At 37.3% G+C, this 72,089-nt stretch overlaps 1 long non-coding RNA gene across 1 annotated transcript; it reads left to right on the forward strand.

Moving 5' to 3' along the window:
- Window positions 1-29,939: 29,939 nt before the first annotated feature.
- Window positions 29,940-49,735, forward strand: LOC124904104 (uncharacterized). The gene is made up of 2 exons (XR_007065979.1): window positions 29,940-30,022; window positions 49,562-49,735. It is a non-coding gene; the product is annotated as an uncharacterized LOC124904104 (long non-coding RNA).
- The last annotated feature ends 22,354 nt before the right edge of the window (window positions 49,736-72,089 follow it).

The following is a 72,089-nucleotide window of genomic DNA, read 5'->3' on the forward strand; positions in this document are numbered from 1 at the left end:
CTTATTTGTATATTTTAATCTATACAAAATTTAAAGATTTTACAAATGATGAATCACTTTGGGTATGCAGTTTTAGTATCTTGGTTTTCTCATGTATCTGTATACAATGATAGTTTTCTCATTTAAAGAAATATCCCATAAAATATTTTAAGCTGATTCATTAAATTCTATGAAAAATGAAAAAAATCATTTAATTTTTTCTTTTTTTTTGGCTTTTTATTTTAGTATTTCTCTAAGAACTAAAGTGCCAATAGCACTAAAGATAACATCTTTGTGTGCATATTTGATTGTCTTATTTTGTGGTGAATTTCAAGACTTAAAGTAGCTAATGCAAAAGGATGATAATTTGTATTAATTTTGGTATACTATACCAACAGTTTTGAATAATATGTATGTCAGAAGGCCTTAAGAAATAGAGCATTATGTCTGCTGTAATTATTCTCTCCTCTTTTCTGCCACACATAGCCACATGGCTCAGTCATTATCTTCTGCTATTTAGTATATTTAATACCAAAGGAATTCCTGCTAGCCATCTGCTTTTCTATGTTAATTCTTGCCCTTTGCAGTTTTCCTTACAAGATATAATCATCTAGAACAGCAGGTCCCTACAGAGAACTTGAACATTTGCTTTTAATCAAAAGGCATAGTTTATATTAAACTCAGTAAACAAAATCAGGGGACTTGTATAAATAACAATTTGTGCATATCATTTTCATTTTTGCTGACACTTTTGACTCTGGTATTGATCTTTCTCCAGGTTGTGAAACTCAGAGGGCAAAGTGCAAAGTTCAAAAGTGGCTATTTGCCTCAAGGTTTATTGAAAATAAAACATCAACGGAAGTCCTCTGAAGTAATTTGAGGAAACTTTTTTTTTCTTCTAGGAAGGATGTCATTATTCAGTTTCTAAGGTTAAGTCTGCTTAGAGAAAAATAATAGAGTGAAAATAGGCTTGAAACATTAGAAAGCTGGCAGAAAACATCTATATAATTGTGGGACTGAATGCAAGTATGTAAAATTTCCAAAAACAAACATTGCATTCTATATGGAACATCTCTTTATCTGTTCATCGTCCAAATACAGAAACTATAGCTCCATCTTGCCAAATCCATAGTATGTGGACTGAAAAAAAAAAAAAAGAAAAAAGAAAAAACAGATGCAAAATGAATAAGGAAAGAGTACATTTAAAAAAATACATTTTTTAAACTGGTTTAATAAGAAAATTAATTTTAAAAAATCAGTACAATTGGATTGTCATCAAGCACCTAAAAGGCACAGCTCATTTTTTCAATTGTCCTGTTCCAAATGATTATTTTGTTTCATGCAAGCACTTGCTGGGAACGTTTCCATGCTGAAACAAGACAAGTGCAGGCAGAGCTGTTTTTAATTTTTAAAGATAACTAAAAACATACAGAAAAGCCTTCCAAGCTTGACTTGAAATTGTTGTATCTAAAGATTCTCAATGCATTTATTAGGAAGTGTCCATCCAACTTAAGAGAATTTTAACAGGCGTCCTAAGGTCAGACTGCAAATCAGGCCAGGAGTCAAGAGCTTCAGTAATCTTTTCCCAGCGTCATGCAGTAGATCCTGGTTATTTTCAACCAAATTAGACATCATTTTGGATGTTTATTCTCCCAATTATCTCCTTACCCCCCCAATCCTTCTAAGTTTCTTTATGGTTTTATTTAAAAATTCTCTTAGTTTTTTATTGCGAGAGTAACTTAAGTGTGGTCTATTTGAAATCTTCATCACATATAAAGGGGGAACACAAAATCATTTATGTAATAAGACTCCAGCTAACAGGCACCCTCCAGCAATCTGAATGCTTATGAAATGGCATGAAAATAAATCCAGAAAATTAAACTAAGAGCTAGACAAAATATAAACTACTTTGAGCTGTGCTTTTACAAGACAGATATGTCTAGGTATATGAGCTCCTAGTTTTCCTGGAGCTTACACTCTAATGGTGGAAGACATGTAATATAACCAATAACCAAATAACTAGAAAATAAACTTTCAGGTACAGTGAAGAGCCATGAGGCAATAAAGCAGTGTTATGAGTAATGATGAGGGGTGATTGAGAAAGGGTGATCAAGAAATAAGAAAGATCTTATTGAGAAGATGGTGGCTGAGGTCAGTTCTGAATTAGGAAGATGATGATATAAAGCTTTTTGGGAAAACAGGACGGAGGGAAAGAACAGGAAGCATAAACTCCTAGAGTGGGGATGATATTTCTTTTCTTTCCATTTCTTCTTTTATTTCCTCTCCTCTCCTCTTCCCTTTTCTTTTCTTTCCTTTTCTTTCACTTTTGCTTTCTTTCCTGGAGAACAGAAAGAAGGTCAGGATTGACAAGATGCAGTAAGAGTCAAGGGGTAGGTAGGATATGTATAGAAAGTAGGCAGGGGACAGATTATGGATTCTAAGTGCAGTCAAAATGGTGGTAGCCATTGGACAGTAAGTGGAATTAATTGATTTCTACTTAAGTCATTTTTTTTTTTTTTTTGAGACGGAGTCTCCCTCTGTCACCCAGGCTGGAGTGCAGTGGTGTGGTCTCGGCTCACCGCAACCTCTGCCTCCCAGGTTCAAGCAATTCTCCTGCCTCAGCCTCCTGAGTAGCTGGGATTACAGGTGTGCGCCACCATGCCTGGCTAACTTTTTTTGTATTTTTAGTAGAGATGGGGTTTCACCATATTGGCCAGGCTGGTCTCAAACTCCTGACCTTGTGATGCGTCCGCCTTAACCTCCCAAAGTGCTGGAATTACAGGCGTGCGCCACCGCACCCAGCCTTAAGTCATTATTCTAATTGCAATACTGACTGTGGATTACTGGGGAAACTAGCAGAGATACTATCAGTAGGATACTGATTGAGATTCAAATAGCAGAGAATCCAGGTAGCAGTTGCTTAAATGAGATTAAAATGTCACTTTCTTTCATGTAATAATAAGCAATTCATTGTTGATATAGTAGATCCTGACGTGATGAATGCGGGCTGTCTCCTGATTTCCATTCTGCCATATCTCAAGGGTAGAAAAAGCAGGAAGGAGGAAAGTAGGAAGAAAGGGCCCTTCTGAAAGATGCATATTCCACTTTCATATAGCAGTGGTAAGAAACTAGTCCCACATCTAAGCTGGTTTTAAGGGAGGTCATGAGCTCAGTTAAAAATCGAGCTGAGGCTGGGCGCAATGGCTCACACCTGTAATCCCAGCACTTTGGGAGACTGAGGCAGGAGGATAGCTTGAACTCAGGATTCAAGACTAGCCTGGGCAACAGAGTGAGACCCTTGTCTCTACAAAAATTTTAAAAATTAGCCGAGTGTGGTTGTGCATGCCTCTGTAATCCCAGCTGCTTGGGAAGCTGAGGCAGGAGGATGGCTCGAGCCCAGGAATTCAGGGCTGGAGTGAGCTATGATCACATCACTGTACTCCAGTCTGAGAAACAGAGCAAGGCCCTGTTTCAAAATAAAAAAAAAAAATCAAGCTGATCTTATAGCCATCATGCCACATATGAGGACAAGGCTGGAGATAAGAGGAAATAAGCTACATGTGATGAGGGGAAAGGATGAAAATAACATTCTTGTCTTACTAAATCACCTGAACCCTGGAAACATCTGTTCTTATAAATTCTTGTCATGTGAGATAATAAACACTTTATAATCAATCCATTATTATGAATTGGGTCTTCTGTAACTTGTAGCCAATAAAATTTGATATGATAAATCTCAGGTGAAGCAGGGTGATGATGATGTAGTATCCACCTTTTCTAGTTAGTCCTTCCATGTGATGAGATAAACACTCCACTCTTAGGGTACTTAGATATCAGTGCCTTTGCAAAACTGGAGGCATTTTTTTTTTTTTTTAGACGGTGTCTCGCTCTGTCACCCAGGCTGGAGTGCAGTGGCGGGATCTCAGCTCAATGCAAGCTCTGCTCCCCCGGGTTCAACAATTCTCCTGCCTCAGCCTCCCAAGTAGCTGAGATTACAGGTGTGTGCCACCACACCTGGCTAACTTTTGTAGTTTTAGTAGAGATGGGGTTTCACTATGTTGGCCAGGTTGGTCTTGAACTCCTGACCTCAGGCGATCCACCCACCTCGACTTCCCAAAGTGCTGAGATTACAGCTGTGAGCCACCAGACCTGGCCATGACATCATTTTGATTCCTCATATCCTAGGGTGCTGATAGCAGTCATGCCTTCATGTAGCAAATAGAAAGCTGAGGGGAAATCTGTAGAATTCATATTCAAATCTGTGAAAGTAAAACATCAAGACTAGGGGCTGAATTATATATTTGCCTAACATATGTAGAAATCACAGTGGTGTTCATAGGTTGGTGGCATCTCCATTTTGACTTTGCCTTGAAAGTTCTACTGTATGGCATCATGGTTAAGTATTTGGGCTGTGGAATCCAACAGATGAGGGCTTTGATTCCAATTCTGCATAATAATTCACATGTGACCTAATCTCGCCGAGATTTAGTTCTTCATATAAAATATGAGGATTGATAACACTACCAATTTCATTGCATATAATAAGATTAACAGTCTATTCATATTGAGGGTTTACAATATGGCAGACACTGTTTTTAGCAATTTTTAAATATTAACTTTTTAATCCATTCAAGAACCTTAAGTGGCTGGTAAAAGTATTGTTATTCTCCTTGCATAGGTAAGGAAACTGAGACAAAAATGAGTTGAGTAACTTGCTCAAGGTCACTCAGCTAGTAAGCACTAAAGCTAGGATTTGACTCCAGGCCATCAGGCCTTAGAATATGAGCTGCAGGCTTTCTCCCTGTTTAAATGAAATATTGCCTGTAGAGTGTTTGGCACATACACATGCAATAAATGTCACTTATTATTTTTATTTTGCATTTTCCCATCACTTTATTTTGACTTCAATGTGGGAGAGGTGATTATCCAAAGATGTGAATTATCCAAAGATTGTGATAGTCAGAAGCAGAGGAAATATTAGATTTTTCTTAGTGGGAGTAGGAATAAAGATTCCCAGCACTTGAGCCAGTCCAAAGCAAGAAACAAATGTCCATAAGCCTTCTTTGCTCCACATCTGTTTTTATTTTTCAGTTTATCAGCCTGCTCTTTCATGACAGGATTTTGCAATATTTAGCTCCCCTGGTGACTTATAGAATATCAAGGCAAGAGAGAATAAAGAAAAGCTTTTAGCCAACTTCAGCTTTTCCTTCCTTAAAACTGAAGATAAGCTCTGGCTGGACACCATGAGATTGGCTGAAAAGACCAATTCATGCATCTCCCTGTTATCAGTCAAGAGGGGAATGCTGGCTTTACCAGTGCCCAGCACTGTTGATAGTCCTTGTCTCACAGGGTCAGGATGGTGGTGTGTGAAGATAAGACAAGCTTGTAGCCGAGGACTGCCCAGATAGAGCACGGTTTTTCTCTACTGGAGAGCAGGTGTGGGCATCTTTGGTAGATGATATCTGTGTCATCACATGAGGTTGGGGTTTGACGAGAACGTGAAGAGGAGTGAGTAGAGGTATAGAGATGTTGGGTTTATCTCCTGCAAAACCAACTGTTCTTTCATAAGCTACAAGAAGGAAATGACCTCCAGTCCTTTGATTTCTCTTAAGAATTCATATAAACCATAGCAAAAGCCAGGCCAGTACATCTAAGTACATGTAAGTCAAGCTCTCATTGGAGATGAACAGCCCATTACATAGAACTGATGTTACGTATAACTTTTATGAGTGGTTGTGAATTGACAATACTCCTGTAAACTGAGAAAGATCAAGTATTGTTTACCATCTTCTGGAGACCAAACCAGTGTCTCCTATACTGAAAAAACCATTGGGGTAGAATAAGAGCTGACTCTAGCAATGGTTCTCCTGAACTACCTCTGGAGTTCAAAAATACAATTGTCTTCCTTTGGGCACTCTTTCGTGTCAGGAGTCCAAGTAGAGATTTTAAAGAATGGAAAAGATTTAGGTGTCTTAAAGAAGTCCACGCAGCCAGTGATGGGTAGGAAAGGGACTGGGACTGCTAAGAAACACTATGTCACAAGTGAGGCTGGATTTTGGCTTGCTTTGTTATGATGAAGAGGCAATTAGCTGGCTAATTCTAACCTTAGAATACAAGTGTACCTATTCCAAATTTGATATTCCAAATGTGAATAAGGTCAATTTGAATACAAAATGGTCAAAATACTTGCTCACTTGTCTCCATTTAGTATGTAAATAGGAAAATGAGAGTTCAAGGAGGTTGACAGTCTAATGAGGACTTTCTGTCACCAGGCTGGAGTGCAGTGGCATGATCTTGGCTCACTGCAACCTCCACCTCCCGGGTTCAAGCAATTCTCCTCCCTCAGTCTCCCGAATAGCTGGGATTACAGGTGCCCACCATGCCTGGCTAATTTTTGTATTTTTAGTAGAGATGGGGTTTCACCATGTTGATTTAGTACAATGAGTAAAATGTAGTTTTTCACAAGAATAAGCATTGAACGTCACAAAAGTGGCTACTTCTAAATCAACCATTCAGATTTGTTTCTACTTCCTATTTTAAAGATGTTCTTATTTTATCACACTATATTAGATTCAGTATTCCTTGAATTTCTTCTTCTTTTAAAGCTGTTTTTTAAAACAAATATTCTTTTAAAACTGTACATTTAGAACCTCTAATGAATAGCTTCCCTTAAAAAAATGTAGAATCATGTCTGGCATACTGTTTCTCTTTCAATTTTGAAATGTCTTAAGATAGCCTCATTTTATCACCATTTTTGAGGAATTTTTTTTTCTAGAGTTGCAGGGTTTTTTGCTTTTTATATTCTTTTGGCAATTTAAAGATGTTATTCCATTATCTTTTTGCTTTCATAGTGTCCTTTATAGAGCAAAACAGTCCACTTTATGGTTTTTTCCTTGAATGCAATGTGCTTGTTTTGCTCCTTCTTTTAAGATTGTATTTTTCAGACATTTCACAATGATGTGCCTAGATGTTGTTTTGTACTATATTCAGAATTCATTGAGCTTCTTGGATCTTTGAGATGAAGAGTTTAAAGAGTGTTAGGAAATTCTTTACCAAAGCCAATTTAACCAGTGATGGACACACTAATAGCTCTGACTTCACCAAGATACAATATATCCATGCAACAGAATTATACTTGTATCCCATACATTTATACAAATAAAATAACACTTAAAAAATAGCTCTCTCTTCTTTTTCTTTTTGTTTCCTTTGGATCTTCAATTACATGTGTGTTATACTGTTTATTATTATCCTATATGTCTCTCCCACTTGGTACTGGTATTTTTGTTTTTTGTTTATTTTTTATTCTTAATACATAGATTTTCTCCCTATTTTCACCTTTGATCATTTTCTATTTACCCATTTTTAAGTTCACTGGTCCTTTCTGTGGCTGTATGTTGTCTGTTAAGTTTATTCTATAATGTTTAAGGATTACATTTTTCAGTTCTGGAGTTTTCACTTGATCCTTTTAATAAATGAATTTCTTTTCTCTATTGGACATTTCCAGCCATCCTTTCCTTCATTTTGTATATATTTTTTCTCTATTTTCTTTAATATACTTGTGCTAGTTATTTAATGCCTTGCTAGTATTAGCAATGTCTAGCTGAGATTGCAACGTCTCAGTCAATGTCAGGCAGCATCTTTCCACTGTTTTTTTTAAAACCTTTTTCTCATGCTCTTACAGTATAAGATGGAAATATCTCTACATCTTTTCAGTCCAACTCTAGGCTTGCTCTCCGTATACGCCATAATGCACCAAAGTTCCGTGGTAGAGATTCAGTGGGTAAAAAGAAGTAGCTTTGATTTCAAGACTTCCAAAGTTCTAGCAGGTCATGGCGGTCTGCATGGCTGTTGAAATATCTATTGTTCTTTCCTTGATCTAGCAGACATCCTTTGCCTTTGTCAGGCCCAGTATTCTACCAGTATTTACCCAGATCTTGGACAATGGTCTCACGTGGGTGAGCAGCTTTTGATCTTTGCTTATCCTGGAAGAGATCTTCCAGTAATATTTAGTTCCTTCACATTTCTGTGCATGTACAGATAGAAGACGCCTGTAATTTATATTATTATTGTTGTTGTTGTTATTATTTTGGCAGGAGAAAAGCTTGTGTAATTCTCTACACCAGCAGTTGTCAAATTACTGCCCGATCAGGGCCAAATCTAGTCTGTAACATATTTGTTTATAGCCAGTAATCTAAAAATAGTTTTACATTTTTAAAGGATTGTAAAGGCAAGCAAACCACTAAACAAAGAATATGCAACAGATGAAATATGTCTCATAAACCCTAATATATTTAGTATCCGGTCCTTTACAGAAAAGGTTTACTGGCCCCAGTCTATGTCTTAATTGAAATGCTAACATTCTCTGTTTCATTATTTTTCATTCTGAAATTCCCTCTGTCTAGCAGCTGGAACTATAGATTATTGCTATAATTTTATTTTCTTCATTCTTCTATTATTCAGCACTTGTATTTTCTACTTTCTGGTTGCTTTCTTCAATTTTGTTGTCTATTGAAGTTTTCACTTTGTAACCATATTTTTAATTCACACAAGATGTCTTTGCTTTCTGAAAATTTAAAATAACACCACATTTGTCTTGCATACATTCCACATGTTTTCTCGAAAGAACTGCCCAGCTGACCCACAGAATCATGAGTAAAATACAATGACTGTTCTAACCAACTGCATTTTGGGTCATTTGCTGTGTAGCTGAATCTGACTGATGGGAACCTGTTGCCAGAATTCTGGAAGCAGAGTAGAAATCTGGGAATCTAAACATTCACGTCACAAACATGTAATCAATGTCTGTTTTCCACATGATGCTCTCATTGCTGACTGTTAGCTTTTACTGTTGTTTCCTAGGCTAGAGGCCATTTGGTTTACTCTCTCCAGCGAATGCATCTCCAATATTCAGCTGAAATACTGACTCCACAATCTCTAGGCTGTGCATACTAGCAAGAGGATCTGGTTATCAAACTATTTCTTCCTTTTCAAATAGTCAACCGATTCCCCTGTGGTAATATTTCCTTTATCCTCTTCTCCAGAATTTCTTTTGTTTCCAATTTCAGATTTGAGGAGAAGTTCTGCAATGAACATGAGATTACTTCATAGCTTTTCCCAGTAGCAAACCAAAATTCAGCTTTTTTTATCTTGCTAAGTCATTTATCATTCCTCTATCTTACGTTTATGCCCTGACATTCTATCTTTATTGTCTACTGACCCATTCTCTTTATTCTTGTGGGTTTTGTTTTTTTTCTCCTTTATTCCCTTAAATTATTATACTGGGACTTCTGGAAGACAGTAATGGCCTGTGAATGTGTTCTTCCATCTTTAATAGACTTAGCTTCCATTTTTCACAGTTTCATCCAAAGGAAACTTACATAGATGAAAACATTTGGAATCTGAACCAACCGAAGCCGTAGCAGGGCAGCAATAGCTGTGTGTGAATATTTCTTGTGCAGACATTTGTATAGGCAGCCCTAAGTGAACTAAGAAAGCTGTAAACAAAATGCACCCTGACAAAACAATAATGCAAACCACATTTTCATCAAAATTAAATGACAGTGGTAATTATGTATTTCTTTGCTATGTTGATGTTATCCCAAATTGTGAGTGATAGCTAAAATGAAGTCAAATTAAATGTTGGCATTCACTCAGAAGCAATGTAACCATATAAAACAAACATTGATCTACTGTTTCTGCCCTAACTGCCCCTCTGTGATATTAGGCAAGACACAACTTTCTGAAGCTCACCTAATGGAAAAAAATAAAGTCTTTTATTTCATTAACTTCAAGGGCAACCCCAGTTTTATAAATTTACCATTTGTCAAAAGAAAATGCAAACTTGTTTCATGTCTGTCAGTATAAGGAAATTACCTTCCAACTTTGCTAATAGACACTATGACCTTTATATCTTTGTAAGTATAAAAAATGATTTTGTGCATATATGAATCCCCTTTAGCAGTTAGGTAGAAAAAGAAATGTGAGTCTGCCAATTACATCAACTCAGGCAAATCATAAGTGAAATCAGTAAGGATCTCAGAGATTCAAAGTATCCGTGATTCTAATCCTATAATAATCCTCTGATGGCAGGATGATCAGGTGTTTTTTTAAAAAAAAAAATCGTTACAGTTGAAATCATTGGATAGTCTTAGCAAACAAATCTACAAATCCTACTACATAGCTTTTCATACGCAATTCTAAATAAGAAATGCCTCATTACATTTTGTCCAACTGAGCAAAGTTGATTGGTAGTAGATTTGCAAGGTTTTGAAATAAGAGAAGAGAGGGAGGAAGGAAGTAATTTAAGGACATGATTTCTAATTTGTAACGTCCATTTATAATATTCTTTGGGGTAATTTGCTGATGACAGTACAGCTTAGGAGATAGATCAAGCTAATTCATTAACTGCTGTATCTTCTTGGAGAGGATTACAGATGGGGGAGAAATTGGTCTGTAGAATTTCAAGTACCAAGGGATTTCTTCAGACTCAGTCTGCAGACAAAACTAACAAACCCAGATGATGGATCATTTGGCTAAATCTTACTTTTCTGTCCCAGTAGGGTAATCACAGACACCATCCCAGGAGCAGAATTTTAAAAATGCCTTAGTAATAATAATAACTACACACATGCATTAATCACTTGCCATGTGTTAGTTAATTTTATAAGTGTTTTAGAGGTTTAACTTCATTTCATCACAGCCTATGAGAAGGTTTTATTGCTGCCTTACATTTTATGAGAAAATTGAGGCACAGAGAAGTTAAGTAATTTGATCACACGTTAGGAGGTAAAGCCATGATTCCAACCTCATCAATCTGACCTCAGAATGTGATTATATTTTAATTTATTAGCATATTGTCTAGTTAAATGCTTTGTTTACTGTATTACTATTCTTTAGAGAAACTGAAAATTGTTTGTCCTCTCTAAAAACAAGAGTTAATTTCTAAAGCCAAGTTACATTATTAAAGGGAAATAGGGAAGTAAGGTGACAAATAAAAGGGGAACTGGAGTATAAATTTAAAATATTTTAAGACATATGGATTCTTATTACTATAACAATAGTTATGCAAACCATTTTTATTTTTTTTGTCAGTTTGGCCCACAGTTTAACCTCTTTAAAGCCCACTTTGTTCATCTAGATTAATGAAATACCATAGCACCTAGTAAGTGATCAGTAAAATTATGGTGATTGCTTTATCTGTATTAGGATTAAAACATTCTCTCAATGTAATTGGATATAACTTATGAAAAATATGTGTGTGTTACTCTTTTGAAAATGGCTCTTAAAATCTTACAAAGTATTTTGGAGGCATCTATCTTTCTTTTATCCCCACTTCAAGGGTGATATGTAGAGTAGTAGTGGCCGCAGTGCTTGAGAACATCTTAGAAATGCAGAAACTCGGCCACACCTCAGACCAAGCAAATCAGGATCTGCTTTCCAGCAAAATCTCCAACTAAATCAAAAGCACTTTGAAATTTAAAAAGCACTGGTTTATAGAACTGGATAAATAATGATTAGGATAAAGAAGCACAGGAATCCCGTGACAGTTGTAGGTTTTTTAGCTCAATCAGGGACTGAAAGTGTAAAGAGGTAGGGGGAAAGAGTTTGGTTTCATTTTTTATTTTTTTGGTGTTTTGTTTTTGTTTTTAAGCTAAAAGAGGCCAAAAGGCTAAGGAAGAAGAGAAAGCATGCAGGAATGAGACACTTTACTAAAGAAACCCAGTTCCTGAGTTTTTTTCCGATTCAGAAAGGAATGGGATGGAAAGCAAAGGTGGATGTATCATCAATCTAATTTTGCGGAAAGGAACTGACTTCTTCCAAGAGGGAGGAGGAGGGGCACAGAGCAATGCATTCTGGTGAGTAGTCGGGCAGGAAGCTGAAGAGGTGAGTGAGCAAACGGCAAGATACCTGGTGAGAGAAAGGGGAGGAGTTTTCTCAGAGAAGGTGATGGAAGTTTGGAGGAGTTGGTGTGGAGGACGGGAGGGAAATGCAATTGCAGAAATACAGATGGGCCAAAGAAGGTAGTGAGGGCTAGGACATTTGCCACAGTGCTTCTCAGTCCCGTGGCATGTGAGGCCTGAAAGAATGAGTAGCCTTCACATAAAAGGACAATAAAAGAGAAGTGATGTTGCTACTATTATGTAAGTTAAGGAATGGAAACTGTGCATGGTGGCTCGTGCCTGTAATCCCAGCACTTGGGGAGGCCAAAGCAAGAGGATCACTTGGGGCTAGGAGTACAAGACGAGCCTGGTCAACAAAGTGAGATCTTTTCTCTATGGAAATAAATAAATAAATGGGAAATGTAAAAAGTAGGGCACTCTTTCTCTAGAATTTTGAAGATGCAGGGCAATTGTAGATGATGGAATGAGGTTTCCAAGGGTGCAGTGTAATGGTTAGAAGGTGCGGCAGCCAGGGTGAGTGGGGTAGAGATGGAGCCTGCTGAAAGGGATTATGCACATGAGAAAAAGTAAACAACTAAAGGAGAGCAGAAATAATCAAAAGCAGAGTGTGTCAGGCTTATGACTCAAAGCAGTAGCCATGAAAGTTGTTCGGCTGAATCCCCAGATGCTGCGGAGATTCTAATTGTTATCTGCATTTGGTATAAACTAATTTTGAGACTAGGAATTGGAGCAGAATTCTGAAAAGAGAGGGAAAAGGTTTGCTTTCTGCAATGATACTTTTAAGTCTAAGGTCAGGAAAGTGCGTCCTAACATGTTACACGAAGTTTTTTTTTGTTTTTTTGTTTTTTTTTTTTTGAGACGGAGTCTCACTCTGTTGTCTAGTCTGGAGTGCAGTGGTGCAATCTCCGCTCACTGCAACCTCCGCCTCCCGGGTTCATGCAACTCTCCTGCCTCGGCCTCCTGAGTAGTTGGGATAGTTAGACATCTGTATTCTCATTACAGAGAAACTTGCTCAATTGACTCCTGCTAGCCATCCAGTGTACGCAGCCTTCCTGAAAAACAGTGGTATTTATGGGAGGTTGGCCCTTCTTTTTTCAAAGTTCTCTTTGTTCCCTTTTTATAATGAAGCAAGATGATAATGATCACTGGGTCAAAGTAGAAAACTAACAAACAGAATAGGAGAAATAGATCTGTGGTTAAATCCTTTTTCTTAATAGGAAAAGAGCTGGAGGGAAGAAGGGAAGGCAGAAATCAAAATCAATAGCAAAAAATAAAAACAAACAAACAAGTGAGAATCAAAACGTCTGTCTCTTACCACCATGATTTTTAGAGGCAACTGGCAGAATACAGCAAGTGCAGCAATTCCCCTCTTACCAAAAAGATACATCATTTCCTATAACTTAAGTTTCTATCATCAATCAGAGACTAATTTGCTCTCAGATATAAATTTCCAACCAACCAGATTTGAGAGAATAGGAAATTGCCCAGTTATTGGTCATCAAGATCTCATGGTAACTCCTTTTGATCAGATTCCTTTCTTCCTAAACTTTAGGTGAATTGTAAATAGATAAATTGTATGCCAGTACAGTTTCTCCACATTTTTCTTAATACTGAGCACTGTAGAAAAGGGAATTTTAAAATGGTCATTTCAACAGGCAGGGACATGTGTCAAGCACAGACCCTTACAGAAACATAAAGATATTTTGAATTTTGAAAAACAATATGACTGCATCGTTAGACAGAATTTAACATACATAAGGGGGCATAAACTCAGAGGGCACTATACAATTAGATAAACTGGATGACAACAACATGTGACTTGTTATCTGGAAGACAACAGCCCCGTTCCCTCCAAATTCTTGGTTGGCCTCTGTTGAGCCAGCCTCATTTTAGCATGCCCGCACCTCCTGCTTTTAGGAGAGTACTTATTTCCAGCGATGTTTACAAAATGGGGCATACAAGCATTAATTGTAAACAATGATTTCAGTCTTCATCTAGCTTAACTGCAAAACATGAAAAGACTTTCACGAAAGTTTTTCTCCAACTACGGTTTCTGAGAAGGCTTAAATGAAGCCACCACATGTGTAAGCTTATCAGGTTACTGCTTGCCATCTCTACCACCATGGGACTGTGAATTTCTGGTCTTTGTCCTGCCGATTGAGTTCTGTTCTCTCAAGAGCTACTGTAGCTGAAAGGTATTTCCACATGCTTCTGATTCTCCTCCCTTTATCACGTTATTCCCAGCATGACTCAGACACTTTGTGATACCTCCAAGTGACACCATGGAAAAGGCTGAGAGTTTTTTATTTTACATGCATTTTATTAATTGTATATTATCATATATAATTTATAATAAATATGCACTATATTAATATATAAAATATACATGCATTGTACATGTCTATTTCAATTTTTTGAAAGGTTACATAAATACATGCAAACGTGAACATTTTAAAGGCAACAAATAAGTATTCAGTGAAAATTATATTTTCTTTCTGCCAATGACTTCTAGCCCCTTGCTTCTGCACCCAAGATGCAGTCACACTATTACCAAGTTTTTGTGTAAACATCCATGGATAATACGGGCATATGCTAAAATTGGTAATACATTTCATTTCCTTTTTAACACAACTTGAATTTTATACACACTATTCAGTATTTTGCATTTTTCACCTTATCGTGGAAGTCAGTCAGTTTGTCTTGGTATGTACAGAGCCTCCTTCTTTTTGACAGCTGAAACTGCATACTATTTCATTCAATGGAGTTACCATTTATTTATAAATCCCCTATTGCTGGATGTTCAGGTTGTTTCTTAGTCTTTTAAACTCATAAGCAATAATATATATACATTCTCGTACATATGTTTCCATGCACATCTAGTGTCAATAGCCAAGTGGAATTCTTTACCAAAATATGTCTATTTAAATTTTTATAGCTTTTGACAAATTGTACTTCATAAAAGTTTATATTCCCTGCAACATGTGAGTATAGTTCTGCATATAGTTCTGCACCTTCTAACAAACACTACACTTTCTGATCCTTACTAATTTATAAGAAAATAAAAATGTATAGTTTTAATTTTGATTTGGGACACTTTCCTCTTTGAGTTCAATTTATCTTTAAATCCATGGGAGCTATCTGTTCCTGTGCCTTGGCCATATTTCTACTGGATGATTTTGTTTTATTTCAGTGACTTGTATGAGTGAGTTTTTTAAATTAAGACAATTAGCTCTTTCCCTCCCATAAGTTTGCAAAATATATTGCCTGTCATTTGACTGTGTTCACATATTTATAATTTTTTTGTTCAGGCTCAACCCAAGGGAGGCAAAAAGAAGAGAATAATTTACAACTATTATTACAGGGGACACTGTGGGAGAACCACTGTCTCTAACATTACACCTCTATTTCCAGCTCTATGCTGCTGCCATCTTTTGAGAGCCAACAAACCCTTTCACCATGGGAGAGCCCTATCATCTCAGACTCTCACTTGCCATAGTGTTTATCTATATAGACATATGGCTTAAGTCTTCATTCAGCTGAATTGCAAACAAACAAACAAGAGACTCACTTATACCATGATGTTCTCTAACAAGAGTCTTCAAGAATGTTTAAATAAATATACCATATATAATGTTGATTAAGCCCCTGATTATGAAGACCTGACCTGGAATGAAACCAGAGAGAACAGAAATGAGAGCAATATTCATAAATAATTGACAATACCCAGTGACTGACCAGGTAAACCCACAGGGATAACGTGAAGAGTCAGGGAGGGCTCCATTGCGGGGCTCTGAGATAATGCTGTGGCAGAGCTATTTCTTGCAGAGAGTTAAGGCTCACAGTGAGAAAGGAAGAACCACATTTTTTTACATAAAATTTATTTTATGCTTATTTATGTGGTCAATTTTGTGACAGTTTACTTAAGGCATATATTGAAAAAACGACTAAAAGATAAACCTTTTATCTTTAAAAGGTTAGCCTGAACTGTAGAGACCTATTATATTGCAAACATCATAGTAACCATGTTTCAATAGTGTTGAGATCTCTTATCTAATTAGATCACTTCGTGAGGCCAAGTGATTGTGCCTTGATGATTTGAAAGCCAGATACCATTCTGTTGCCTCAGCCAAGTAGTTTGCACCAGATGTTGAGACTTGACTGCACAGAGAAAGTGACCTAACAACAGCTGTGGCAAACCCATACTTTACCAGTTTCATGTGAGATCTTACTAGCTTGGGCCCTTCTTTATTTCTGTGGAATTGTTGTGTGGCTGGAAGAAATGCCTCCTCAGCCATGCTCTGAGAAGCCCATGATGTTAACAGAGTTGCTAGAGAATGAATGGAAAGCTAAGAACAGTAATCCATATATTTTTTCTTTTAGAATTTTGACACAGAGCATTTCTAAAGGCAATATGCTATTCACTAGCACATGCAGCAAAGCACCTGGTACTGAGCCATTTGCCAGTAAAAACTAATGAATGATGAGTGGGGATGAACACAGTGATGAGGAGAGAGAGAGGCTTGTCTATGATAGGATCTGGCTAATGAGTTGGCACTCATGAAATTTCAATGAATAACTGGAGGGTTCAAGTATTTACCGGTTACCCATCCTCTTCTTGACCTCTGTAATTAATAAGAAATATCTCAGAATCTAGTCTACAGTACATATGTTTGTTAACCACGAGACTCCAAATTGGCCATTAATGTCTAATAGATGGTGGGCCTAAGTTTGTCTCCATGCTTATTTACTATGGTTAACAAATGTATTTGCAAGAGACCATACCAGAGTGAATAAGAGTGTCAGAATCTATTCAGGAAGCATCTCTCCGCCAGGCGCAGTGGCTCACTCCTGTAATCCCAGCACTTTGGGAGGCCAAGGAGGGCAGATTACGAGGTCAGGAGATCGAGACCATCCTGGCAAACACAGTGAAGCCCTGCCTCTACTAAAAATACAAAAAATTAAGTGGCACGTGCCTGTAGTCCCAGCTACTGGGGAGGCTGAGACAGGAGAATCACTTGAACCCAGGAGGCGGATGTTGCAGTAAGCCGAGATTGTGCCACTGCATTCCAGCCTGGGCAACAAAGTGAGATTCCATCTCAAAAAATAAATAAATATAAATAAATTAAAAAAAAATAAATATAAATAAATTAAAAGAACCATCTCTCAGTCACCTGTCTCAGTTGATTGATTTAATTATAATTATCTGAGTCTTAGCTCCAAAGTTAGTCCATTTATAAATAATATCATTTTTTGCAAGCTAACTCATTTTATTGCCCTTCAAAATTGATGTTCATAGATTTCTCGGTTTAGAAAGAAAAAGTAAACTCCTCATCCATCTAATCACTTGGCTCCTTTAGCCATGGTTTCACTATTTAATATTATCCAAAGACACATCACAAAATTATCTACTTACGTATTTCATCTGACATGGCGTCTGCAGCTGTTTATTATTAAATTATAAATGAAATCGGAGTTATACCTGTAAAAAATATGGACAATATTCTCTGTTGAGCTCATCTATCCCTAAAACCCCCAATCCCTCAGTACATACCATGGAATTCCCATTTTACTCTGAGTGCCATGCTCCATTAATCCCCAGATCTCAAAGTGTATCTGACAGGAGTGATGTTGCACATTATAAAATAAGATTTCTCAAATGCTGCCCATCTGTTAGTGATACAGGCAATCTAAGTGTCCTATACATAGAACATACATACATTTCCTGCATTGCATATTCTTTCAAATATTTGCTCTTGGCATTGCTAGGTGTCCTACTGTCATAACAGACAAGTCATTCATTAAGCTGTCAGCACCTTGCTACCCTGCTCCCAAAGAAGGTCCATTTCTGTGTTTTCTGTTTCTTGCTGGATGACCTATTCACTCATCATAAGCTGAGCAGTTACTCTCATAACGGGTGCAACTGAGTTGTTCACGTCAACATATGTAAACCAAAGCTCTACTTCTTCATTTCCTGTGGTCCAACACTTGACTTGTGGAGGGCACTAATGGATTGGAAAGCCAGCCTGCAGTCATGAGTTAAGTTGGTGTCAATGTGATACACTTCTTGGCTGAGACATCTAAGGAAGGGACATTAAAAGCAAAAAAGTGGAACAAACAAGTAACAAAAATAAAATGATTAATTGTAAACACTGTTTGAAAATCTTACAGGGAATCAAGAAAGGCAATTAGCTACACAGACCTATACATTGAAACTATTTGGAACAGAGTATATGGGAAATTATGAAATTATATTAAAATTTAAAGCATCTAGTATAGCACATATTTGTAAGATGAAAAATAATAAAAATTAATTTTTAGAAAATTAGAGCTAAACCGTATGGATTTTTATCTTTGATTTTGTTGTTTATATTTTAAGAGGTCTTGTGTTTATGAGAAATTTAGTATTCAGTAGAAAAGTAGAAAGATAATCAATTTTAAACTAATTGAAAGATCTTAAAATATAGTTTCCTAAACATCACATCCAAGCCCTTATCTTTCTTCTTGAGCTTTTGCCTAATCCATGATTATTTTTATTCTAGGGAGTAGAAAATGGGAAAAAGAAAGAGAGAGAGAAAGAAAGAAGAAAGAAAGGAAAGATTGATTTAAATTGGCCAATTTGGCTTATAAGTAACAACTTTGATTTGTATAAGTAACAACTTCGATTTGTGCTTGACAGAAGATTAAAATCATTAACTTTGGCCAGGTGTGGTGGTTCATGCCCCTAATCTCAGCATTTTGGGAGGTTGAGGCAGATGGATTGCTTGAAGCCAGGAGTTTGAGACCAGTCTGGGCAACGTAGATGAATTGATAATCTATATATTCCAGTTAAATATGAATCCCATATTATCAACTCTAATAGAGATTAAAAGGTTGCTGATAAAATATGGTAACAGAAAAACACTCTCTCAACCATCTTTCTACTGTATAAATGCTTGGTTTTAACAAAGAAAACCAAAATAAAGCTGGTGATGCATGATGTTACATAGGATTTATTATTCTGAATATATATTGGCACAGGACTAGGAAAGATCACCTCACTAATCAGTTAAGTCATTGCATATTTTATGACATATACTTTATCCTACTTGCTTCAAGTTTGGTTGTAAAGAAAGTGAAATGTCCTAGAGGCGTGGAGACAAAAAGCTAATTTATATCAGGGAGAGCCATCCAAATCCCACAAACACAAATGAAAAAAGTGAGACACTCAAAGAAAATCATGTTAATTCATCTAACTAGTATTGCTTTTCTGTAGCACAATGCATGTAGAATATCATGATCCAGGTAATTTTAAATTACATTTTCTTCTTCATCCTTTCCAAATGAGACCATTTTATTTTTTGAGAAAAATGGGACAAAATCATTGTTCTATTGTGTTATTTTATTATATATTGCCTCAATTTGTTAATGTATAGAAGCTTAGTTTCACACAGCCATTGACCACCAAAATGCCACCCCACCTTGATTTAAAGATGTAGTCATAGCAATATAAGTGACAGGCCCCAAATCCCCAAAAAAGGAACCACAGCAAGTTTTTGCTGTGTGTGTGTGTATGCATGTGTATATGTAAAAATATTACGTATCAGTCAGGTTAAGTTGCATTTCTTATTTTGTAATGAAATGTATATGCACCTGATCATATATGTTAATATACTTATCTATTGATTAAAATGCTAGTCAGAAATTCTATATGTGGGCAGCATTTGGTTGAGCTGAGACCTCGGAATCATTTTCTCCGTACAGATGGTGTTCAAATTTTCTATCATATAGCTAATGGTTTCTGGAGTTTAGATAAGAATATGAACAGAGGTAAGAAAGGCATTAAAATTGTTTAAGAAATGTTTGTTAGTTTCAAAATGACCATTTAAATAACAATGATTAAAATAATATATTTGAAAAATTACATGTTCGTTTGGGATAGAATTAAAAAATCAAATGAGGGGTGAAGAGGAAGAGCGGAGAAAGCTAGCCACAAACTTTTATCAGTCTGTTTGGTTTCAGATCATCCTTACAAATGCCAACAGAATGGAGAGGGATTGCTATTTCTAGAAAAAAAGAGACTCAGAAACAATCTATGGTTGATCTTGTCTATTATCCAAGTGATATTTGATGTAGCATTTTTCTGTTTTATTGAATTCCTGATATATTATTTATGTGTTGTGGGTTTTTATTTTTAGATTTATGGTACTATTTTAAGTCTGTTAGAATTACACATACTTTTTAACACGTGTTATTTCTGATGTAAATCAGTTATTTCTGATGTAAAGCGTTAAGTTCCAAACATTGCCTTCTACAATTTGTCTTTCTCACTTCCAATAAATTATTCTAAAACTACCTACTCTTAGACATAATTTCATGATAAGTATGGAATTCAGAGATTTTTTTTCCTCCATTTTTTTTCTATAAAGAAATTCAAGACCAAAGAATCTTAATGACACATGGTAAATTAGTGCCTTCTTTAGGGAAGGGGTATCTGTTTTCTCCATCATCAAATCTCCAGTACCCAGCAAATTACATAGAACATGGTAAGTACCCAAAAACTATTTGATTAGATGAGTAAAAATAGGAAGTGCAAGAGTTTGAAACATTTCTACAGCTCAAAAATTACCCATAAAAATTTACTTTTTGTTCTAAGATAAAATCCACATTGAAAATTAGTTCTTCCGGGAGTTGTAGCCTCTCTCACCAGATTCCAAACAGTAACCAACACAAATAATACGAAGGTTTAAAAGCTTTTTGGCCAGTCGGTTTCTTTGGTCTGTTTGACCAAACCCCATAATTACGTGAGTACATGGTATAGATTTCCCAACACATTCCAATCTCAGATATCTCCCTTATTGTTCCCAGAAATACACATATGGTTTCCAAACTATGTAAATGCATTTTTTCCAGAAAATATGAATACTGTCAAAAAAATTTTCCATGGCAGAATATAATCTAAAGTAAACTTTCAAAGCTGTGCTGTATTTCATGGAAATTGGGATAATTCTTGGAAAATGTGATAACACTAAGCAATAATAATTAAAGTAGCAATGTAGTAAAGGTAATTAATGAGAGTGAAGTTTCATATAAGAGACAAACTTTAAATATAATTATTATAAAAGAGAGAGACAACGAATTCTATTTGAGAAGAGAAACTTTAGATGTACATAAAGATGGATTAACAATTTTTCTGTAGAAGTGAGAAATAATATTAGCAAATTTACCCCATGTAATAGAGACCTGACTGAAGATGCTCCTAGAATACAGTCTAGTGAGCATAGTTCTCACCTAGAAAAAGTTCTCACCTAGAAAATATTCATGGGATGAATAAAATAAGTAAGTGGAGTTTTCCGAACTCCAAAACTATTTTAATCATTTTCACTACCAGTAAATGTACACAATTATATCCTTTAAAAAAATAAAACTGTTTGTTAGATCCTGTCCAATTCTGTTTCAGAAAAACTGTTTGTTAGATCCTGTCCAATTCTGTTTCAGAGATGGAGTTCTATTAAGCTGCTTTATGTCAGGGAGTTTTTATAATGTTGAACCAAGTCACAAAAAAGTTAAAATTTATTTTACCATCAGGTTACTTTTCACTGATGGTGGTCATGGTTTCATTGGTGGTGATGGTATTGTTTTTAGTCAATTTTATATGTAGTTGGTTTTATAAATATGACTAAAAAACTCTCTGAATTTGGTTGGACTTATCATTCCATCAGCATTTGTTTGTCTACATGAAAATTAGCGTGTTTCTAAGAGTCAGAATTAACAAATATATATCCCTCAATAAATCTATTTTTTTCAGGTTTATCAGTTTGCAACAAGGAAATACTGGTAGCCAGGACCACCAAATATATTTCTTAATAGGCAAGAATTTATACTTTATTATTCATTTAAATGCAAACATTAGAATTAACTTTGGCTCTAATTTCTTTAAGGGTTAAGCAACTTATGAACATTTTTTGCAGATGTATTTCCTTCTATAAAGTTACCTCTTCCTGTGTAGTTTAATAAGTACAGAGTCAGCATAAACAGTATTCCAAAGAAACTTGTCAAAGAACATTTCATAAAATACAACTTTTTCATAAATAACAGCCAGCCACACACAAAAATGATTCCCATATTAGTGACGGATTTAGAAACTAAAAACTGCAAAAATTAAAAATAACCATTTTAGAATTTTTCTTTTCAGACAGGAAGATATATTTTGTCACCTCTTGTTTGAATCAACCCCCAACTCCCCCTGATAAAAAGGGGGAAAAAACCATAATTCAGAGACGTGCAAATATTTAATATTACTTGTGCTACAAGAGTCTTATACCTACGATATTTAAAATTCTTAAACAAAAATTCTTAAACAAAAATAATACCCAACTATCACCATTGACATCTTAGAGTTTGTTTTCATTAGAGGGGGTCACAAGTCACTTACCCCTAAAAGAAAACTCCATGAGAGGGTAACCTGTTTTCTGGAAACCTTAGAATTCTTAGTTTAAAATTCTATGTGCTTCTTATTCAATAACATACTATATTTACTTAAGAAGGAGTTATTCCTGGATAATGTTCACATCCACATTTTTAGGTTGAATAAAAACAAGAGCCAAATAAACTTGACAATTAGGTGAACAAAGTTTCTGGTTTAAAAATGGCCTCTGTCTGGAAGCCTTGGACAAAGCCTCTCCCGAACTCTCACTAAAAGAACTATGTAAGGGCAGAAAAGATGTAAATTTATGACCCCATATACTAAGATTGACAGACAACCCAAGGCCTGAATCTGGAAGGAATTTTCAATAATTGGAAGTCAGACAGGGCTGAGTGTATTAACCAATTGGTGCCCTGTGTGCATGCCATCCTGTGACATAGAACAACCTTGACAGAATGAGAGATGATAGAAGGCCACCAAACCTGATCCACATTCCCCTAGCAGAGAAGCAGGACCTGCTTCTGATCAAGGATCTCTGTAGGTGATGCTCTTCCCCCTTTCCCCTCTTTGATGCCTTCATCCTGTATGTTCTAGTATCTGAAAGTCCCAAAGCAATCTGCATAAGAGAGAACTAGGGCAAGAGAGACCTGCAGTCGAGGTGAAATGCTGTAGCCTTGACTGTGTAGACCCAATAACAAAACTCCCAAGAAGACACAGCCCAAGGTGAATGGGAATTGATCATAAAAAGATGCTGGGACCTCTGCACAGTATCCAGCTCGGCAGTCCCCAGCCTTTTTGGCACCAGGGACCAATTTCATGGGAGACAATTTCTGCACGAACCAGGGATGGGGGATGGTTTCGTGATGATTCCAGTGCATTACATTTATTATGCACTTTTTACTTCTATAATTGTTACATTGTACTACAGAATGAAATAATTATACAACTCACCATAATGTAGAATCTTTTCCTACAACTAGACGGTCCCATCTATGGGTGATGGGAGACAGTGACAGATCATCAGGCGTTAGAGTCTCATGAGGAACGCACAACCTAGATCCCTCACCTGCGCAGTTCACAGTGGGGTTTGTGCTCCTGTGAGAATCTAATGTGGCTGCTGATCTGACAGGAGGCAGAGCTCAGGCAGTAATGTGACCGATAGGGAGGGCTGTAAATACAGATTAAGCTTCGCTCGCTCACCCACCACTCACCTCCTGCTGTCCAGCCTGGTTCCCAAAACAGACTGGTACCAGTCTGTGGCCCTGGGGTTTGGGACCCCTGATCTAGTTCTTCAGCTGCAGATCTATCTGAAAAGTTTGCTCAGTAAAAAAAAAAATGGCAAGCCAAAGGCCAATCTGCTCAATGAAAACATTGAGTCTGGAAATATTATTGTTCATTTAAAGATTGATATAATAATAATGACAATAATCATAATAATAGTTACTGAAAATTACTATGTGACAGGTACTATTTTTGGTGCATATAGTTAATTGTTTTACCTTCATAAAACATGATGAGGTGGTTATGCTTATTCCCATCTTACTGATGAGGAGACTGAGACAAAGAGAATTTAAGTCAAAGTAATTTGCTGAAAGTGACACAGGTAGTAAGTGATGAAGGTATGATTTGAACACAGGCAGTATAATTCTAATTAAACTCTACTCTTGGCTGAGAGCAGTGGCTCACGGCTGTAATCCCCGCACTTTGGGGGGCCAAGGTGGGCGAATCACGAGGTCAGGAGTTCGAGACCAGCCTGGCCAACATGGTGAAACCCCCGTCTCTACTAAAAGTACAAAAAATTAGCTGGGCGTGGTGGCGGGCGCCTGTAATCCTGGCTACTCAGGAGGTCGAGTCAGGAGAATTGCTTGAACCTGGGAGGCAGAGGTTGCAGTGAGCCGAGATTGCGTCACTGTACTCCAGCCTGGGCAACAGTGACAGACTCTGTCTCAAAATAAATAAATAAATACTCTTAACCAATATTATAAATGAACAAAAAAAACTATAAAGAAGTAATAAAGACAAAGTGTAAATATTGTGGGATAAAATAAAAGAAACATCATCCTGAAGATATTAGCCGGTGTACGTATCTTAAAAAGATTATAAAAAAGGAAACATCATCCTGAAGATATTAACAGGTGTACATATCTTAAAAAGATTATAAAAAAGAAAAATAACTGGAAAACTTTTAGCTTCCTGAAGAGAATCCAAGAAGACATGGCCACTGTGAAAGAAGAGAAAACTTAAAAAGAGAGAATAGCTTGGGGTTTAATGATAAGTGGATGAGGTAAATAAAGATGCAAGTGGTATAGATTATTGCATTGGTGACACAAGTTAATGACCTCCCTCTAGCCACAACACCCTTGGAGATGTCACTTTGCAGCCCCTCCCAGGAAGAAGTGGAATCTATTTCTCCAACCTGGAATTAGAGCTGGCCTGGAGATGATACACTTTGACCAATGAAATGCTTGAATTAGAGCCGGCCTGGAGATATGCTTTGGCCAGTGAAATGCTCGAATTAGAGCCGGCCTGGAGATATGCTTTGGCCAATGAAATGCTCTTAAACATTATCACGCCAATTCTGAAACTAGGCCTCAAGAAGCTGTGCTTCGTTTTACTCTCTCTCTCTCTCTCTCTCTCTGTCCGTCTTTCCCTAAGACTCCTTCTGCCATGAGTATAAACTCAGGTAGTCTGCTGGAGAATGAGGGGCCACATGAGTAGAAAATGAGTGGATCTACTGTGAGGGTATCCTAGACCCGCAAGCCCCCAGTCAGCTGGCCAACTTGCAGCGGCTTCATGAATGAGCCCAGGCAAGATCGGCCAAGCCTGGCCCAGAACAGCAAAACTGCCCTGGCTGACCCATGGGCACATGAAAAGTAAACACTTGTGGTTTTATGCTTTGTGTTTTGGAGTTGTTTATTACTCAGCAATAAGATGGTAATGAAACATGTAGCTGGAAAGAGAAAAGGCGATATGCACCAGAAATATCAGTTATTTCCTCCATCAATTATATTTTTTCGTACTCTATGTTACCTTTAGAAAAAAATCTGCCCAAAGTTCTTCATCTGACCATCTGCCTCCCGACTGAAGGGACATCAGGTCATGTGGCCCTATCTCCCCATAGCCACAGCTGTGGGGACCAAGAGTAGAAATCTGGTTCCAGCTGGAACCATCAGAATTTCATTTATGAGAATTTAAAATTAGCTCGCAAAGGCTCTAATCAGCATTTGAGAGAAGCGAAGGCTCTTTTGAGGAGATTAAAAAAAAAAAAAAAACAATGAACAAAATGAAGCAGAGAAGAGAGTATATAAGGCCCCAGAAACAGAAATAGAGAAAATTGATTCTTTGTGCCACAGGTTACTTCCTGGGGGGCCCATGAGATACCTGCGTCCACATTGTTTTCTTTTTCCTATCGTAGTAGAATATGTTCCCATTTTGCATGCCTCGGAGGGTCACCTGCTCATTCTTCAAGACAAGACAACTCAATAGGATAGAATGGCCATGTTTTCATTTACTGAAACCAAATTTTAACAAGGATGTAGAAATACTATAATATACAAAGGATTTTTAGCTTTTCTAACCTCTATTATCATAGCTCCTTTAGTTACTTTCTTTTTAGGAAAGGCAAGAAGAAAAGGTAGATTTTCATGAGAAAATTTCAAAATTAGATCTTTCCTCCTCAATTGTTTTAAATGTCAAATGTTTACACATGGAGAGTAAAATGGAGAACGGATGCCCTTCTCTAGAAAAATCAGGCTTCCAGTATTAATTAGGAAATGATGTGAATTCCACTTCCATTTTAATTTCCATACAGTGGTTTCTGCTGTGAAGATCCTAACTCTCTTTCTTCCAGGGTGCTGGACTGTTCTTCCCATCAGATAAAGATGTCCACAGCAGGAACCACTAGATAGAGATGGAGATGAAGATGAAACTCACGTTATTTCCCGGTATTCTCTGCCTGAATATTCTCTGCAGTGGTGCAAAGTGTTAAATAAAGAGATCTTGGAGCCATTCCTCCTCTGTGTGTGTGTGTGTGTGTGTGTGTGCGTGCACACATGCTTTATACAGAGAAAATGCAGTGCAGTATTGAAGAGCCTTAGGATTCAAATCAAAATCCAAAGTAACTACAGAGAAAACGCAGTGTTGAAGAGATTTAGTATTCAAATCAAAATCCACTGGAGGATTGTGTAAGTCTCTACTTCACTTCGTCTTAAATTCCAAGTCCGAAGTGGATTTCCTAAAAGGGTTGTCAGTTTGCAATATTTTCTTTTCTGTGCCTTTTGAAAAATGATACATGTGACTTTCCTGAATCTGAGTGAGCATAACAGCAGATGCAAAGAGATTGAGATGGTGCTACAAAGCTGCCAGAAAGATTTTTTCTTTTCTTTAACAAAAAAGAGAAAGGGGACCAAAAAAAAAAAAAAAAGAAATAATGCCCCCTTGACAGTTTACATTCCTTCTTCTTTCCTCCTTTGTTATTTATGTTCACTGACTTGTCCCTGGCCTCCACATTGATCACCTGTTCTCTTTTCCATTCCTATTCAGAAGCAGAAGCTGCCAGTGCTGGTCCCAGAAGTAACAACCCAGATCCTGAAGGCATCTTTCCTGGAAGTTTTCCTAAAAGATGATCCAAACACCTAACTAACTATACTGATTTACAACAGCACCAACAACATCAACAACAAACCTAAGGCCCAGAGGTCAGAACTATTACAAATATAATGTCGTATCCATAAATTCCTAAATCTTAATGCCTCATGCTGCACTTATATAATCGGGGGTGGGGGGAAAGGTGGAAAATGATGAAGAGGAAAAACAGTACACAGATATTCAACTCTGAGTTTTCTGGGTTAAGGATGAGAAATAAACATTAATTGAAAACTATGTGTGCCATGATAAGGGTTTATAATTTTGACATATGGAGGAGGCAAAAGTAGGTAGAGTGAGTTGGAAAACTGAGACCAAAATGGACATTATACTGAAGTACTATATTTCGCTGTCTGACATTTGCAGGTGCTTAGTAAATATTTATTTTTTCTGGTCAACTGCTTTCCTCATATTCTTCCTTTATAATATTCTCTAGGGAAAGTAGGGCGAACTCAGACTGAGCATAGATAAGCCCACATTTATAGCCTACTTCTTAATGTTTCTAAATCTCATATCCGTGGGTTTAATCATAATATATATTTTATGAAGTTGTTGAATAAAGCTAATGCATGAAAAGAAATTGGCACATAAAAAGCAATGAGGAAAGGCTGCTGTTTCTTAGTAGGAGGAGGAGGAGGAACAAGAGGAATGATAGTAGTAGATGGGCTCAGATGAAAATTTCTTAGAGCAGCAGAGTGTTAACAACACTTGCAGATTTGGGCAAAAACAGTCACAGTGAAATGATGGAAAGGATTCAAGAATAAGAAGTGAATTTGTGCTAGATATCACCTTATTACCTTCACTGTCCTAAAACTCTATAATCCTACATATGTGAATGATATGTTGAAGTCAATCAATCAGGAAATTATTTTCATTTTCAAAATTAATCAGGGCCAATTGTGTCACTGATCTAGAATCTCACAGTTAATTTTAAAAAGTAATACTTCAAAAAGTTAACTAAGCCAGGGGTGGGTGGTGGCTTACGCCTGTAATCTCGACACTTTGGGAGGTGAGGCGGGCAGATTGCTGGAGCTCAGGAGTTTGAGACCACCCTGGGCAACATGGCAAAATTCCTTCTCTATAAAAAATATGGAAATTAGCCAGGCATTGCAATGATGTACACCAGTAGTCCCAGCTACTTGGGAGGTATTGGTGGGAGGATGGCTTGAGCTCAGTAGGCAGAAGTTGCAGTAAGCCAAGATCAAGCCACTGCACTCCAGCCTGGATGACAGAGCCAGAACCTGTCTCAAAAAAAAAAAAAAAAAAAAAAAAAAAACAACAACTAAAAATGGATCATAGACATAAATGTAAAATACACTATAAAACTCCTAGAGGTTAGCATAGGAAAAAGCCTAGATGACCTTAGATATGGTGGTGACTTCTTAGATACAACACAAAAGGCACAACCTATGAAAGAAATAATTGATAAGCTTGACTTCATTAAAATTAAAACCTCCTCCTCTGCAAAAGACAATGTCAAGGGAAGGCAAAGACAAGCCACAGACTGGGAAAAAATATCTGCAAAAGACACATCTGATAAAGGACTGCTATTCGAAGTATACAAAGAATTCTTACCAACTCAACAATAATAATAAAAAAAAAAAACTCAATTAAAAACTGGGCCAAAGGTCTTAACAGACACTTCACCAAGGAGATATACAGATGGCAAAAAAAAGCATATAAAAAGATGTTCTACATCACATGTCATCAGGAAAATGCAAATTAAAACAACAAAAAGACACCATTACACATCCATTAGAATGCCTCAAACCTACAGTACTGACAATACAAAATGCAGGCAAAGATATGGAGCAAGAGGAACTCTTATTCATTGTGATGGCAATGCAAAATGGCGCAGCCACTTTGGAATAGAGTTTGGCAGTTTCTTAAAAAATTAAACATACTTACCCAATAAACCAGCAATTATACCTCTTGGTATTTACCCAATAACCTTGGTATATACATTATTGTAAATGCATGTCCACAAGAAAATTTGCACATGAATATTTATAACAACTTCATTTATAATTAATTGCCAAAAACTTGGAAGCAACCAAGATGTCCTTAATGGATAAACAAACTGTGGTACACTCAGGCAATGGTATATTATTATAATTCAGTGCTATAAAGAAATGAGTTATCAATCCATGAATAAACATGGAGGAACCTTAAATGCATATTACTATGTGAAAGAAGCCTACACTCACTCAGGATAATTCAGACTATATGACATTCTGGAGAAGGCAAAGCTATGAAGAGAGTAAAAAGATCAGTGTTTGCCAGGGCTTAGGATGGAGGAGGTGATAAGTAGGCAAAGCACAAAGGATTTTTAGGGCAGGGAAAATACTTTGCATGGTACCATAATGATGGATACTTGTCATTATACATTTATTCAAATTCATAGAATGTACAACACCCAAAATTCTCCCTAATGTAAACCATGAACTTTGGGTAATTATGATGTATCATTGTAGGTTCACCAATTGTAACCAGTGTTCCACTTTGGTGATGGATATTAATAATGGGGGAGGCTATGCATATATGAGGGCAGGGGAATCTCTGTATCGTCCCCTCAATTTTGTTCTCAACCTAAAACTGCTCTAAAAATGCAGTCTTTTAAAAAAGTATTCATAATTTCATACACTTTCAGAGGCGCTTTGAAGGAGAAAGGTAGAGTGACAGATTGTTATACTCATGACCTCTAAGAAATCCCATCTTCATGTACCCAGAACCTTTGTAATGTGACATAGTATCTGGGTTGTATTTTATCATCCCCTTCACTGGCTTTGTGACTTGCTTTACCCCTTATAATGTGGCAGAAGTCTTGTGTGAATCTCAACAGATTTTGCAGGTTTGTCCCTTATTGTTTTAAAACCCTGAAACCACCATAAGGTGAAATTTAAGCCAAGCCTAATAGAGAATGGAAGGTTAACTATAGGAAAACCAAGGAGCTCCTGCTCATAGCCAAATGAAATAGCAAAAACTTTGATTGATACCATGTCAGAACCTCCAGCTTGAGTGTAGTCATCAAAAGACTGCAGCCACATGAGTGATCTCAGGAAGAACCAGCAGAAGAACTTCCCACACTGCTAAGGTACAGAATCATGAGAAATAAAAAATCAGTATTGTTTTAAGCCACTCAGTTTTGAGGTGATCTCTTATGCAGCAAAAGGTAACTGAAACAGAAATTAATACCTGGAAGTGGGTTGTTGCCTTTAAAAAACCTAAACCATTTGGCATTATCTTTTAGCTCAGGTGGCAAGTGGAGAGTGGAAGAGAAGCAGGGAGACTTCTACTGGAGGCAAGAAAAGCAGTGAGGAAATTATTATCTTAGGCTGCAGGAAAGGCAACCTGTGTCCTACACCAGCAGAATAATTCACATAGTTTTATCCTACATTAAAGCAGAAGATAGAAAATACACCTAATGAACTTGTAAATCTTACCAAGGAGAATATCAGGCTAAATGAAGTGTCAGTTGGCTCCTTTAATATTAAAAAAAAAAAAAAAAAGCTCTAAAAAAGAAGTTCGGTTTATATGTGTAATTTAGAAGAAATAGAGAAATCCCAGGGTATTCTCTCCAGCCAGTAAAATACTGTCAATTAAGAAATGCCTAAGAAAAGATTGGCTCAAGGGTATGTCCATAATACCAATTGTGAAAATCTCAGACAGGTTTAAGGTGGGGCTCACTAGAACCTCTCAGGTAGAAAAAGGGGCTTCTATTTCAAGGCTATTTCCCAACAGCTCCCAAATGTAAAATGGCATGCTTTAGGATGAATTTGGCATGGCTTTATGTAATGGAGTGGTACATAATTTCATACATAGGAAACCCACCAAGTTTAAGCGTGCTGTATTGTTTTAGACTTAAGTGTAGTTCAAAATGAGAAGAGGCGTCTGGGCTGTCAACTTTCTATGGAAAGGAAGCAGGCTGAGAGGACAGAGCCAAGAATAAAGAAGAAGAATAGATTAGAGAATCGATTCCAGGGAGAATAATTCAGCCTTAATCAAAAACTATTCCCTGACTTCGGAAAAGGAGAATTGTTATCAACCATATCAACTTGACAGTGTTTACTATGCACCTCCTGGTTCTGTTTTCAGAGTGGGATTGTCTATTGCAGTTACTTGTCTCCATCTCACTGTTGTAGGTTGAGTGTGTGGGGCGTGTAATCCACATCTGGACCTGATTTAGGTGATGAGATCCCAGACTCAGAGCCTGAATCTGGTGTGGATTAGATGATATTTGAAGGGGTCTTGAGAAGCAGGAGTGAGTGCATTTTACATGTGAGAGAGTACGACTCCTTGAGGCCAGAGATGGCACTGCTGTAGATAATCATCAAAATGATCCTCAGTAAACCACAGCTCACTGTTTTTATACCCCTTCATTAATTTCCTATGATGAGGTGGAGTCTATTTTACTGACTCCTTGAATCTAAACTGGTCTTGTGACTTGTTTTAATAAATAAATGTGGTAGAAGTAAAGTTATAAGAGTTCTAGAGTCCAGGATTTAGCTGATGGAACCCTGAGATCACAAGACTGTGAAGAATCCCAGTCCAGTCTATTGGAAGATGAGAGGTCACATAGAGAACAACCAGAGACCCACAATGGTAGCAAGTACAATCGGACAGCTGATTGAGACCATCTTGGACACTGGAGTGCCAGCATAGCTGTCACATGACCGCAGCATCATGAGCAACCTCAAAGGATGCCAACAAAAGATCGTCTAGATTGTCAACAAATGGAATAATCAAAAATTATAAAGTGCTGTTGCTATAATCCACTAAATTTTGGGAAGATTTACTATGCAGCAAAAGATTTATGAAATGGGTGGGTTACATGCTGTATTGGCTGCTGGGAAACTAGGTAAACTCAGCATATAGCAGATGCATAAAAAATCAGCAAGTTCACACATTTTAGTTTCAAACAATGCCCATGATATCCTTGTACCCCTTAGGTGTTTAACTAGAAACACATTTAATTTTTCAAGTCATAGTTCTTTAAATTTTGGGGGTTGAATATTAACCTGCAGCTCCTCCTCCTCTATACCTCTCTCTCTTCCTTTTTTTGAAAATGTACATAACCACGTACAATATTCTCTGCTGAGGGAGAGAAGGAAGCAAGGCAAGATCTTAAGTCAAATTCATATGATGTGTCATTGACTATTTGAAGACTTGGGAAAAATAAAATATATTTATGAAGGGATACTATTGATACAATTCTAAGCAGATATCTAATATTTAAAGAAATATGTTTCAGGGACTTCACAGATACTATATTAACTGATCAGATGTAAATATTATACTTCTGACTTTAATCAAGGTCCAGAATAAAATAAAATTTATACTCTCATCATTTCTCTTTCTGTAGAACACACAGCCTGAGAAATTATGTTTTATTAAAATGTGACATTTGGTTGAATATTCTTTAATATTCCTAATTTTAAAAATTCTATGTTCTTAATAATGAGTCAAACAAAATAAGGTACTATCAAGATGCTTTTCTAATAGCCTTTGTTTTCACTGTAATCTGTTTTATTAACTTCCCATTTCCATAAGCATTTGCTATGAAAAATATTAGCAAGTAAAAGCAATACCATAAAGAAATACAATTTATTTGCTGAGAAAGATTAAAAGGCATGGTAAAGATGTACAGTATTCCTTGGGGGAACTGTTTTATTTAATAAGGACTCATTCTAATTAGCAAAAATCAATACTAGAAAATAAAAGATGTAATTCATAGACTGAAATTCAAACTTTATGTTTGTTTGTTTATTTTTTTTTATTTTTTTGAGACGGAGTCTCACTCTGTTACCCAGGCTGGAGTGTAGTGGCGTGATCTTGGCTCACTGCAAGCTCCGCCTCCTGGGTTCAAGTGATTCTCCTGCCTCAGCCTCCCAAGTAGCTGGGACTACAGGTGCACGCCACCACACCCAGCTAATTTTTTGTATTTTTAGTAGAGATGGTATTTCACCATGTTGGCCAGGATGGTCTCTATCTCCTGACCTCATGATCTGCCCGCCTTGGCCTCCCAAAATCCTGGGATTACAGACGGGAGCCACCGCACCTGGCCTTTTTTTGGGGGGTAGGGGGGTTGTCTTATGTGATAGGCACTGTGCTAGGTGCTTTCTTTTCTTTTCTTTTTTATTTCAATCGTTTTTGCGATACAGGTGGTGTTTGGTTATGTGGATAAGTTCTTCAGTGGAGACTTCTGAGATTTTGGTGCACCCATCACCTGAGCAGTGTGCACTGTACCCAATGTGTAGTCTTTTATCCCTCACCCCCTCCCACCCTTCCCCTGAGCCCCAAGGTCCACTGTATCATTCTTAATGCCTTTGCATCTTCATAGGTTAGTTCCCACTTACTTACATAAAAAAAAGTTCAACATCACTAATTATCAGGAAAACGCCAAGAATGACTATAATCAAAAAATTAAAAAAAAAAATAGATGTTGGCATGGATGTGGTAAAAAGGGAAGACTTTTTTACTGCTGGTGGAAATGTAAACTAGTACAACCACTATAGAAAACAATATGAAGATTTCTTAAGGAATTAAAAGTAGATTTACCATTTGATCAAGCAATTCCACTACTGGGTATCTAGCCAGAGGAAAGTAAGTCATTATATGAAAAAGACACTTGCATACATATATTTATAGCAGCACAATTCACAATTGCAAAAACCTGGAACCAGCCCAAATTCTCATCAATCAACAAGTGAATTTTAAAAATGTGATATATACGTACACACCATGGAATACTACTCAGTCATAAAAAGAAACTAAAAATAGGCTGGATGCAATGGCTCACACCTGTAATCCCAGCACTTTGGGAAGCTGAGGCGGGCGGATCACTTGAGGTCAGGAGTTCAACACCAGCCTGATCGACATGGTGAAAACCCATCTCTACTTAAAAATACAAAAATTAGCCAGGTGTGGTTGTGGGCGCCTGTAATCCCAGCTACTTGGGAGGCTGAGGCAAGAGAATCACTTGAAACCGGGAGGCGGAGGTTGCAATGAGCCAAGATCTGTCTCAAAGAAAAAAAAAATCCCACTCCCCCAGACATCCTCCATTTAGTATGAGGATGGAGATTATTCCAGTATCTTGTGTATAGAAAGATGTAGAGGAATCCAGTTCTGCCAGGCCATTTCCAATGAATAACAGGCAAAACTTCACATCATGTGGTCAAGAGATTGTTCCTCAAATATAGTGAGCACCAACATTTTAAGCATGGGTTGGACAACCATTTGATAAGACGTGGGAAGGAGGAGGTGGATGATTATCCTAGGTTTTTTTCATGTTCCTTCAATCTGAAGAGTCTATATTAAAATAAATTTAATTGATTGAAAGCATACATTATGGTATAAACTTCACTTTATGCACCAAAGATACTAATCAATTTTGTAATAGTGTTCGGCACAGGTAGGTAAAAGTATTTTTAGGGACAACTGGATGAAGCCTGCAGTGATTCTGCCATGAAATATATGCAAAATATGCCCCATAGAACAAAACTTTTTTATGGTTATCCTGAAAAATGTATAAGTGAGCCCTAGTAGACTATTATTAAAAAGCAATTGGAGAACATACTGTGTTTGGTTTTTCATTCCTGAGTTACTTCACTTAGAATAATGGTCTCCAACTCCATTCAGGTTGCTGCGAATGCCATTATTTCATTTCTTTCTTTCTTTTTTTTTTTTTTTTTTTTTTGAGACAGAGTTTCACTCTTGTCACCCAAGCTGGAGTGCAATGGTACGATCTCGGCTCGGCTCACTGCAACCTCTGCCTCCTGGGTTCAAGAGATTCTCCTGCCTCAGCCTCTGAGTAGCTGGGATTACAGGTGCCCACCACCACGCCTGGCTAATTTTTGTATTTTTAGGTAGATACAGGGTTTCACCATGTTGGTGAATTATTGCTAAGAAAGAACCACAAACAAGTCTATCATAAAATAAAGAAGAAGAAAGCAGGGTTGTGACAAACTTCATGAAGGACGAGGCAATTCAGTTGAACGCAAAGAATAGTCAGGATTGTAACAGACAAAATGGGGCTGATGAATACTCCATCTGTGGAGCACATTTTGAGCAAAGGTGCTGAGGTGGAAGAACACAGAGTAGGTTCTGGGAAGAAGAAATGACAGTCCCACGTGACATGTGTGTGCTGTGTATGTGGCTAGACAGGCTGGAAGGAGCAGGAAGTTGGACTGGAGGCAGAGTGCCAGGTCTTGAGGTCTCACTAAGTAGATTGGACTTCTCAGCATGAGAAAAACACAAGACTGTGGCCTGAGGAAGTGAGTCAGCCTTATTTCGTCAATGGAGCATCAAGTAGTGAGGTCCAAAAACAGTTAAGGATCCAGTATGTGCAATTGTCAAGTTATCTTAACGATTTTGGACTCAAGATAATTTATAATGTATTATATGTACTTGCCCTTGTGCTATTTTAGAAAGCAAAATATTCTGAAATAATTATTGCTTGTTTCTCTTAAAAAAGGTTGAACTGTAATATAAATAATGCTACAGGTTCAGATAACTGTAGCACACTTTTACTCCTGTACATATCTATTCTATCCCCCAAATTAAGAAGATATTTACGTGAAGTTAAAAAAAAAAAAAAAACTAATGAAATACTTTATGACCTTAATGGCCAACCACTGACTTATTTGATTTTTTTTTAAGTGAGCTGCCTTAATTTACTTGCTGCTTAGAGCTAATCACTATTATTTCTTATTAAAAATTGACCAAATATAATTTAACATACTCCAGTTTGTCTACCCCTCTTTCTTATCATCAAGTAGTATACTATTTGCAGATGCTACTAGTAATTGATTTGATATTTAAAAATAAGCAGACTAAACCAAAGCACTTGATCTCATTACCTACACTGGAAAATTAAACATGAAGGTTAGATTTATCAGTAAAGGAGACACTCTCATTAGGCTGTGATATTGTGATACAACCAAACATTAGTTTGACCTTAGAAATTGTCATGATTATAATAAAACATGGCACATATCCCCTGTGTGACCAGTGGCTTATTATCTAATAAATAATTTAATCTAACATGTATATATTCAGATACCACCATGAACAGGCCTTCCATTGTCCATTATGACATTGTGTGCTAGAATGCAATATTCCTTTAAAACCTCCAAAATAAAAGAAGCAAATACCAGCTTGAGGCCAGACAAGAAGCCTGTGAAACATCAGACAGTTTTCATCACAGCTGGCCAGGCCTGGGCAGTTTCAGACAAAGGACTTCCGCCTTTATCTGGCCCTTATTTTGATGTCTCATTCAGCTGAAGATAAAAGGAAAGATGTGCTTTGAAATGTAACCATTAGGGCGGCAAAGAAATCAACATGCAAATGTCACCCATACATGAATTTGAGATGAAGTCTACATTTGTCACTGCAAACTTAGAGCTTGTTGGTATTTTTTCCTCCCAAAGCAGTAAGATTTTAAAAAGCAAATAAAAACAACTGTAAATAGATGAGTGCTGAATTTAGTTCAACTGGAATTCTTTAACTACTTATGCATTTTGTTCACAATAAGCACAGAGAACTAACATATACATGTTAAGGTTACATGGAAAGACTGAAAAGAGATGAAATAAAAATAATGAGAAGTGGAGAATGATATTATGATACATTAGGTTTAGGCAAGTAACAGAAGGATCGAGAGACTCCACATTGGTGGTTTCAAATATTTTATCAATTTCTATCATGAAAATGAGCTAATTTCTTGGGAAAACTAACGTACATTTTCAAAGAAGGTTGCACAACTACCTGAGGTGATAGTGACCTGAGAGAGATGGACAAGTTATAATTTTAATTTTACAGATAACCTAAAATAAAAATTTACAAACTATGAAATATTAATTGGGTTCATTTACAAAATTCAAATAGTTGCAAATGCGTCTTTTGTATATGGATTCTCATTCTCCTGGTTCAGAAGAAATTTTCTAAATTTGTGACTTCAAATAGTTAGTTTGTGTGAATTTGTCAGAGTTTTAAGTTTGGTTCTGTATTTTTACCATTAAAAATTCCGAGGAAAATAACTTGTCACTCCCCCCAACTCTGAACATACAAATCCATAAGAGAATTACAGGGTTGATTAAGAGCCTGGAAAGGATCTGAAGATGTTCATTCTGGAATTTAAGATTTGACACTGGGCAAGACCAAAATAGTTGTGTTAAAATAATTGGAGGGCTCTTATAAAGAAGATGAACTTTATGTGATCTGTGCAGGTATCTAAGAGAGAAGGACGAATACTATGTTAACTAAAGAGAAGAAAATTTTTTAATAATTTAACTGAGTCAAAAATTGAATAGTACACTTTACAAGTATGGCATCTAGAAGGTCACCATCATGCATTTATTTGGGTTGTGAACTCTGGAACAGAATTGGGGAATATAAAGATAAGTAAGATATAATCTTTGCCTAAAGATTTAAAATTTTTAGGAAGGCAAAGAGAATTAAAGGTAAAGTATATGAAATCTACATTTAAAAAATGAATTTAGACACAGATCTTGTTCCTTTTATACAAATTAACTCAAAACATATCATGGGCCTAAATGTAAAATGCCACACTATAAAACTCCTGGAAGATAACTTAGGTGAAAAACTAGATGACCTTGGCTATGGCAATGACATTTTAGATATGACACCAAAGGCAGAATCCATGAGAGAAATAATTGATAAGGGGGACTCCATTAAAATTAAAAACTCCTCCTTTGCAAAAGACAATGTCAAGAGAATGAGAAGACAATCCGCAAACTGGGAGAAAATATTTGAAAAGACATATCTGACAAAGGACTGCTATCCAAAATATACAAACAACTCTAAAAACCCAACAGTAAGAAACGAACCGATGAAAAAATGGGTCAAAAATTTTAACAGATATTTCACCAAAGAAGCTACACAGATGACAAAAAGCATATGAAAAGGTGCTCTACGTCATATGTCATCAGAAAAATGAAAATTAAAACAACAATTTGATACCACTACGTAACTATTAATGGTTAACACTGACAACACTAAATACTTATGAGGATGTGGAGCAACAGGGGCTCTCATTCATTGCTGGTGGGAATGAAAATTGTGTAGCCATTTTGGCAAACAGTTTGACAGTTTCCTTCCTCCTTCCCTCCCTCCCTTCCTTCCTTCCCTCCCAGGGTCTCACTCTATTGCCCAGGCTGGAGTGCAGTGGCATAATTATGGCTCACGGCAGCCTTGACTTTCAGGGCTCAAGCTATCCTCCTATCTCAGCCTCCCAAGCAGTTGTAACTACAGGCACATGTCACCACAGCAGGCTATTTTATTTTTATTTTTAGTATAGATGGCATTTCACTATGTTGCCCATGCTGGTCTTAAACTCCTGGGTTCAAGTGATCCTCTTGCCTCGGCTTTCCAAAGTGCTGTGATTATGGGCATGAGCCACTGTGCCCTGCCAGTTTGGCACTTCCTTACAAAACTGAACATACTCTTACTATATGATCCGGCAAGTGTACTTCTTGGTATTTACTCAAAGGAGTTGAAAACGTATGGTCACACAAAAACTTGTGCATGTATGTTTATAGCAGCCTTATTCATAATTTCCAAAACATGTAAGCAACCAAAATATCCTTCAGTAAATAAGTAGATAAATAAGCTGTGGACAATTAAATGTTATTCAGCACTAAAAAGACATGAGTTATCAAACCATAAGGACATAGAGGAACCTTAAATATGTATTATTACATGAAGGAAGCAAGTCTAAGAAGGCTACATATTGTATAATTCAGACTATGTGGCATTCTGGAAAAGAAGAAACTATGGAGACAGTGAAAAGATCAGTGGTTGCCAGAGGTTGGGTGGTGGTGATGAACAGGTGAAGCAGGAGGATTTAGGGGGCAGTGAAAATACTTGCACAATAGGATAATGGTAGATATATGTTATCATACATTTTTCCAAATCCATAGAATATACAACACCAATAGTGAATCCTACTTTAAACAGTGAACTTTGAGTGACTATGGTGTGCCAATTTAGGCTCATCACTTGTAACCCGTGTACCACTCTGGTGAAGAATGTTGATAATGGGGATAATACAAGCTGCACATGTAGAGGACAGTGGTATATGAGAAATCTCTGTACCTTCCTCCTCTCAATTTCGCTGTTAACCTAAAACTGCTCTAAAAAATAAAATCATCTAAAAAACATGGTACATTATGATTGGAAATTTAGAAGAGATCAAAGGTGACACGTTTGGGTGTTTCCTCTTGAGCTGAGTATTTGTTGGAGAGTAAGATGTCCTGGAATACTTACAGAATAGATAATACTTAAATTGAAATTTGAAGAAAAAGTAGGACATAGCCAGAGTTGACAGAATGTCTTAAGAGTATTTGAGAAGCAATTTAGTTGTTAGTTCAGGTATTAAGCTAAATAATGTTTAAATCCAATCCATCTGTGAACTAAATGATTTTCAATGTCAATTCAAATTCATGATTTAAAAATTTTGAGTTTACACTACATAGAAAAATTAATTCAAAATAAATTCATGACTTAAATGTAAGACTAAAAAGCATAAAACTTGTAGAAGAAAACATAAAAGGGAAAAGCTTCATACATTGGATTTAGTAATGATATATTGGATATGACAGCAAAAGCATGTGCAACAGAAGGAAACAGATCAACTGGACTACATAAAAACTGTAAAATTCCGTGCATTAAAGGACACAATCAACAGAATTGAAAGGCAACACATAGAATGGGAAAACTATTGGCAGGGCGCAGTGGTTCACGCCTGTAATCCCAGCACTTTGGGAGGCCGAGGAGGGCGGATCACGAGGTCAGGAGATTGAGACCATCCTGGCTAACACAGTGAAACCCCATCTCTATTAAAAACACAAAAATTAGCCAGGTGTGGTGGCAGGCGTCTGTAGTCCCAGTTACTCAGGAGGCTGAGGCAGGAGAATGGCATGAACCTGGGAGGCAGAGCTTGCAGTGAGCCGAGATCGCGCCACTGCACTCCAGCCTGGGCGACAGAGCGAGGACTCCATCTCAAAAAAAAAGAAAAAAAAAAAGAATGGGAAAACTATTTACAAATGATATACCTGATAAGGGATTAATATCCAGAATATATAAAGAACCCCTATGAATCCACATCAGCAAATAACTGAATTAATAAACGGACAAAGGATTTGCATAAACATTTCTCCAAAGAAGACATACAGATGGCCAATGTGCCCATGAAAAGATGCTCAACATCACTAATCACTAAGGAAATGCAAATCAAAACCACAATGGGATATCATCTCACACTCATTAGGATGTCTACTATAAAGTAAAACACAAAATAACAAGTGTTGGAGAGGATGCAGAAATATCAGAAATCTTGTGACTGTTGGTGGGAACGTAAAATGGTGCAGCTACTATAAAAAACAGAATGGTGGTTCCTCAAATATTAATAATGAAATTACCAATATAATCCAGCAATTCCACTTCTGGGTGTATGCCCAAAAGAATTGAAAGCAAGTACTCAAACAGAGAAAAGATAGAAGCAACTCAGTATCCAACAACAGATGGATGGATAAACAAAATGTGGTATATACATACAATGGAGTATTATTCACCCTTCAAGAAGAAGTTAATTCTGACACAAACTATAACATGGATGAACCTTTAGGGGTCTATGCTAACTGAAATAAGCCAGCTGCAAAAGGACAGACTCCACTTAAATTAGGTACTTAAAATAGTCACATTCATAGGGACAGAAAGTAGAATGGTGGTTGCCAGCAGAAGAGGAATTGTCCTAGAGCAGGCACAGAGTTTCAGTTTTGCAGGATGAAAGGGCTCTGTGGATGAAGAGTGGTCATGGTAGCCCAACAATGTGAATGTACTTAAGGCCAATGTGCACTTAAAAATGGTTAACATGGGGCAGGCGCCATCGCTCACGCCTGTAATCCCAACACTTTGGGAGGCTGAGGCAGGCAGATCACAAGGTTAAGAGATCGAGACCATCCTGGCCAACATGGTGAAACCCAAACTCTACTAAAAATACAAAAATTAGCCAGGTGTGGTGGTGCACACCTGTAGTCCCAGCTACTCGGGAGGCTGAGGCAGGAGAACCTTTTGAACCCAAGAGGCAGAGGTTGCAACAAGCCGAGATTGTGTGACTGCACTCCAGCCTGGGGACAGAGCGGGACTCCATCTCAAAAAAAAAAAAAGGTTAACATGGTAAATTTTATGTTACATGTACTATACACCTTAATTTTAAAAGTTTTGAGAAATTGTCTTTAAAATAGAATAAATTAGGACATTTTTATTTGAAATATTTTTAGAAGTTATGTTGTTGATTTGTTTTACTATTTCAATAGAATAGGTTAGAAAAAAAGTATTGATAAGTCAGGTGTAAGCCTTCCATCGGGTAATCTGCAGCTACAATGAACAATGAGAGGTTTTATATCCTTTATATATTATTTTCCACTTAGTTAACTTCCCTAACTACATTGTGGACATGCAATTTATAGTAGCTATTACATTCCTATGTCCTTAAAATTATTTCAAAGTAGATTGGGAGGAAAAGGGGTCATCTTTATGTACATATTCCACCTGAGGCATCAGATTCCAACAAGATAATCTAGAGCAAGCTTGTCCAACCCATAGCCCTCAGGCTGCATGGGGTCCAGGATAGCTTTGAATGCAGCCCAACACAAATTTGTAAACTTTCTTAAAACATTATGAGATTTTTTGCTATATACATATATATCGCAATACATATATATCATGATATATATATATCACAATATATAAATATATATTTATGTTAATTATATAGATTGTGTGTGTGTGTGTGTGTGTGTGTGTATGTATATATATATATATATATATATATATATATATATATATATATATATATATATCACATCAGCTATTGTTAGTGATAGTATATTTTATGTGTGGCCCAAGACAATTCTTCTTCCCATGTGGCCCAGGGAAGCCAAAAGATTGGACACCCCTGAAGGATGTGAAACAGATTCCTACACGTTTTGAGCAGAAGCCAGCAATGGATTGCTCTCTCGGAATAAGCATCTATAGCTAGCTCATGAATCTGTCTCAAGTATATGCTGTATTTTCCAGGGACCATCATCACTTCATTTCATGCTGTGAAATGAATGAGGTTGGGGTGGCCAATCAGTTACATTGAAGTAATGGCCATATTTGAAACAAATCTCAACAGATCAAAAACATATTTTCACAAATTAGATCATTTATATGCCTTGAAAGTTTATTACAAACATGCCTATGGGTGCTATAATAGCAGGTTCATCATCTAAAACATTGTATTTCTTAAAAAATCCACTCTCATAACACATTTATATTTTAATGCTAAAAAAAATTCTAACCAGTAAAGATTTGAAATCACCCATTAAAACAATTGATATAAATGTTCTTTCTAAATTGTAACTTGGGAAAACATTATAGTGTTTACTGTTGCAACATACTGGCTTGGAAAGGATTTTCCTCCCCGCAAAGGTTTGCCAAATAAAATACAAATATAACATGCAATGTACCACAAAAAATGTTGTTCGTCTGAAATTCAAATTTAACTGGATGTCCTGTATTTTTATTTGCTAAATATAGCCCTCTCACACAATAGCCAGAAAATGAAGGCTTCACAATTTGGACATTTTACTTACTGCTCTCCAGAAAGACACAGAGGGAGAATTAGTTATCTCTAACACTTACTACATTTGATCCTAGTTTTCAGGGACATTTTCTTCAATATCATCTTGAAAACTGCTAAAGTTATTTAGGACCCTGAAATCTTGGATGGGGTCTGTGTTTTTCACCATCGCTCACAAGCACATACCCTAGCATTCCTGCACAGCAGATGCTCAATAAATAGATGTTGATTCAATAATTATATAAAACCAAAGCACTGGGATTATTAATGCTCATAAATTATATCAACTTCAGCTTTGTGCCTAGTTGATGATTCTGTTCTCTGAGTTACTAGTAGACTCAGCCACTTAATTGTTAATGTCACTATTATGCAAGTTCAACCTAAATCTACAAAGGCCTTGGGACAATAGGATAAAAACAAGATTCTACCTCTATCAAAATATGGATGAGTTGGCTAATTGAATTTCATTTTTGTGTAATGTAAAAGTGATATCATTTCCATAAGCCAGGTGACAATGGAGATGTCTGCCTAAAACATGGGGCCTTTTTCACTCACGAAAAAAGTGTACTAGAGGCTAGAGGCAGCTTTTTCATTATTCACTTTAATAAAGGCAATAAGAAATATAATATTGCAAATACTTATTTTCATTATTTGACTATTATGATTAATAACACAAATAATTTTTATTATAAAAGATTGATTTATTTGAGCACTAAGTGCCAATAACTCTGCTAAGTACTCTGCACACCTTACTTTATTTGTGCATACATTTTTTCTATGTGTTATAAGAGTGTTTTTTAAAATATAACTGTGTTAGTCCATTTTCATACTGCTATGAAGAAATATCCTAGACTGGGTGATTTATAAAGAAAAACAGGTTTAATGCACTCACAGTTCCACATGGCTGAGGAGGCCTCACAATCATGGTGGAAGGAGAAGGAGGAGCAAAGACATGTCTTGCATGGCACAGGCAAGAGAGCATGTGCCAGGGAACTGCCCTTTAGGAAGCCATCAGATCTCGTGAGACTTATCCACTATCATGAGAACAGCATGGGAAAAACTACCCCCATGATTCAATTACTTCCCACCAGGTCCCTCCCACAACACATGGAGATTATGGGAGCTACGATTCAAGGTGAGATTTGGGTGGGGACATAGCGAAACCATATCAATGACACAGCTCTAATCCATGTTGGTTTGAAAAAATGAATAAATACATGTGTTTCTTTCCAATGAGTAAAGTAGAAACTCTAAACTTCTTACTAGTCTGATAGACCACCCTAGGACTACATCATAGCTTTAGGTGAAAACAGTACTTAATAAGGTCAAAAATCCTTTTTGGGAAATGAATAATTTGTATAAGTTTGAATGCTTTGGGATTTGGTAGAAAAATCTAGTTATGTCTGACAAAGACAATAATAAAAAACTAATAGGTACGTTTCAGTTTTTCTGCAATGAAAGCCTTATTATAGTAATCTTAATATACATGAAACTTCAAGCCTAGGACAAGAAGAAAATTAGTTTAGAGAATAATAATATCTCTCTTGAAGTTAGTGATGTAAGGAATAAACATTTAGTTATCTTTTTAGAAGTGCAAGTGCAATTTTTATTGCCTATTTGCTAGTCACATATTCAACAATGTACAAGTGAAATACTGAATGTAATAGCTAAGGAGAACTTGTTAGTCAATGGCTAGCTGATTATAATTGGATGAAATTACACTGTTAATTTTCAAGTCATCTAAGTGTGAAATGGACAGAGGGAACAGTAGAAAAATGATATCAAGCATTGAGATATCCTGGGCAAATAATACCTGTATTTTGGTACATAATGTGAAGTCTAGGTTGCCAACTTAAATGGTGAAAAATATCTCATTGAATAAGCATGATGGCTTAGGACTTATACAACTTATTTCAATCTAAGAAATTACAATAAAAAATGAGTAAGTTAGTTTGTTTAGGATTATGTCTTCACAACAGCACAGCTTGACATTCTCAGCATTGAACATTATTATTCTGAAGTTCTACGTAGAACACTCTCTAAGTAAATGTTCAGAGTTTGCTTCTTTAACACAAATGCCTTCTCCAATCTGAAAATTATACAGCTTTAATTTACAGGCAAAACTGAATCTAAATAAAAAACTTGCAACCCAATTTTTAAAATCAGAAACATATATGATTCTGAAGATGGTGATGGGTGTTTCTTCAGTTGTTATGGCAGAGATGGCTCTGTAGTCCGTGGTGCAGAGTTGCTATGGAGAACAACTGTTCAACCAAGAACTACTTTTTTCATCTCCCTCTGCATCTTGATAGGGTCAAGTGACTAGTTCTACCAAAGATATGGAAGCAAAAGTGAAGTAGGTCAAAATATTTTGGCTAAAGTTTAAAAAGGGGGTGTGCATTCTTTATGTTCTCTTTCTCTACCTTGCAGCTGGGTGTTGACTGCTGATGCACAAAATAACTTTGTAAACCATGTTTTGAAAATAATAGACCCTCTCTCATGAATGACTGGGAACAAAGCTACTACTCAAATAGAACCCTATCCCTCTCCACTGCTGATATAGTTTAGATATGTATCCACACCCAAATCTCATGCTGAATTGTAATCCCCAATGTTGGTGGGAGGTGGTGGGTCATGGGGGTGCGTTATCATGAATGGTTTAGCACCATCCCCTTGGTGCTGTTCTCATGACAGTGAGTGAGTTCTCAGGAGATCTGGTTGTTTAAAAGTGTGTGGCACCTCCCCCCTCTCTCTTGCTCTTGCTCTTGCTCCTGCTCCTGCACCTGCAGTGTGAGATACTTATTCCCCCTTTGCCTTGCACCACGATTGGAAGCTTCCTGAGGCCTCCTCCGGAAGCCAAAGCCACTATGCTTCCTGTACAGCCTGCAGAATCATGAGCCAGTTAAAGCACTTCTATTCATAAATTACCCAGTCTCAGGTATTTCTTTATAGCAATACAAGAACAAACTAATGCAGAAAATCGTTATCAAGGAGTGGGGCATTGCTCTAAAGATACTTGAAAATGTGGAAACAACTTTGGAATTGGGTAACAGGTAGAGTTTGGAAGAGTGTGGAGGGCTCAGGGGAAGACTGGAAGATGGGGGAATGTTTAGAACTTCTTGGAGACTAGTTACATGGTTGTGATCAAAATCAAGTGACAGTGAAGTCTGGGCTGACAAGGTCTCAGATGAAAATGAGGAACTTATTGGGAACTGGAGTAAAGGTCACTTTTGTTATTCATTAGCAAAGAAATTGGCTGCATTATGTCCATGTCCTAGGGATCTATGAAGGTTTGAACTGAGAGTGATGACCTAGGGTATTTGGTAGAAGAAATTTCTAAGCTGCAGTATTCAAGATTTTGCCTGGCTGCTTCTAAAAACCTACAATCAGATGCAAGATCAAAGGAATGACTTGAAGTTGGAGCTTATATTTTAAAGGGAAGCAGAGCATAAAAGTTTAGAAAATTTGTAGCCTGGCCATGTGGGAGAGAAAGAAAAAGCTTTTTTGAGAGAGGAAATCAAGCAGTCTGCTGAGAAACTGTTTCCTAGAGAAATCTGCATAATCAAAAAAGGAGGCAAGTGATGATAGCCAAAACAATAGGGAAAGGGCCTTGAAGGCAATTCATAGAGCTTCCCAGTAGCCCCTCTCATCACAGGCCTGGAGGCCTAGGAGGAAAGAATAGCTTCCTGCACAAGGCCCAGGGCCCACTGCTCTGCACAGCCCCAGGACACTGTTCCTTGCATCCCAGCTGCTCCAGCTCCAGCTCCAGCCCTGGCTCAAAGGGGCCAAGGTACTGCTCAGGCCACTGCTTCAGAGGGTGCAAGCCATAAGCCTTGGTGGCTTGCACATGGTGTTAAGCCTGTGGGTGCACACAGTGCAAGAGTTGAGGATTCAGAGTCTCCACCTAGATTTCAAAGCATCTAGAAAAGCCTGAGTGTCCAAGCAGAAACCTGCTACAGGTGAGGAGACCTCATGGAAAGCCTTTACTAGGGTAGTAAAGAGGGGAAATTTGGGGTTGGCGACCCCACACAGAGTCCCCACTGGGGCACTGCCTAGTGGAGCTGTGATAGGAGGGCCACTATCCTCCAGACTAAGGAATGGTAGATCCACTGACAATTTGCACCCTGTGCCTGGAAAATCAACAGAGACTCAACTCCAGCCCATGAGAGCAGCTTTGGGAGCCAAACGCTGCAAAGCCACAGGGAAAGAGCTGCTCAAGGCCTTGGGAGACCACCCCTTACACTAGTGTGCCCTGGACATGGGACATGAAGTTAAAGAAGGCTATTTTGGAGCTTTAAGATTTAACTACTTCCCTGCTGGATTTTGAACTTGGCTGGGGCCTGTAGCTTCTTTCTTTTGGCCAATTTCTGCCTTTGGGAATGAAAATGATTACCCAATACCTAACTCCATTGCATCTTGGAAGAGACTAACTTGTTTTATATTTTACAGGCTCATAGGTAAAAGGGACTTGTCTTATTTCAGATGACACTTTGGACTCTGGACTATTGAGTTAATGCTAGAAGGAGTTAAAACTTTGGGGGACTATTGGGAAGGCATGATTGTATTTTGAAATGTGAGAAAGACATGAGATTTGGGAGGGGTGGGGGTGGAATAATAGAGTTTGGATATTTTTCGCCTCCCAAATCTCATGTTGAATGGTAGTTCCCATGTTGGAGGAGAGGCCTTGTGGGAGGTGGTTGGATCATAGGGCTGGATTCATATAAATAGTTTAGCACCATCCCTTGGGTGCTGTTCTCATGATAGTGAGTGGGTTCTCAGAAGATCTGGTTGTTTAAAAGTGTGTGGCACCTCCCCTCTGTCTCTTGCTCTTGCTTCTGCTCCTGCCATGTGAGACCCTTACTCCTCCTTTGCCTTCCACCATGATTTGAATTTTCCTGAGGCCTCCCCAGAAGCAGAAGCCATGATGCTTCCTGTAGAGCCTGAAGAGCCATGATTCAATTAAAACCCTTTTCTTTATAAATTGTCCAGTCTCAGTTATTTCTTTATAGCAATGCAAGAACGGACTAATACAGCTGCTGTTTAGACTTCACGTGAGCAAGCATTCAACTTCTGTGCTATGACAGTAAGCAACTAGCATTCATTTAATTCAGTCTTACTTACCCTTACATCTAATCAAAATTTTGTTAATTCTGTCTCTTTGATATGTACTAAATCTGCAATTATTTTCTTTATTAGTGCACTAGTAGCACTGTAGCCTAAGCCACCATCATTTAAACACAGATAGAGATGGGGATCTCTTGTGAATCTCCTTGCTTTCCATTTGTGTTGTCTTTGGCCCATTCTAAATAACGCATCCACAGTAACCTTTAAAACTGAGACTCAGGCCATTTCACTTTTCTGTTTGAAGATGTTCAAAGGCTTTATTGTACTATTTAAAAAAAAAAAGAAGGTCTTACCTTGGTCTAAAAAGTTTGAATGGCTTGTCTTTGCTTGCCTTTCTAATCTGTACCACCCCATTTCCTCACTCCTCCCCCGTCAAGCTCTGTCTCTGTTCTCACTGCTTTGTTGCTCAAACAGATCAAATATTTTCATTCCAAGTGAATGCTCACTTGTTTCTTCATCTCTTTGAACTCCAAATGCTAAATTCCAAGATCTTATAGGTAGCTCATTTTTACCCTCCTTAGAAAAGCTGTCTCTTATTCTATCTTTAGCTGGCCTTACTCATTTGGTCTCTATTGAATTATTTTATTTGTGTCATTTATAGTTTTGCACAATCTGTGATTGTCTTATTTGTTGCTGACTTGATGTTTGGTTTCCCCACATAAAATATAAATACTACAAAGGAAGAGGCAATGTCTACTATATTTGTTGATATATTCCCAGCAGCAGGCAGAGTCTGCACATAAACAAATGACCAATGCTGTATTAGTCAGGGTTCTCCAGAGAGACAGAACTCATAGACAATTCAGAGGTCTTCCCAACAGCCCCTCTCATCACAGGCCTGGAGGCCTAGGAGGGAAGAATGGTTTCTTGGCCCAGGCCCAGGGCCCACTGCTCTGCACAGCCCTAGGACACTGCTCCTTGCATCCCAGCTGCTCCAGCTCCAGCTCCAGCCCTGGCTCAAAGGACCCAAAGTACAGCTCAGGTCACTGCTTATATATTATCTTCCTAATATATGTTTATTAGGGATAATTGGCTCACCACACAATTATAAGGCAAAGTCCCATGATAGACCATCTGCAAGCTGGGGAAGAAAGCGGGTAGTGCCTCAGTCTGAGTCCAAAAGCCTCAAACCAGGGAAGCTGACAGTGCAGACTTCAGCCTGTGATTGAAGGGTTGAGAGCCCCCAGCAAGCCACTGGTGCAAGTCTCAGAGTCCAAAGGTCAAAGAACCTGGATTCTGGTGTCCAAGGGCAGGAGGAATGGAAGGAAGCACCCAGCATGGGAGAAAGAAGGAAGCTAGAAGACTCAGCAAGCAAGGCTATCCCACCTTCTTCTGCCTGCTTTGTTCTAGCTATGCTGGCAGCCAATTCGATGGTGGTCACCCACATTGAGGGTGGATCTTCCTCTCCCAGTCCACTAACTCACATACCAATGGCAACATCCTCACAGACACATTCAGAAAAAATACTTTACCAGCTATCTAGGCATTCTTCAATCCAATCAAGATAAAACCTAATAATAATCATCACAAATACCTATTTTTTAAATAATTGTTGAATGACTATTATTCTTGTTTGATTTTTCCTGTATCAATAAGAAATCAATTCAATTCTGATTACTGATAAGCAGATAAAAGTCATATTTTATTGTATCTCCTTGATTAAGATTTCAGAATCCTACATCTCAGGATTATTTCAAACTATAAAGATTACCTTGTCTAAACACATTGAGATCTCTCTTATAATTCCTTTTTTAAAGAGTACATGCTTAGTCTCATGAAGCATAGCACACCAATCCGTTGTGTAATAAACACTCAATAATTGTAGAATTAACACCAATGACACTTCATTTTATCATCATTTAGGCACAATGTTTGGACCAGCCCAGGATCCCTCACTCACAAGAACTTCTATCGGACTTAGCTTATCCCTCAGAAGACCCTGGACACCACCAAAGGTCATCAGCACAATCTTGATGGATGTCTAAGAATTGAAGATTGATTTTTGCCTAATGACAATAAAGTCATCACTAAGTTAAATATCTATAAATTAAATATCTATTAAATATGTATTAAATATATAGTAAATATTTAATTGAATATTAAATGCATGTATATTCTGAGCTTTATTGTGTTTTTCATGAAGACACTGTCAAAGACTAGAGCCCCATATGTTAAAAAAGTGAGTGAGTAATCTTATTATAAGCATCATAATATGGTCCCTTTTCTTCATCCTGCTATACATAACAATCTGTTATACAATCTCCATTATTCTACTAATGAAGCCTCTTCAAATCATAACTTTGAGAAACATTACCCTCACGTAACAATTTTTTTTTTTTCTTTGAGATACAGTCTGTCGCCCAGGCTGGAATGCAGTGATATGATCGCGGCTCACTTCAATCTCTGCCTCCCAGGTTCAAGCGATTCTCCTGTCTCAGCCTCCCCAGTCGCTGGGACTACAGGTGTGCGCCACCAAGCCTGGCTAATTATTGTATTTTCAAGAGACAGGGTTTCACCATATTGGTCAGACTGGTCTGAAACTGCTGACCTCAGGTGATCCGCCCACCTCGGCCTCCCAAAGTGCTGGGATTACAGGTGCGAGCCACCATGCCTGGCCCTAACTTAGCAATTTTTGAAGAAATCTCAGCAGCCTTAATTCAAAATCTATGTAAATTGTGTGTGTGTGTGTGTGTGAAAAAGCTACCAAATGATTCTTTTGGAGATGAGGAATTGACAGCGAGCTTAGGAAAAAGTCAGTTTTTGTTGTTGTTGTTGTTTTTAATCAGGAGTCTTCCTAAGTTGAGATGCTGACATTCATGGCCACTTATTGTCTGGTTGTAATTCAAATCCAATGTCCAGATTCTACCCATTAAAGAAGGTAATAACTGGAAATAACTTCATTAATATCATGTTCCAGTATCTGCGGGCTCTGGTTGTATGGGAGAAGGCTGTCTACCATTTTGCTATGAATTCTAATAACCTATGCCAGATATATAGTCATGGGGTAACCCCCATTATAAAGCTTCTAGTCTACAAAACCAAGAGAAAGCTTGTCAAAATAAATCTTAACTTCTGACCACGGTAGAAGACCTACTACGGGGTATTAACAGTCAGAACTGCCAATCACTGCCTGGTCTAAATGTTTGTATTAAAAATTCCAACTCTGGTGGCATGAACTTTGGATAAAATCATCATAAGCTGTGTGAGTCCAAAAAATATAAACCCAGAATGAAATATATTTGGGGCTAAAATGACGTTACTAATGTCTGAGATGGGTCTCCCTCTCCCCCTTTGAAACGTGATGCTTTTATTAGATTATTTCTACTGCCAAAAGACACAGCTACTGTCTGGCTACATTTTCTGGTTTTCTCTTGAATTAAAACAAATAAATAAAAGAAAAATGTCTACATCTTTTAAACAAAGCAAATGGGAATATTTTTATTATTTTTTTTTCCTGCCAACTGAACAAGTTCTATACATTTAGATAGGTCTCTGGTTCACATAATATGATATGTACTTGTATGTGCACACAGAATGTATAAGATAAAATGGGCTCCTTAAAATAAGCAAGTATTGCCTAAGGATATATAGACAAATGGAAAACAGCACTTCGCTATGTTACAAGGGTTGGCATGGTGCTGGAATTGACTGGGAGCTGCATAATTTTCAACTTTGCTATCTACAGGCTCCTGTTCCACCTCTATGATTTTTTTGCTTCATCATTTACCTTTCTGATCCTTGATAACAGTCATTGTTTCTCAGAGCACAATGAGAATTTGGATCACATTGCTCATTCTCCTCATTTTACAGATAAGGAAAGTGAAGCTTCCAGAAATTAAATCATCATCATGTACATAAAGTCAACATACATAATTACAACTAATTAGTGGCCAACCACATGCTAGGAACCTCCATATTTACATATTCAGCAGTATGTGCCAGAGGCATCCTCAGCACTTTACTGACCTAACTGCAGGGTCCTTGGCGGTCATCTTTGTTTTCCATTTAAATAAAACTAGGGGGAAAGACATTTTCCATGCAGGGGCAAATCGCCTCTCAATAATTCTGCAGATTCTTAGGGAAAGCAGAGGAGTGGGGAGTGGGTGGTCCTTACATTTTTGCCTATTGCCTCTGAGTTTGCCTTTGCTAATTTCCTGAAATTTATTGAAATTTGCCTTTTATATTAGTCCCATTCTCTTTACTCTGCATCAGTTCCTACATACTGTTTATGTAGGATCGTTATTTTCGATGTTGTATCATTTTTTTAGATTTGTATAAAAATGACTAGCATTTGGGGTTTGCCATGTGCCAAGTACTCTAATAGGCACTTAATAAAAGTTTTGTCTTTCAAATCTGTCTTTGTGAGCAGGATGCGGTGACTCACCCTGTAATCTCAGCACTTTGGGAGGCCGAGGCAGGAAGACTGCTTCAGCCTAGGAGTTCAAGACTAGCGTGGGTGACATGGTGGGACCCCATCTCTACAAACAATAGAAAAATTAGCCAGACGTGGTGGCACACACCTGTAACCTCAGCTACTCCTGGGCTGGGAGGATCGCTTGAGTCTGGGAGTTCGAGATTACAGTGAGCTATGATAGCACCACTGCACTCCATTCTGGGCAACAGAATGAGACACTGTCTCTAAAAAAATAAAGTAAAATATGTCTATGTGATTAGGTGACTGCTCTGATGACAGAGCTGAAATATAAACCTGTGCCTAATCAATTCCAAAATCTGTTCTCTCTCCACTAAGCTATGTTGCTGCCTGTATGCTATTAGTTTTATAAAGTGGGGTTCTTCATAAGACAGAAATTATATCATTTGCCCATCTCTGTAAGGCATGATCTCTCAACTGTGGGATGTATCAGGGTTCACTGGCATTAATCTCCATCCCTCTTATGGCCAAGCAGAACTGTCTCCTCAGATTCAAGATACATTCTGTGTCCTAGAATAAATTCCTTTCTCTGAGGAAAGTGAACTACTTTCTAAAGAGATAAATGAATGCAGGCTGTGGTTTTATTGGCATAGCTTTTTAGAGGTTTTTGTTTTTGTTTGGTTTGGTTGGTTACCTGCATTATACCAAGTATCCCCAAAGACATTTCTAAGCACTTAGTTACCTTACAAATAAGACTGATTTTAATGGGAATGGTCATGTTGAACTTAGAATTGCCTGGAATAAGGAAGGGTTTGCAGTTTATTCAATTTCCCATCTCATCTCAGGTCTTCCATTTGGGGATAATGTTTGAATATCATTTGGTATGGGTGGAACCAGCACTAATGGTAGATTCCATTATGGCTAGACACATGCATGCTAACATAGGTTTGATTTGAGTCAGACCACAGAGCAAAACCTAAAGCAATGATCATCTGCCAACCCTCAACCCACTGAGGGATTTGTTGGCTGACTAACACTGTCCTGCTATGGTCTGGGAGAGAATGGGACTAACTATTCCCAATAATCCACTTCACAGACCAAAACCTTTCAGTAGACTTTCTCTCTCTTTTTCTTTCTTTCTTTCTTTCTTTCTTTCTTTCTTTCTTTCTTTCTTTCTTTCTTTCTTTCTCTCTCTCTCTCTCTTTCTTTCTTTCTTCTTTCTTTCTTTCCTTCTTTCTTTCTCCTTCCTTCCTTCTTTCTTTCTTTTTCTTTCTTTCTTTTTCTTTCTTGCTTTCTTTCTCTTTCTTTCTTGCTTGCTTGCTTTTTCCTTCCTTCCTTCCTTTTCTTCCTGTCTTCCTTTTCTCCTTCCCTCTTTTTCTTCCTTTTCCTCTTTGTCTCTTTCTCACCCTGTTTTTTTCTCTCCCTCTCTCCCTCACCCCTCCTTTCTGTCTCTCTCTCACACAGGCACACAAGAACTCGGGTTTATTACAATATTTAATACATTCTAGTTGGCTTAAAGCACTTATGAATTACATGTTTATTTTGTCTTCTTGACTGATATTTCCTCATGTCTGAGTATTGTGCCTCTAGGAAGGAAAACTTATATTTTTTAAAGGAGAGCTTTTCTCTAAATATTGCCAAAAATAAAGTGGCTTGAAAGAAAATCACATAGACCTTTTCCTTCAGAAAAGAGAATAATGTTTGAAGACTTTTATTTGTAAGAATTCCTATTTTTAAGCAATATCTTCGAGGAAGCAGTAAGGCCTGAATTTGAATAAGATCAGAGAAGACACATTCAAATGATAGTGCCTAGTGTGTATGCAGTAATGGTGAATTCTTCTGTATTTACTTCTGGCCTTACAGGTATAATTATTCTACCAGTCTTTCGCAATAATTTTCTCGTATCTACTGTAATTTGAAATATGAATTACAAATAATCATTCTGAACAGAGATGTCTACTTACAGCCATGTCTTCTGTACCCCTTCATTTTCTGTCTGTCATGTTCTACTACTGACAGGTGCAAAGTGTACCACAGTGACTTCCATGCCTCCTGGCCACGGTATGCAAGAGTCACCAACCTAGCATGCCCATCACTGCCTTGGATTTGTTCCTGGTCAACTCTCTTCACCTCCTGATCCTTGTCTGAATGCTTTCCTCCCTGCCAAAAGAATTCACTCTATCCTCTCTCGTGCATATCTCAATTCTAGTTTATCACTGTGGTAGAATTATTTGCTTATAGGTCTGTGTGCTTTACAAAGTGTAACTTGAGATGAGAAAATGTCATCTTTACATTATCGGCCACCAACCAGCTCAGTGCCTGACAGTGGGAAGGTGCTCAAAGAATATGTGTGGTTTGCCCACTAAATTCCGTGATCTTAAACTTGTCTTGCATTAAATAACCTTTGACTGTCAAGTCCAAACACAAAACCCATAGTCATTTTCTATAGACATTTGCAGAAAGGATTTCTCCTCTTCTAAATTAAAAACCACCTTAAATTATAAAAATGTTTGTATAAAATTCTGCATCTCCCATACAAGTATTTGCAGAGCACAGAACTTTGCAAATAGTGAGCATTGGATAAATGGAAGACTACGAGGGTGCTTGTTCTAGGTTATTTGCCTCATGGCAAATGATAATTTGGACTTAATATGTGGTACACATTGTTCTAAGAATTTTGTAACATTAACTCATTTAATCCTCACAACTTGAAAAAAATTTTCTATGAGAAAAAATTCTCGTAGTTGTGAGGGTTAAATGAGTTAATACTTAACAGGTGAGGAGACAGAGAAAATACATTACCCAGGATTGTGCAAGGTGCTACCAGAATTTCCAGAGACTGTGAGTTTAACCACAACTCTCAGAAACATTGGTCAATAGAATATCACATGTAAGATGAAATGCTGCAAGAAAGAGTTCTATTTACGAGGCTGGATGGGAGAAGATACGACAGGAAACATGGCAGTAATTTTATGGTACATCACACCTTACGTGACCACAGTTCAAATGTCAAATGCTTCTTTTCATGCTTTTAGCTCTTTCAATGAGACCTGGTTTACTCACATTTGCTCACCCTTCAATAAAATGTGTATGTTCAGCACATCCTGCTATTGGTAAGTTTGCTTTTCCAAATAAAAATGTATTTTGAGGGCCGGGAGCGGTGGCTCACACCTGTAATCCCAGCACTTTGGGAGGCCGAGGAGGGCGGATCACCTGAGGTCAGGAGATAGAGACCAGCCTGGCTAACATGGTGACACCCTGTCTCTACTAAAAATACAAAAAAAAATAAAAAATAAAAAATTAGCCAGTCATGGTGGCACATGCCTGTAGTGCCAGCTACTTGGAGGTGGAGGCAGGAGAACTGCTTGAACCAGGGAGGCGGAGGTTGCAGTAAGCCAAGACTGCACCACTGCACTCCATCCTGGGCGGCAGAGTGAGACTCCATCTAAAAAAAAAACAAGAAACAAAACAAAACAAAAAAAGACGTATTTTTGGTGAGAACTTACTTGTTTTTCACTCTCTTGAAAATATGGTGAAAATGGATTGAATTGGGTTGTGTGTCATCGTAACAATAGAACATTTTATGGAATAAAATATTTGATTCTTACTTTAAAAACTTTTCAAGAATTCTTAAAACTAAATTTACCTATATGTAGCTAGTACACCATTTTATTTACAACTACTTTTTATCTACCTATCTAAGCACATCTAGCAGTGTTCCTACTTGGTAACACTCTCAGCTCCTTGTTCCTATTATGTTCCTAAAAGAAATAAAAAGTCATACTTTGGAAATAGCTTATGATTCAGATTCCCACAGTTACTTCTCCTTCTCTAACCCCACACTTGAGTAATTTAACCTAATTCTTTTTCAGAATTTCGTCTGTTTTCGGTGTTTAGTTATTTTTCGAAAATTATCAAATCCAGAGGAAACTATTTCCAGAAGTTTATAAGTAATCATAAATATGAGTGAAATATTGTTGAAGTCTGTCTTCTATGAGCACTTTGGAAAATGTTAGTTTTTCTTTTACATTAACATTTTTGTTAGATTAGACATTGTGGATTGAACTTGATTCCAGGCAATGGGACTATTAAATGGCATGGGAAATAAATCTCTGAAAAGGATCAGAAATTTGGGTCCTGAAAATGTTAGTACCATGAATTGAATACTTATGATTACCTTGAACTGTATATAGGATATATCCTTTCTCCTTGGTGACAAAAACTATTTGTTTTTACTTGTATGTTTTACTTCTAATTGCTTTTAGCAATTGTTTGATAGAACAATCACAGCTAGAAAAATATTTCATCATTGGCAGATGAATGCCTTTTTAATATGAAAGTTTTCTGAAGCTCTTCAGGAGAGATTTGCATCTTTCTACTTTAACAGAAAATCTATCTTTAAGCATAGGAATAATAAATTGTGAGTAATCAGATGTGCATGTTTTATCAACATTCTTTACCTTTTATGATAATGAAGAAGAATAGAATTCATTGGGATAAATTTCCCTATTTCCTTTAGGCCTGATTACAGTCAAAAATTTCTGCTTCAAGCTTTAACCGTGTCATTTAATAGAGAATACAATGACCCTCGTGTTCAATGTCGAGTGCAGAACATCTAGAAAATCAGTTTAAAAATTTAGTAAAGACTGACTGCTGGAACGTCAGTACTTCCCAAAGCAGTCAGGAAAAACCCCAATCTACGTCAGACCCTGATACTTATTAGAACATGACATGAATGTGGTCACTTTTGCTTGTTTACTGTTGAAATGCAGTTTACTAAAATTTGAAATTACTAAATGTTTCTTACCTGGCTAGTTATAGAGGTTAAAAGGAAAATAGAACCTGAAAATAAAAGACAAGAGGAACATGGAGAAAACAAATTAAAAGAGCAGAAGTATGTAAACAACACGTTAAGTCCGCCTGTCTCTACATTCTCTTATTAAGTAGTGAATTTTTTGTTCTCTAGATTCAGGAGGGGGCTTGGATGATGCAAATAAGATCTGCTCGGTAGAACCAAATGAAAAACAGACAAAATAATGTAACTACTCAGCTCACATATCAACTGTCAGGGAATCTGGGACTATATCAACCTAGTAGGAGAGGGAATCTCTCAGTTTCTTAAATCTATGTAGATTCAATAAAGTGCCTTTTCACTCTGAAAATATGTGGAAAGCAAAACTTACCATTCTCAAATGAATGGAAGAATTGATTGACTGATATGTTAGCCCCTAGACTGATGTATCTTAGATGGTGGAAGAATTGATTGATTGATGTATTAGCCCCTAGAAAGAGGTTTAAGATGACACTATGCCTTCATCAATACTGTGATATGGCCGTCTGAAAGCTAATGTGATTTAGGCTTTTACTAGAAGGATATTATTCAGAGGTAAGACAAGTAATTGCTTATATCTATTCTGGATTGGTTAAGTCACACCAAGACTTTGTTTCAAAACTACTTCTATCAGATAGAAGAATAAACTCTCAGAGAGAGAGAGAGAGAGAGAGAGAGAGAGAGAGAGAGAGCAACCACTTAGTTCCCTGTGTATGAGATGACAGTGATATGTAGCTAAGAGAGCCAAACAGAAGCAAAGACATGAAAGTATAAGCAGAGTATGGACATGCTACTATGCAAAAGAGACTTTAGGTTTATTTCTTTCTGGTTTTTGTTTGTTGATTGTTTGTTTGTTTTGAGACAGGGCCTCAATGTCACCAAGGTTAGAGTGCAGTGGATCGATCATAGCTCACTGCAGCCTCCATCTCTTGGGCTCAAGCAATCCTCCTGCCTCAGCCTGCCGAGTAGCTGGGACTATACAGGTGCGTACCACCATGCCCAGCTAATTATTATTATTTTAGTTTTTAGTAGAGATAAGGTCTCGCTATGTAGCCCAGGCTGGCCTTGAACTCCTGAGCTCAAGTGATCCTCCTGCCTCGGCCTCCCAAAGTACTGAGATGACAGGCATTAGTCACTGTGCCCAGCCATAGATTTATTTCTTACCAATTGTTAAACTAATGCAGAAAATTTGTAGCCTGAGTACATTTTAATTTAATAGAAAATTTTTCTAATAGATGGAATGGGGACTTCTAGCGGTAAAAAAAAAAAAGTTTCTAGTTGTTATTCAAGCACTGCTTAGAAAGTAAAATGATGTTTATGTTATCATGAGGACTTAAAGACTGGATAGAAAGTTGAGCCAATAATAATAATAACAACAATAAAAATAGCCATTATTTACTAAGAACATTTTGATTACCTATTGGATACAATGTTCAATATTTGAATAATGGGTACATTAGAAGCCCAGTCACCACCAGTATGCAATATACCCATGTAACAAACATGCACATGTACCCTCTGAATCTAAAATAAAATGAATCTCCTTTTTTAAAAAAATTAGGTTTTGAAAATGTGATAAAAAACCACATATTTTGTGTTAGATCTTGTGGTAACTATACATCATTGCCAACCCTTAGAAGAATTTCACAAAGTTTGTGTTACTCATCCTGTCTCACAGATGAGAACATAGAAGGTCCAGAACTCTGCATGGCTTCCCAATCCGTTGCAAAATAGTAAACAGAGACGGAACCACTATCCAAATCTAAATCTTTATGTCTGCAACATTTCCATTTTTACCCTCTATAGTCTTTGATACTGACAAATTCTGACCTATAAACAGTATTTTTTCCACAAACATGTCAGAAATGCTGTATCCTCTCAGCAAGGCTGAACATAACTGTTTAATTAAGCTCTGGGCAGACTGTGGAAGGCCTATTCCGCATTGCAGCTCACCATGTCTGTTCCTCGGTCCAGCCTCTGTTTTTCTCATATTGGCATTTTTTTTTTTCCAGACAGAGTCTTGCCCTGTCACCCAGGCTGGAGTACAGTGGTGCGATCTCAGCTCACTACAACCTCCACCTCCTGGGTTCAAGTAATTCTCCTGCCTCAGCCTCCCAAGTAGCTGGGACTACAGGTGCGTGTTACCACACCCGGCTGATTTTTGTAATTTTAGTAGAGTTGGGGTTTCGCTATGTTGGCCAGGCTGGTCTCAAACTCTTGGCCTCAGGTGATCCTCTCACCTCAGCCTCCCAAAGGGCTGGGATTACTGGTGTGAGCCATCATGCCCGGCCCATACTGGCTTTTTATTTCTGGCCCATCCACACTTTGGGGGTTTGGCTTATCTAAGCTTCTATCCAATTGCTTTGTTTTCACATCAGAAATTGTTTTCTTTCTCTATGTTAGTATAGTTGACTTACTGTTAATATGGCTTATTTTTCCTCCTTGACTTTGAGATAATCTTTTTGGTAGCACCCACTCTGGGAAGGGTCATGTATTTTTGGGACCAGCCCCTTGTCTGACTCAAATCCTGAAAAATTGTGGACTGCCAAAAATATTTATATCTCTTTGGAATTTCTGTAGTTATGAATACAACAAAGCAGCAAGTTATGTAGTCTCTTCTACAGCATTTCTAGTTTTCTCTTATTTCCTGTGTATATGTCATCTCCTTAATAAAAATACAAATTATTTAGAGGAAAAAATTATTTGTAGGCTCATTTATTATTCAAAGATTGGGCTTACAGTGGAACTTCTTTAAAAATAGTCTTTTGTATTTTTAGTAGAGACAGGGTTTCACCATATTGGCCAGGCTGGTCTCGAACTCCTGACTTCATGATCCACCTGCCTCGGCCTCCCAAGTAGTCCCAGCTAGTCAGGAGGCTGGGGCAGGAGAATCGCTTGAACCCAGGAGGCAGAGGTTGCAGTGAGCTGAGATCGCGCCACTGCGCTCTGGCCTGGGCGACAGAGCAAGACTCTGTCTCAAAATAAATAAATAAATAAAAATTAAAAATAAAAAGTCTTTTGACCTGTCTTTTTCATCTGATCAGGGTTTATATTTGATACAAATAACATTCTATGTTTATCACATCAATCTAGATTTTTATGGAAATACTTTCAGCTGAACTTGATTTTCTCCCAAGAAAATCCAATATAGATTGACATTTATGTGGTTGATTGTATTAGGATAAGTGACTAGTTCTATATTTTCTCATAATGAAAAATGAATTCATCTGTAAGCAAGAGCCTTCTTAAGTCTTTGTTACCAAAAATTCAGCAAATACACAAAATTGAAAAGGGCACAAAACGAAAATCACCAAGCACATAAGACTAGGAAAAATGAAAATAACAAACACAAATTATTGAGAATTCATTATGTGTCAGATCCTAATGACCCACTGCATGTATCTTTCAGGATCAGCTTTCTAACATATCTGTACCAACCTTTACCCAATACCCATTAGTCTATGATGTTTAACATTCAGAAAAAGCCTCCAACTTTTAGGAAGATTTCTGCTTATAGTATTACATAACTTTTTTCTATAGAATCAAATCAAACTACAACTTTATTTTTATGGATTCTTACTTTCTTCCCCCTTCTAGTCTATTAAAATGCTTAGAAAAGTACAAATAGTCCATTTACACACAAGTACAGACATACCATGAAGAATAAAACCAAATATATATTTGTGTGCTGATGTGTTTTTATCATACCCTAGGATTGGTAGAAGTGATGCCAACCTTTCTGAAATGTTGCTTCATTTTGGATACAAGGCATTCTTATTAATATTGGAGGGATGTGTCTTTGTCACTTGGATACACCATCCACGGCTCATGCAGGCTTAAAATGGATGTGGAAAAAAACACGACATTGAGAGTGATCCCAAATTCGCCCTTGACTTCAGATCACTTACATGTTCTTCAAGTAGAAATATTGCTGAAAGTTTGCCAAAGACGAAAAGCCCGTGGCTTTCACCATTTTGCAAGCAAAGGAAACAGCATTTGAACCTCCTTTGAAAACTTTTTTTTTTTTCACATTAAGAGGCTCCACACGAACAGAACGTGCCATAAATAGTGTGTGCTAACATTTTCCAAAAACTGGACATCAATTAATGCTAATTTATGAGGAAACTTCTTTGGAAGAGCATAGTCCAGACTCATAACTACTGAAAAGACTCATTAATATAAACGTTAAGGGAGTTTTTTCAAAGGGAGGAATTAAGGTAAATGCATATCATTACAGTGAAAGCTCATAATTTATTGAAAATTCAGTGGAAAGGAAACTTTATGCTGTGTGTTTCCAAAGTAATGTTTTGGCACATTAATCAAGGAAATAAAATAAGGATGAGGATGTGATCTCAAGAGAGATGGTCAGTAAAAATTCAGCTTAGTGATAGCTAACATTTATTAAATAAGTATTATGTGCCAGGCATTAGAAACACTATCTTGTTTATTTTTGCCTAACAATGCTATAAAGTAGATTTTCTTATTATTTCCATGTTGCAGTGGAGAAAAGAGAAAATCAAGCAGCCTATGTTATTTGCTGTAGATCACAAAACTAAAAAGTGGTGAAATTCGGATTCAGAATCACCTTTCTTAACCACATGTGCTACGACATTATACTGCCTTTAACAACTGTCAGATAGGTATATGCACAACTCTAGGTGGGTTCATGCAATGCCTTATTCTTCAGACTGTCTAATAATAAAAACAAATCATTTTAATCCATAAGTTCTACTATACATTTAAATACACAAATTAATTATTTGGCCAATTTTAAGTTTGAGGAAATTCATTATTCCTACTTTTAGGTCTTAAACATGGTAAAAAAAAAAAAGTAATTAGTAGATCCTTACCTTTTGTGAATCTCTCTAACATTTTGTGAGGCCCAGATAATATTCACACATTGGCTGGAAAATGAAATTTCTGTTTCTTGAGATACTTGATCATCTTATGTAAAATCTTTACTTAAATGAAAGTGGGGAATGGGCAAGTTATCTTTTTTTTTAGGGGTAGGTAAGTGTGTGTGTGTTTGTGCGTGTGTGTGTGCATGCATGCGCTTATGGGAGTGTGTTTTGGCAGAGGAAATACGGGATGCAGACAAGGGAAAGGGAAAGCAAGAAGAATATTTCTCCCAGAATCTGAGACTGGTTAACTTTTGTCTATTCTATCTCTAGTAGATCTATTTGACTTTAATGTAAATGTTTTCCCTCCAACCTGTCATAGACCTGTAATTGGACAGAGGATTCTAGCAGGATGTTGACACTCATCATCTCAGTGCTTGATGAAATGGATCCATCCTTCTAGAGCAGTGCTTTTCAAACTTGAACATGCTTCTGGATCATCTGGAGGGCCTGGTAAAGCAAAGACTACCAAGCCTCATCCCCAGTTTCCATTTCAGTAGATCTCCAGGGGAGCCTGTCAGTTTGCATTTCTAGGAAGTTCCCAAGTGATGATATTGATGGTGGTCTGGGGACCGCACCTGGAGAACCACCGAAGTGGAGAGGCCCACTATCAATGAAATGTACATATAGGCTCATACTGTACTTTGGCGGTAACAATTGGTACTCAGTAAAATAAATGGTGCCGTTTGTCGTGAGAATGACAGATAAAACATGTTTTACATAGTTTCTAAATGATCTAGAAATAATAGTGGCATTCAGTTGTCAGAAATAAAAAATTAATATTGGGCAGGGTGCAGTGGCTCAAGCCTGTAATCCCAGCATTTTGGGAGGCTGAGGCAGATTGCTTGAGCCCAGGAGTTCAAGACCAGCCTGGGTAACATGGTGAAACTGTCTCTTCAAAAATATATAAAATTTAGCCGGGCATGTTGGTGTGCACCTGCAGTCCCAGCTACTCCAGAAGCTGAGGGGGTGAGTGGGGAGAATCATCTGAGCCTGGGGAGGTTGAAGCTCCCGTGAGCCATGATCGTGCCACTGCACTACAGCGTGGGCGACAGAGTGAGACCCTGTCTCAAAACAGTAATAATAATGAATAGTAATTTAAAGCTATTATTGAATCACTTCAGACTTTCTAAATCTTTCCATAGCTGCCAGCAACCTAATCGGGCACTCAATGTAATTTTGGATTAAAAAGAGAGAAAGGAATCAACTCTCAAGCCATTCATTTCTGAATTCTCCACAGGAATTACAAGCTTCCAATTTGTTTACATTGAAGCCAGAAATCGTACTAGAAACTGATTACACTCGGCACAAAAAATTAAAGCAGGAGTTATATCTGAATGATTAAATATTACAACTTATCACTGAGAAAATACTGATGTGATACTAGGATAAACAAAGAACATTCAGCAAAGAAATAGAAGGAGAAAAACGAATTTAAGAGGAATAAGGGATGTCATTTTTAAATTGTGAAAGTAGAAATCGTGTCTATCTTTATTTTCAATATAATTCATTTGTAGAAAAACCTCTCTTCATGAATCTATTCAGTGATAGGTGGTTGTTGGCAAAATTAAGTCTGAAATACTGCCAAAGTTTACCTAACACTGGTTCCTAAAAAGAAATACCATATCCGTGTTCCTGATTCTAATAGAAACATTTGTGTATCAGTCATGTAAAGTCCTCTATAACTGAAGAAAGGAGTATGAGTTTAACATGCAAAATTCACTGCATGAAACTGTGCGAAATGTTTCAATTATTTCTATAATAACATTTAACAGGTTCCAGATATAGTGCATTAAGCACACAGCCAAGAAATGTCCCAAGCATATGCTGTTTTACATTTTGGTGTATTATAAGTGTATGAAACACATGTTAGGAATATATTTCATATTCTGCATTTGTAAAATATCAAATTTGTATCAGCAGAAACCGCAAAGGCAGCACAGAAGCTGCCCCCAGAGCACAGCCATTTTGCAATCAAACTTTTGACACCACATTATCATTTTAAAGAACAAAGCTCCTGGTTGAAATGAAGAAAATAATTTCCACAACTCGCAGCAATTTTCTTTATGTATTTATTACATGGGATTCAAAACACATACTCCACAAAAATTACTCTCAAGTTTCTATTTTGTAATCTGTGCCACTCTCAAAGTACACATTAAAAACAAAATGAATTTAACTTGATCGCTCTTATTTCATTTTATACCACTGAGGTCTCATTTTTTTGTCATTCTTGCAGTTTATTTCACTATATCTACATGCTATTGTTCCTCAGATTATTCTATGCTATGAAGCTCTCAAGAGAGAAAATTCCTCTTCCAATGATCTCTATATGTGTGTTTGCAATATCATTCTACTTTGGTATTATAATTTTATGTATAAGATGAAATGCTGATAAGGCATTTTATGAGAAACTTAATTATGCTACAGAATTTACCATCTATTACTAAATATTAAGCCTTTTCCCCATATCTTACTTCCTAAAATTGTATATGATATTACATTTATACTCTAAGACTCTTTTGTTATAATGATAGATGATGTTGGTTTGGGTAGCATCTGCATAACTTGTCTTCTGTTGAATTATTTTCCAATACTAAACACTGTTGTGATGGGTTCTGCCAGCCTATGGTCAAATGTACAAATCCTAGGTTACACATTCCCTTTCTTGGCCTGAAAAATCTTGGTGAGTTTAGGATACATCCGAAAGAAGCTGGATTCCAAATAGTGCCCAAAATATAAATTTAAAACTCAAACTACACTGGCCTCTTTCGTGCTATTTACAGTCACTGGTCTCAGAGGAGGCAGGGGCTCAAAAGATCCTCACTGTAGAAGCTTTCTTTGGTTTCTCCCTTCTTTGAAATCCTGTAGCTTTAAAACATCTTTAGAATTTGTTTTGTCACTTACCAAACAATGCATTGCTGTTTTTAGTTTTATTAAATTATAGGTGTGTGTGTACTTATTAGTAGAGTGAATGCCTAATATTTTCTTAAGGATAATTATGAAATATTATTATCTCTTCATGAAAGTAGCTAACATTAATTTTTTAGTCTAGGAACTTCACAATGTCTACATCATCTTTTTTCGTCATCCTCACTTTCTAAATCACATATTTTATTATCATCCTGTTCTGTCTGAGGCATAATATGCTAAGGCTGCGCAGCTGAGATTTGAACTCCCTTAGGGAGTAATGAACATTGTATTGGCTATGCCCTTATTTAACTCTAGTACACACAGAGCTCTTATTCGCGACATGTATATTTTTGCATTAATGTTTAGCCCAGCACCCGGCATCTAGCAATCCTCTTGTTGGTGAGTTAAATAGAATTATACAAGATAAATTTTAGAGTTTAGTAGAGTACATCAACAGGTATAATTTTATGTTTCAATTTTTGGAAAGTATTATATCCTGCCTTAGCTTCTCTATACATAAAATTATAAGCTAATGTTGAAACAAAACTCCACCTAGGCCCCTAGGCTAAGCCCAAAGTCTACTTTATCCCTTTAAGAACATCTACAGTTTGCCTTGTTTTTGAGCCCTACTTGGATTCCTCGGTGGCTTCCCAGAACCCTTAGGAGTATCCATCCTCACTACAGTGTGCAAGGCCCTCTGTGGCCTTGCTTGGCCCTTTTGGAAGACAACACCACTCTCTTTTTTGTTCACACCATTTACTCTTAGAACATGCCTCACCAATATTTTTCTAACTTCTTCTCTGTGGCCTCTATCTTATTATTCCCTCCATCCAGAATGGTGTTTCTTTGGCTCCTCTTTGCTTGCTTGGAGCACTCACCATTAAACCCTATTTAAAGGCCATTGCTTCTGAGAGACCTCCTCTGAACACTCTATCGCCCTAGCTTCTCTCCTCTCTCATGCTGGCTAGACTCATGGTTTCTTATCTCAGGCCATTCCCAACCTCACACCTATTGCAACTAGTAAACTCCTTCTGCGTTTACTTGCTTATATACTTCTTTCCTTCTAGATTAGGGTCAGGAAACTGCAACCTGTAGGCGCCATTCAACCAGCTGATTGCTTTTAGACATTAAGTTTTATTAGAACACAGCTATGCCCCATTTGGTTCCACACTACCTAGGGAGGTTGTCCTACTTTAACAGCAGAGTTAGGAGTAGTAACAGAGACCCTCTGGCCAAAAAAGCCAAAATATTTCCTAGTTGGCCCTTTATGGGAAATATTTGCCATCCCCTAGATCATAAACTCCAAAAGAGCAAGGGTTAAGTTAACACAGTATTTTGGTTAATAGGACAACCCTTGAGCCAGAGTGCCTGGGATCAAATTCCAGCTCCACTAATTATGTACTGTGTGATACTGCCCAAGTTATTTAACATCTCTCTGTTCGCCAGGTTTTTTCATCTGTCTAATAGAGAGATGATGGTAATACATACCTCACCAATTTATTGTGAGGATTTAATGAATTAATTAATACCTGTAATGTATTGACAGTAGCTTACAGCACAAAACACTATATAGGTGATAACAAATATTATCATGTATTGATGTTTTTCGTGATTGACTAAAATAAATATTTAATAGACGAAGAGGCAATTAAATAACAAGTTAAATGACAAAGCTTCTTCTTTGAATCCTCTTCTTTGTTTGGACCTCTCTAATAAGATATACTCTATTCCATATTCTGTTAAAAACGTTTCTTCTCCTAATAGGTTTCCCCTAAATTATCTGCAGCTGGTAAGTGTGTCCCATTTACATTTGTATACCTGAAATGACAAGGACCACGCTTATAACAAAGGATATCTCTACTACGAGCATAGGTGAATGAATTACTGTCAACAGAAGAGCCCCAAGATATGTAAGAGACTTTGCCTATCCATCATTAATTATTTTAACTTGTTTTTATTACATATTTCTAGAGAAACTAGGCTGTGGATGACATTGTGCCATACGTAATACAAAAATGCACCATCATTCCTTACTTTAAGAAAATTATAAATTAATAGGGAATAAAAAATAGTACAAAATTCTTACACATGGATAGTATCTAACCCACATACGAGTATTAAATGAAATGCTAAGACATTCCAGGGGAGGAAGACTTTATTCCCAGCATCACACAGAGCCGAAAAGGGCTGCATGAAATTTTGTAAACAGCGATTTCCCTTTAGCATGACCTTCCAGCAAACAAAGTGCTTGACTGTATTTTTCTCAGTGGATTACTTAAATTGATCGTGCTTTGTTTTACTATGAATTAAGCTTGTGGCTATTTCTACCCAGATTCACTAAGCCACCTGTGAATTCGATCAAACTGATGAAGTGGATCAAACAATATTCACCGGCTGTTTTGGATTCTTGTAGGCATAGCTCAGATCTGTTTGTTGACTTTTTGGCTATAAATTAGGAGGCCAAGAAATTAGTGACGCTGCTTCGCCTCGCCAGTACATTGGCATTTAATAAAGTGTTCCCAATTATCAATAAGCAAGTCTCCATGTTCCATGGCAAACACTCACCTCAGGAAAGAGTGGAGAGCCAGGAGCAACCAACCAAATGCTACATCTCCCATGAAGAATGGCTCGATCGTTTTGAATGTCACGATCAGTTAAAATACCTAATCAAGTGGGCTTGCGTAGACCCGGCATTGGCTAATATGACCTACTCGTGTGTGTGTGTGTGTGCATGCGTGTGCATTTCCACTATATTTTCCCACTTCTTTTTACTTGGTAAAAATGGCTTGACCCAAACGTGAATGTACCTGGCAAGACGTGTTATATTTCACAAATTTCTAATCAGAGTGGAGGATCCAGGAGTGCCATGCCAGCTTGGGCCAGAGGCATCCTGCAATTAACATTGTCAAGCGCTCCTGAGTGTAAACAGTTACCTCACATTACCTCAGAGCTCAGAGCATGAGGCCGTGTTTGCACAGGAGAGCCAGCCACCACAGCGTGGCTTAGCTAAAATTCTAACTTCTGGAAGTCATTTTCTACCACGTGCATGCTTCAATAAATCTGCAAAATAACTTAAGCAAAGAGACCCAGAGTGATTTTTCTTCTTTCTTTTTTCTCCCCACTCGTGCTCAACTAAGCTGTAAAACTAAGTCCCCTTTATCACAAAAGTCTCCACTTTATAATCCAATTGACTTTCAGGGTTTGCTTTCCCACATGTTTGTCTCTTCCTGTGCCACTAAATCGTATCAGCTGCTCTGGATTTGGGGTTGATGGTGATTGCTGAGGTGGGAGAGACCGCGGCTGCATTTATTGGCTACTTTCTCACAAGACATAGGGATCAGAAATGACAGTTTTTGGCATTACTGTAGTTTGCTAGATATATAACTTATTTAGTTAGTTTTTACTTTTAATTTGGTATTTGGTGATTTGTTCAAAGATATAGATCTTGAGATCTGAACATTATTGTCCTTTTTGTTTCATACTATACAGAATATAAAAATATAGCCCAAATTACTGAGTATCTGTGTAGGTATTGAAAACAGAGTGTTGTCTAAATTAAATGGTTTGTATGTCAACGGTTTTTTGGATAATGGTAAATCTTTTAGAATCACATAAATGTTTTACACATATATTTGTGTGTGTGTGTCACCTTTAATAGAACCAACATATGGGATGATATGGTCAACCTGAGGTTTTAAGTGTATTCTGTAGAAAGAGTGACAATTCAGTCTTTTAGTAAGGCTTTGATTCAGTTTTCCCAGAATGACCTTTCCCTCTCACCCCAGTCCTCTTCTGTTGTGTGTTGTATAGATCAGGCCTACTGGAATAAATCTTCAGGAATCTGGATTATATAGTCTTGGCTCTGAGGGCTAACTAGCTGTGTGATTCACGTTGAACTTTTCTGGGCCTCACTATCTTTCAGTAAAATAGAGAATATCTTACTTATCTTACTCCTTCATAACTTTCTTTAGGCCTAGGAATAATAAAATAGTATATTTCCTATATTTTCAAAATGTTAGTAATATTATACATAAACAAATATGGCTAATGTTATGGAAATTACAATTTAGTGATCATTATTGTTTTCCTCTTTTATGTTTTTTTCTTAGTAATTATTTCTCCTTCTCTCTTTCCTAATGTATTTCTGACAATTCATACTCTCTCTCCATACCAGAGGTTGGCAATATTTTTTAATAATAAGATAGACAGTAAAAATTTTCAGCTTTGCAAGCTATACTGTCTCTGATGCTACTACTCAATTCTGTTGTGGTGGTATGAAAACATCCATAGATAATAGTAAACAAATGAGTGTGGCTGGGTTCCAATAAAACTTTATTCAAGGACACTGAGATTTGAATTTCATGTATGTTTCATGTTGTACAATATTATTCTTGTTTTGATACTTTTTCACCTATTTAAAAATATAGAGAAAAACATATATGGAGGAGACCATTCTTAGCTTTCGGTCTTACAAAAACAGGTGGTTGCAGGCTATATGTGGCCTGAGGGTCATAATTTGCCAATTCCTGCTCTAAGCTGAGACCTAAGCTGGCTGCCATGTACAAATGGGAAGTTCAGCTCTTGGTTTAGAAGAAATGCGCTAGTCAGAGAGCAAGAAAGAGGTCATCTCAATTCCCAGGTTTTACCTCCAATTTAAATTCCAAAAAAATTAATGAATGTCTTATAATCAATAATATATATTTCCCACAAACCACTAGACTTCAGGCAATGGAGGTACAGACTGCTGATTTTAGACACTCACCTTTTACATTTGACTCACCATGATAAGTCTGGTGGCACTAATGCTATAATGTTTTAGAGTGAAAAGGTAAGCTGGAGGTCATGTAAATCATCTCTCTCACTTTATACGTAAGATAACAATTTGCTTACAATTAAAATGGCAGAGCCAGACTAGAACTCATATGACCCAAGAAGGGGTTCTTTTCACTACACAACAATAGTTTCACTGTAATTGTTCCTGGAAACTCATCCAAAAGAAACAAGCAAAAAAGAACCAAAGAAACAAACTCTTGGACCCTTCAATAATTCTAGGTTAAGATGTTGGCCCAGGTAATAAGAGGTATTTGAATAAACACCATTGGCCTGCTGAGTAGCCCCAGTTTTTAGGTAGTTTTAGAGCAAGCGGTGTTGACCAGCCACCAAATTTGACTGCTGTCTGCTTATAACATACATACTTTTCATGGTCTACTAAACATCTTTAGCTTATTATCTTCAGAAAGCTTGCCCCAGCAGATCTGGCACTATGAGAGTTTTTTGTTTGTCTGTTTTTTGGAGGTTTTTTTGTTTGTTTCTTTGGCCAGAAGATTCATCCATAATAAATTTTCCAATCAAACCTGGGACCAGGTCTCTCCAAGAGTTCACAACTTCACCATTACCTAGGGCCACATTTAAAATCCTGCAGTTTACCATTCTCATGCAAACAGACACCAGAATGGAAAGGTAGTGCATATATTATCCACATCTGTCTGCTACAAATCCTGCTTAGTTTCATGCTTTTAGGACAAATTCCAGGCAAAGGGCCACTGGGAGAGGCTCCATTCCTCTGTACCCCATGCCCAACTCTGTCAGTTAGGCAGCAGAATAATTTCTTTCATAAGGTCTGTCCTAGCCAAAGAAAACATACCCATGCCCTGTGGCATGAGACCTCTAAAGGGAAGGGACTGTGTTCTGAATTACACTCCAAGGGGAGCTGACCTGAGATCGGATGCCTTAAGACCTGGAAAGCAGTGAGACAGGAATATATCAAAGATGGACTTTATCATTTGGTATGGTTGGAAAATCAATTTTCTATATGTAACCATGGGACGGATAAAATCCACCTCTCATACTCCAGCTCTCCTTTCCCCCATGGTATAAATTAGAGGACTGCATTCATTTTTGGGTATCAACACTAAAGAAACAAGCATCTCAAAGTTGGAGCCAATCATTTAAAAGGATAGAAAAACAAAAGTTTTAAAGGAAGAAATGGAGAGATGTCATTTACATGAACAGATTCAATTAGCCAAAAAATATAGGACCATTCAAGCTTCCTGCTTTGCTTCCTTGTGCATCTAATGGAAAAAGTGTTCCTGATCCAGGATTTTATTATTATTGTTATTATTTGAAATGCCACCTTAGAAAAAAATTTCCATTTGATACCCACCTTACTAGGAGAGGCTCAGTACAAAAATAAATAGTTGAAAATGTGCTGTGACTGAAATAGTGTTAGCCAAATTAATGCTAAATTTCCATCTGGACTTCAGCATGCTACCACCTAGAAATATTTTCTGGATCTCATTTCTATCTAGCCTTTCTTTTCCTTTTTTCTTTTATAAAAGATCACTCCATTTGGTGATTTGCTGGAATAGGATTAAGTAATTGTTGAAAGGTGGATTGCTATGTCTTTAGTGTCTTTAGGCTGATCTCCCATCTCCAGGGGGTTGATGATTCTACTGGAAGGAAAACCTCCAATGGTGGTCTTTTCCCTCAGTTGGCTGCTGGTCATCTTAGCAGATTTATTCTTAGACTATAAGGAATCAATGAAGGCAGGGCACTTGACAGCGGGACGCCTTTGCATCTCTTCATGGTGCCTCACACATAGTTTTGTTTCTATAACTTTTAATGAGTAAATGAATGTGGGACCAAATACAGCCTTAAATAGAAAGGCTAGGCTAAGCAGGTAGTGAAATTGCAGAATACTTATTGTATCTTAAAATATGCTTAACATTGACAGTTCCAAAAAGCCTCGGTACATTGAAACATTTATACCCACAGTTCAAACATCTTTGGAATGAATTAAACTCTTGTTACTGGGGGACCAGGGACAAAAACAGATGAGAAATCCCAAAGGCTAAGGCCATTTTCAAGTTTAGTTACTAACTCACTCTATGACCTTGTGAAATTCGTGCAACTCTTTGGGTCTCTAGTTCTTTATTTTTAGAAAAATCGAGAGTAATAATAGCGGTCCTGCCAATTTCTCCATTATATTTAAGCAGATTCTTGAATAGTTGTAAATGGCCTTTGGAAGCATAAAAATGTCCCATAATCACAACACCTCTTTTTGCCAGAAAGATGAGCACAAGTCATTTAGTAACTTAAAGAGATTGTCACTTGAAAAGTCCAACTAAAATGTTTTAGGCATCTCTATGTGCTAGGCACTGTGGTGGGCACTTCATTAATATTGTCTTGAACCCTCACAAAACCTTGGAAGTTATGTATTTTTATTCTAATTTTACAATAGAAATAACCAAATTTCAGGAAGATGAAGTGATTTGCCTAGGGTTGCATACCTAGTAAGTGGTAAACATACTATCAGATTGCACTGGCATTAACCATCCTAAAGCACTGTGCTGGGCACTAACCACCCACTATACAGTC

The sequence above is a fragment of the Homo sapiens genome, chromosome 17 (genome assembly GCF_000001405.40).
Source record: "Homo sapiens chromosome 17, GRCh38.p14 Primary Assembly".
Taxonomy (NCBI): Eukaryota; Metazoa; Chordata; class Mammalia; order Primates; family Hominidae; genus Homo; species Homo sapiens.